The sequence below is a fragment of the Alnus glutinosa genome, chromosome 14 (assembly GCF_958979055.1).
Source record: "Alnus glutinosa chromosome 14, dhAlnGlut1.1, whole genome shotgun sequence".
NCBI lineage: Eukaryota > Viridiplantae > Streptophyta > Magnoliopsida > Fagales > Betulaceae > Alnus > Alnus glutinosa.
The window spans coordinates 12,444,197-12,508,046 of record NC_084899.1 but is presented as its reverse complement, the minus strand read 5'-3'; the positions used below and the strand labels follow the sequence as shown (position 1 = coordinate 12,508,046).

Below are 63,850 nucleotides of genomic sequence, written 5' to 3'. Positions count from 1 at the left end.
GTCCAACTTAACTTGGGTATGCCCAGCAAGAACCATGTAAACTCTTGTCAAGTAAGCAAGGCCCAAACCCCAAAATGGAAGAAGATTCGGATGCAACAGTCTACTACTGGGTTTAGGCCCATCATAACAAGACCAAACGATGTCCTTTTCGAAAGTTTCTTAGGTCCAAATTGAAGTTCAAGACGTTATCTTTCAGTCTATTTGGAGAAACATACAAAACGATACGACCGTTTTAAAATTAGTCGGTGGGTCCACTCGAGAAATCCGGGATGTTGTTTTCTTACTTTTGAACAATCTTTTGTCTCCTTGCCTGTTTTGGATATTTTCCCCTGTCTGTCTCCTGCCTTATTTCCTAACCTGTTTGCTATGCCTTATTTTGTGTAAGAATTGTAGCATGGTTGTCTTGCTTGTCCTATGCTTGGAGGGTTGTTCCAAGCTCTTTTAATACTTGTGGTTGTAAGCTGAAGGGGACGTTTTTTGGAGAGTGAAAAATCAATTTGGTTTGTGACAAGAGTGAATCCTCATTCTTGTAAATTCTGTATCTCTTTGGTGTTAACCTTTGAGTGGTGAAATTCCTATAGTTCTGTATCCCTTGATTTAATTCTTAGGGTGGTGATAATCTATATCCCCTTGGTGAATCTCTTGGGTGGTGAACTCCTATCCTTAATTTCTTGTTCATTTCTTGAGTTTCCTGTTCCTCCATTCCAATCCGGTATCAAATTGGTATCAGAGGTTTGGTTTCTCAAGAGTGATCACTCTAACGCCTTGATTTCCATAGTTCTTGTTATTATGGCTGTTCGTGGTCGTCGTGGTCAAGCTAATCCGGTAGCAGCTCCAGAAGCACCGCCACAAGGAGACCCGCGAGATATCAAAATGGAGGCCTTGAGGAGACGAGGGCTTCTACACATGCGTCTTTCATCCGTCCCTCTTCCGTCTCTTTTCCACGTGTCAATTTTTTTTCGTTTTTTTTAAACAAAAAAAAAAAAGCAATCAAAAGCGGGTATCGACGCACTGTGGTTTTCAAAATTTCTCCCCCATTTCCCAAATCTCCCCCTCTCCACCGTGCCCTCCCCCACCGACCGGAAATCCGACCCACTTGCCGACGCTGACGCCGCTCGCTCTCTCTTGGAGTCCCTCGAAACCAGCAGACCGGCCCGCCTACCGGAAATCCGACCCAGCAGACCATCGACTCCAAACAAACGGCGCCCACGACCGAGCTCCTCTCTTTGACCCAGCAGACCGAGCGCCGTCTTTGAGCACAGTGGATCTCCGACCACGGCAGATCTCCTACTCTACGGTCACTCTCTCTCTCTCTCTCTCTCTCTCTCTCTCTCTCTCAGTGTCCCTTCTCTCTCGTAAATTTGCTGTATACCTTTTCCCCCTTTCATTTTCTGAGAAAATTTTATCTTTTTATCCTTAGTTTGGTTGGTGAGAAATTTTTTTCTTTTTATCCTTAGTTTGGTTGGGTATTGAATTTCTTGTTGAGGGAAAGACTCCCTTGGTAAACAAATACACAGTTGTTCCTCACATTTATTTTTATGGCATGTGCTTGCTTTCTCTGAGATTTAGTTCTCTGCTTCTCGCCTCTTTCGCGAAATGTTTCTCAGTAAAACAGTTGGATTTGATGCTCTTTTCCTGCTTCTGGAGAATCAATTCCTGGGCTCTTGCTTCTTGGCTTTGATTGTGTGATTCATTTTTTTTTTCCTGTGCTCTTTATCCATGAAGGAACATATGCTGTAAGTATTCTGATCATTGTTCTGTTTTCCACAGCACGGGGTTGGTAAGGCTTTGTTTTTGTTATTGTTATTTGAATAACAACTACGATTATAACTTAGAGGGTTATTTTATCTATTCTTTGTTGCCCACGTGGATCATGCTCAATGGGCCTCCACAAATTTGCTTGAGCCCATAACTCTTGGATGAGTCCATTGAGCACATCCTTGAACTTCTTTGCTCGTGCTCTCGTAACCGGGCCAATTGGTACTTGAACGAGATCCTTCAAAGCGGTGCCTTGATTTCCATCATTCCCCTCCTCTTGAAAAGGATTTGCCCTCAAATCATCACCTACACCAAAAGGACTAAAATCAGTAACATTAAAAGTGGTACTTAAATTGTACTCACCAGGTAAATCTAGCTTGTAAGCGTTGTCATTGATACGCTCGAGGACTTGGAAAGGGCCATCTCCTCTTGGGAGCAATTTGGAACGTCTTTTTGCCGGGAATCTTTCTTTTCTCATATGCAGCCAAACCCAATCTCCAGGGTCAAAAACCAGGTTACGACGTCCCTTGTTGAGTCTTGCTTGATAAATTTGCAAACTCGGCCCAAGTAGATTGTACCACTCCTTGCATTGCTTCCTTGATCTTCTTCGCTCTTGACCTTGTGATTGGCCCATCTGGAACTTGCAAGGGATCTTTAAGATTCAGCCTACCATGGGCCCATCATTCCCTCTCTCTTCAAAAGGATTCGACCTCAAATCTTCACTGTAATATTGTTGACCACTCTGCAATCAACGCACATCCTCCAAGGCCCATCCTTCTTTGGCACTAGTAGCACTGGTACTACACATGAGCTTATATTCTCTCTCACGTACCCCCTTCTCATCAATTTTCCAACTTGCCTTTGAAGCTCTTTGGTCTCCTCCGAATGACTCTTGCAGGCTGGTTGGTTTGGAATAACGGTTCCAGGTACGAAATCAATTTGATGCTTAATGCCTCTAATGGGTGGCAACCCACTCGGCATTTTCTCCGGAAATACATCCTCAGACTCCTGCAACAAAGAAACAGCAAAACTAGGAAGATATTGGTTAGTTTCATCAAGATTAAGATAAGATTATTTGCAAACAATAAAACTCATAGACTAATCTTCTAAGAAGTCCCTCTTAACCTCACTCTCATGTGCATAAAAACTCATATTTGTCCTTCCTTCTCTCTGCAGGTTCCCTTTCTTTTTTCTCTCGTGGCTCCACTCTCTTTTCTTTAATCTCAGCCACCTCTCTATTTTCTTTTTCACTCTCTCCTTTTCTTGAGACTTCGGCCTCACTCTCATTTTTCTTCTCTCTCATTTTTCTTTCTTGTGTCTCAGCCTCACCCTTTCTGTTTTGCTCAATCTCACTTTTCAACTTAAGTTGGTCCTCATAGACCTGTTTTGGGGTTAAAGGAGCAAACTTGATTGCTTGTCCATCCTTTTCCGCAGCCCGATCATTTCTATCCCACTTTGGTTTCCAAGGAGTGCTAGAAACTGAAGTATACCTTGCTACCCTCTTTCTCTGTAACTGCCTCTCCACCTTCATAGTCATGTGCACCATGTCTTCTACCTCCTCATAATGATGCAACTCAACTACATGGGCTATGTCCCAATTCAAACCACTTAAAAATCAGGCCATTGTAGCCTCTCGATCCTCCTCTACATTAGCCCGAATCATAGCCACCTCCATCTCCTTATAGTAATCCTCGACACTCCTAGACCCTTGTGTAAGGTTTTGTAATTTTTGGTAGAGGTCTCTATAGTAGTGGCTAGGCACAAATCTCTGCCTCATGAGAGCCTTCAACTCACCCCATGTTTCTATAGGTCTCTCATGATTTCTCCTCCTATTGGTTACTAATTGATCCCACCACATAATTGCATAATCAATGAACTCAATTACTGACAGCCTCATTTTCTTCTTCTCTGAATAATTGTGACAAGCAAAAGTCAACTTTATTTTCTCCTCCCACTCTAAATATGCTTCAGGGTCATTCTTACCTTGGAAAGATGGTATTTTAATTTTGAGGCTCCCAAGGTTCCTATCTACCCCATCTTGACCCATTGTATATCTCCTAGGTCCTCTTTCATGCCTAACTCCTCTAGGTTTGCTATTGTTAACAATGGAATTCCGATCTTCTTCTTCATCAAAACCAGACCCATAACGCTCTTCATCCTCCCTCGGTGGAACTCTTTCCTTTCTAAGCAAATTACAACCGTTTTGTGGCTGCTCCTCACGTCTATTCTTCATCTTATCTATCCGTTCGTGAACCTGCTCCATCTCCATCTTCATCACACGCTTCATCTCACTCATCATGGCCTCCATAAACACTTTCGGGTCAGCCAATTTTGCATCATCTTCGGCAATACTCTTACCACTATCGTGCGACATGATCGCTGCAAAACAAAGGTTAGAAAGAAAAAAAAAACTCACGAATCACTCCCTTACGTGTTTACACTCAAGAAGGTGGATCACTCTCCACTCGTGTTTCACTCAAAATAATATGGCTTTTACCCTCTGATGTTCTCACCATTCTTGCCTTTTTCCACTCAATAATTCTCTTTCAGTTCTTTTGAAACTAAACAAACAACTCAAAATTTCCAGCAACAATTTACCCAGAGCTAATCAAGGAATCTCAGATTTGAACACAAGGAATATATGGAAATTTTCAGATTAGAAATATGGCAGTTTGGAATTTTGGAAGCACAGAATAATGACTTTTTTTTTTGTCCGGATTTTTTTTTTTTTTTTAGTCACAAGCAGCAATAATAATTGTAATTGCCAAAAACGATTGATCAGATTTCAACAAGGACATGGAACAATACAAAGGACAATTGAAAGCGACGTGTAAATCAAATCTGGAAATTGCAGATATGGAAAGAAAAAATCCAAATCTTGAAATTATTGATCAAATTTTAACAAGGACATGGAAATAGACGAAAGGTTAATTGATAACGACATGTAATTCAGATCTGGAAATTAAAGCAAAGATTCGCGTAATTAAGAATGGAATCCAAATATGGAAAATACAGATTTGAAAAGTTAGAGCACAGATTCGCAAAAGCAATCAAGAATGGAATTCAAATCTGAAAATTTCAGATCTGAAAAAATTAAAGCAAAGACTTGCATAATTAATTAAAGAATTCACAAATCTGAATTTTGACATGATTTTTTTTTTGTTTTTGTTTTTGTTTTTTGATGATCAGCAACTAGCTTTTGAGAATAATGAAATAAAATTTCGAATTAATGATGTGAAAGGATAGGCAAACCTGAACTAGAAACCGTGCTCTGATACCAAATGATGTGGACCCCGTCAAGAATAACGAGACCCAACAACGAAAGGGAACCCAAGATCGTTCTATGAACAGATTCGAATGGAAGACCTCGACCCGTTGTTTATGACAAACAAGAACCTCGGTATATGGAAGACGCCACAAACAGTGGTGGAAACTCCGTTTGATAAGTTCGAGTAGTTCTTCAAAGAACCAAAGAGAATAAACCTCACAAGTTTTATGAATAATCAATGTCTATTGATTACATGGTAGGCACACTTATTTATACAAGAAAATTACTTGTGGAGAAAGTAGTTCTAATCCTAATAAGTAAAACAAATCAATTCCTAGCAAAGAAAGAAAATAAAGTCCTAATCCAAAAAGTAAACAAATCAATTCCAAGCAAGGAAAGAAAATAAAGTCCTAATCCTAAAAGGAAAGAAATAAATAAAGATCTTAGGTAGGTAAAGAAAATAAAGTCATGCAATCCGATCCTTCTAAATTAACGATCAATCTCAGCAATTCTTAGCCTTGACCGGATCCTTTTAGAACTTGAATCAAGGCAACAAAGAATCGTCACCTTGATTCAAGTTCTAAAAGGATCCGGTCAAGGCTAAGATTGCCCACGTGGATCATGCTCAATGGGCCTCCACGTGAACAATATTCCATCAAATGCTTCTTCATTATAATGCATCATGTAACTTGAAAAGCTATGAAGTTTAGAGTAAACCATGTTGCCATGAATAGCAAAACTTAAAAAGCATATCTATTTTTATTTTTCCCTTTCAACGGTCCTAAAAACCTGTACATAAACACTACCAATGTAGGTTGGGGTATATTTGTCACACAACCACTAAAAGAGTAAGCATTACCTTTTAATGCTGTTATTACCAATTAAGGACTTCCTTTTTTTTTTTAGGGGGGCATGAATGACAATTTCATAGACCATGCTCTTCTCTCGAAACTACCACCAACCCACGGATTTCGTAGACCATGTTCTTCCCTCTATTTCTCTGTTTAGCTCTCTCTCTCTCCCTCGCGCTTACTCTCTGCTAGTCTTTTCTCTCACAGCTCCGGCCGGCGAAGGAAACAAGCTCGGCCACCAAGGAACACCAATGACCACCAACGACCAGAGGACCGGCCATCGACTACCACCGGCGACCAACCAAAGGTTTTTTTTTTCATTTATTTATTTTTTAAATTTTTTTCTGCTTTTTATTGTTGCTTTTTTATTTTTAAATATATATATTTCATACAATTAAAATACATAACAAAAACTATATATTCATAAAATATTAATTTAAAAGAGCAATATAAAAGACCACACTTGGGAGACATTTGAGAAGACACTATGGGGTCATATATCCAACTTCTATAAACTTTTTAAAGAAAGGTATATTGTTTTATCTGGAAAAACTTGAAATTTGTGATTGTTCTTTTGCAAATGATATTAATTTTATTTCTTGCAACCAATTGCATTAAGGTTTCTTTTGATAATATTTAACCTGAATAACTTGTGTTATTACTTGAGATTTCATATAGATGTCGGTTGTTTGAATTGGTCTGAGATATGGCTTTGGTTTACTTCTTGGAAATGCTTTCTAGTGTACTTACTTGTATTCTGATTAGGTTTAATTGCAAATACCACAAATATGTTGTTACTTCAAACCAAATTGTAACAATCTATAGGTACATACAATTGTAATTCCATCAAATGCTTCTTCATTATAATGCATCATGTAACTTGAAAAGCTATGAAGTTTAGAGTAAACCATGTATGAAATATCACCATAATAGCATATCTATTTTTATTTTTCCCTTTCAACGGTCCTAAAAACCTGTACATAAACACTACCAATGTAGGTTGGGGTATATTTGTCACAACCACTAAAAGAGTAAGCATTGCCTCTTAATGCTTTTATTACCAATTAAGGACTTCATTTTTTTTTTTAGGGGGGCATGAATGACGATTTCATAGACCATGTTCTTCTCTCGAAACTACCACCAACCCACGGGTGTACTCCCTTGTAGCTTGTGAACCAAACGCCATGCCAGTAGTTTTAAATATTTGTTAACCAAACCAAAACAAGAAATCAATTTGCTAAAATAGTTACAGTTCTTGGGGGAAAGAAAAAAAAAAGAAGATATTTCCGTCAATCTGCCAGTATTTGTTTCCTTTCTTTCTCCCTAGACCCTAGCCTAAAGAGGCATGCCCTTATCTTAAATTCCACAAAGCTCTGTTATCAAATATTGAAACTATCATCATTCATCAATAATGAAACTATTATCAATTAGACATATACATTAGTTTCGAATCAACTAATTGCAAAAAAAAAAAAAAAAAAAAAAAACTTGTGTTCCTCAGGTCAACAGTTAAAGATGTCAAACTTCTTTGTAACCCAAGTTCATCCCACTTGTTTGGGACATCAGTGGTTGCAAAGTTATAACTGATGAAAGAGACAATAACCACTTCTTTATAACCCAAGTTCACCTTTCTAATTTTTTGACATGTTATCATGTTTATTTCTAATTTTTACATAAATAAAGCTACATTGAAACAATATTAAAAGCCACACTCTTTACAACTCTTGGTTTGCCTCCCCAAAGCTCTAGAAGCCTCTTTCACACTTTTTTTTTTTTGGACAAGTAAGAAACCTCTTTCACACTTGCAACAATAATTAATCTTAAAACAGCAAATGTAGTTGGAGAATTTCAATTCTCAAATTGGAAAAACCAGTCAGTTCATAAATCTCAAGCAATAATTGATCACCATTCCTTTAGCAAACATAATATGAGTACAAAGTTGAAAGCCCCAGTCAGACAAATACCTTCCCTCCAATGTGAAAAATCTCGGCAAGGTCATGGAACTGCCCATGAATATCGCCACAAATTGTAACCGGGCTTTTAACAGGCTGCAGTCCAAAACACCAAAATATTAGACAAATACCTTGCTTGTACCGAATGACGTATGGAAACATCTCTATGAACTCCACCCATCGCGCATGCCTTTTGTTTAGCTTGTGTTGGCCCTTCAAGTGTTTCAAAGACTCATGATCAGTGTGAATCACGAACTCCTTAGGCCATAGATAGTGCTGCCACGTCTCTAAAGCCCGAACCAATGCATACAACTCGTCATAAGTTGGGTAGTTTAAGGCTGCCCCGCTGAGTTTCTGGCTGAAGTAAGCAATTGGTCGTCCTTCTTGCATAAGAACGACGCCTATACCAATACCTGAAGCATCACATTCAATTTCAAACATTTTAGAAAAGTTAAGTAAAGACAACAAAGGTGCGTTAGTCAGCTTCTCTTTGATTAATTGAAATGCTTTCTCTTGTTCTTCTCCCCACCGAAATCCAACACTCTTCTTGATCACTTCGGTAAGCGGTGCGACTAAGCTACTGAAGTCCTTCACGAACCGCCCGTAGAAACTAGCAAGTCCATGAAAACTACGAACATTACCTACACTTGTGGGGCTCGGCCAATCTTGGATTGCACGTACCTTCTCTTCATCAACCTGTATACCTTGTGCACTAACAACAAACCCCAAAAATACAAGCTTATTGGTGTAAAAATTGCACTTCTTTAAATTAGCAAACAACCTTTCTTTCCTTAGCACATCTAAAACGGATTTCAAATGTACTACATGATCGTCTATGTTTTTGCTATAAATGAGTATATCATCAAAATAGACAACAACAAATCTGCCTATAAATGCACGCAAAACATGGTTCATAAGTCTCATAAAAGTGCTCGGAGCATTAGTCAAACCAAAAGGCATAACTAACCATTCATACAAACCATATTTTGTTTTAAAGGCGGTTTTCCATTCATCTCCTTCTTTCATCCTAATTTGATGATAACCACTTTTTAAATCAATCTTAGAAAATATGCAAGAACCATGCAGCTCATCTAACATATCATCTAAGTGTGGGATAGGATGACGATACTTTACCGTTATGTTGTTGATGGCTCGGCAATCAACGCTCATTCTCCACGTCCCATCCTTCTTAGGAGTAAGATTGGAACTGCACATGGGCTCATGCTCTCCCTCACGTGCCCTTTCTCCAACAATTCACTTACCTGCCGTTGAAGCTCCTTTGTCTCCTCGGGATTGCTCCTATAAGTTGGTCGGTTTGGGATGGTTGCACCGGGAACAAAATCAATTTGATGTTCAATCCCTCGGATTGGAGGTAACCCATGTGGTGTTTCCTCAGGGAAGACATCCTCGTACTCCTGCAAAAGAGAAACAATATAACTAGGCAAAGCAAGGTCAAGTTCGTTAGTGTTTAAAAGTGCCTCTTTGAACAAAAGTACAATCATCAGCTGTTTTGAAAACATTGCTCGTTTGATCTCACTCACTTTTGCATAGAAATTCTTTTGCTTTCTCTCTGATTTTCTCTCAAGGGCCGAACTTTGATTTTCTTTTTCTCTCTCATTTTTCTCGGCCTTTCTTTGATTTTCACTATTTTTCTTTTGCTCACTCTCTTTCTTTTGATCACTCTCCTTTTGTAATCTCATTTGATCCTCGTATACTTGCTGCAGTGTCAATGGTACAAGAGTGATTGATCGTTGATTAAGTACAAAGAGTACTTGTTCGTAAAGCCATCATGCTTCACTTGCCTATCGAACTACCACGGACGCCCTAGCAATAAGTTTCCCGCTTGCATCGGTACTACATCACACAACACTTCATCTTCGTATTTACCGATTCGAAATGCAACTAACACTTGCTTATTCACCCTTATCTCACCACTATCATTTAGCCATTGTAACTTGTACGGTGTAGGGTACTTTACCATAGGCAATCCCAATTTCTCCACCATAATTGTGCTTGCAACATTAGTACAACTACCACCATCAATAATCACACTACATACCTTGTCTTTAACGTAGCACCTAGTGTGAAAGATGTTCTCCCGCTGTACTTCATCAACTCATTTTGCTTGCAAGCTCAATGCTCTCCAACGCTTACAAGCTTGCGATACTTCTCATTTTGCTTCTCAAAATGAGCTCGAATCTGTTCATGTAATTTCTTGATCTCCTTCGTTCGTTCATCGGCATCTCCACTAAATTGAGTATTAGTAGGAAGTGGAGCCAAATCAAGAGGGCTAATGGGTTTAAGACCATAGACAGCCTCAAATGGGCTACAACCAGTGGTTTGGCTTGTAGACCTATTATAAGCAAATTCAGATTGAGCTAGGAGGAGATCCCATTGACGGATGTTCTTCCCTACAAAGCTTCTCAAAAGATTCACCAAACTCCGATTAACAACTTCAGTTTGGCCATCTGTCTGGGGATGATAAGCAGAGGTGAATTGAAGGATAGTACCAAGCCTTCGCCAAAGAGTACGCCAAAAATGCCCGACCAATTTGGAATCACAATCAGAGGTGATCGTCTTAGGAATGCCATGAAGCTTGACTATTTCTCGTAAGTACATGTCAGCAATATGAGATGCATCAAGAGTTTTGTTGCAAGGAACAAAATGAGCCATCTTTGAGAATCGATCAACCACCACCATAATGGAGTCTTTGTTCCTTTGGGTTCTTGGTAAACCTACAACAAAATCAATACTAACATCCTCCCATGGGGCATTAGGAACATGTAATGGAATGTATAGCCCCCAGTGTTTTGTTTACGACTTTTTGCGCGGTGGCAAATTTGGCATTGCTTCACGTGTCGCACAACATCTTGCACCATTTTGGGCCAAACGAAATGTTCCTGCACAAGAGTTAAAGTTTATCTCTACCAAAATGACCAGCAAGGCTTCCTCCATGGGCTTCTTTGATAGGCTTCCCTCAGCGAACATTGAGGAATGCACAAGTGATTGTCTTTGAAAAGAAAACCATCTTGTAACAAGAAATGGTTGTTAGGACCATTAGAACTAATGGAGATCAAGGCACCGCTTCGAAGGATCTCGTTCAAGTACCAACAAGAGCATAATGACTCCAATCCTCCAAGGTACAACAAGAGCATAGAATTCTTTGTCATAGGTTGAATACTTCTTCCGAGATTCATTGAGCTTTTCACTAAAAAAGGCAATGGGCTTACCTTCTTGACTGAGAACACCACCAATCCCCAAATTAGAGGCATCGCAATCAATTTCGAACACCTTGGAGAAATTTGGAAGTGTAAGGACCGGGGCCCCCGTTACCTTCTGTTTGAGAATTTCAAAGCTCTTTTGGGCTTCCTCCGTCCACTTGAACGTTCCTCCCTTAAGGCATTCCGTGATAGGTGCAATGATGGTGCTGAATCCTTTGATGAACCGTCGATAGAATGATGCAAGTCCATGAAAGCTTCTTATATCGTGGAGGGACTTGGGAGTAGGCCAGCTGGTGATTGCCTCTATCTTGCTTGGATCCATCATGATTCCTTCTTTGCAAACAACATAGCCTAAGAACACAAGGCTATTGGTGCAGAAATGACACTTCTTCAAGTTGACATACAACTTTTGTTCTCGCAGGGTTTGTAAAACTTGACGAAGATGGTCCATATGTTGTTCTTGAGACTTGCTGTAAACTAAGATGTCATCAAAGTAAACAACAACAAATTGACCCATAAATGGTTTGAAAATAAGATTCATAAAGCGCATAAAAGTACTTGGAGCGTTAGATAGTCCGAATGGCATAACCATCCATTTATAAAGACCATCTCTCGTTTTGAACACCATCTTCCATTCATTGCCATCTCTCATGCGAATTTGATGATATCCACTGCGAAGATCGATGTTTGAGAAGATTGTGGCCCCATGAAGCTGATCTAGGAGATCATCCAACAGTGGAATGGGAAAACGGTACCGGATGGTGATTTTGTTGACAGCCCTGCTATCGATACACATACGCCATGAGCCATCCTTCTTTGGTACGAGAAGTGCTGGAATGGCGCAAGGACTCATGCTTTCTCGCACAAGGCCTTTGGAGATCAGCTCATCAACTTGCCTTTGCAACTCTTCGTGCTCCCTTGGATTCATCCTATGGGCTGATTTGTTAGGTAAGACAAAACCTGGAATAAGATCAATATGGTGTTGTATACCCCTCATAGGTGGAAGGCCCGGTGGAAGTTCTTCGGGAATAACATCAGGGAATTCCTCAAGAAGTCGTTGTATTATAAGTGGAATTTCAATGGGGTCCTTTTCAACTACAATAAAAACATACCCCTTCCCACATTCAGTTAAGGTTTTCTCAACTTCACCTACAGATAGTAAGTTACAACCCTCCCCTTTAGATGGTTTAGGAGTAATTACCATTTTTAATGGGGCCAAAACCACTTAACTTCATCTTTTACAAAAGAATAGGTGTTTTTGAGACCATTATGGACAATTTTTCTATCATACTGCTTAGGCCTACCAAGTAGTATGTGACAAGCACCCATAGGAACAACATCACACATAACTTCATCCTGATAATTTTTTCCAATGGAGAATTGAACTAAGCATTTCTTATTTACCAGGATATCATTGCCCTTTCGAAGCCATTGAAGTTTGTAAGGATGAGAATGAGCTTCTGTTTTCAAATTCAACTTCTCCACCATGGTTGTAGACACCACATTCTCACAACTTCCCCCATCAATGATAACATCACAGACCTTGCCATTGGAAGTGCATTTGGTGTGAAAAATGTTGTTCCGAAGCCAATCATATTCTGCATAAGTTGATCTTAAGAGTCTATGAATGACAAGAGACTCTCCTTGATCTGCATACGTCAACTCCTCCCCAAATTCTTCCTCAACTTGCTCCTCCTCAGCATTATCTTTCCAATTCTTCCTCAACAAGGGAGATTATCTTGCGATTTGGACAATCAAAAACAATATGTCCAAAACCATGACATTTAAAGCATTTTCTACTTGAATTAGAAGTATTGAAACGATTAGAACCTGAGGGGGTTTCATTCTTAGCAGGTGGTTTGACAGCTGCTGTCTTGGTTGGTGGAGTAGCCTTGGAAATAGAACTAGTCCCCCGGTTTGTGCTTCCATCACAATTGAAGGCCGATAGGTGCTCCTACGCCCCTCCTTCAATTGTTTCTCCACCTTGAGTGCTAGCTTGCAAATATCATTGTAAGTCCAGTAGGGTTGCAATTGTACAGTTTTACTGATCTCAAGACGTAACCCTCCAAGATACCGGGCAACCATTTGTTCTTCGGGCTCTACGATGTCACAACGCATCATAGAATGATCAAACTCTGCTGTGTATTTTTACACGGAGAGATCATCTTGCCGATAATGATCTGGCAAATACTTCTTCTTAAGAGCCTTCTTCATCTTCACCCAAGTTACAATGCGACTCTTTCTCTCACGTTCTCGCTGCCTCTTAAGGTGTTCCCACCAAATAGAAGCATGTTTTTGTAGCTTGATGGCAACAAGCTTCACTTTGTTGTGATCTGGAACATCTTTGTAATCAAAGATTCGCTCTATGATGTTGAGCCAATCAATGAATTCATCGGGTTGCATTCTTCCTTCAAATTCTGGAATGTCCACCTTGACGTCACAATCCCGTCGAAAACATGATTTCTTAGGTTACGTGGGTGAGGTGGAGTGCTGTCACTTGAGGTGTTACTACGAGCATGGTGAAAAGGATTAACTTTGTCTCCATCATTGCTAGAAACTTCAACATCTGATCCATGATGAGAGGCACCATGTTCAGAAGCTTCATAACGCTCTAGGCGTTGTTGGAGCTTCTGTACTTCTCTCCTCAAGGCCTCCATTTCGATATCTCGCGGGTCTCCTTGTGGCGGTGCTTCTGGAGCTGCTACCGGATTAGCTTGACCACGACGACCACGAACAGCCATAATAACAAGAACTATGGAAATCAAGGCGTAGAGATCACTCTTGAGAAACCAAAGCTCTGATACCAATTTGATACCGGATTGGAATGGAGGAACAGGAAACTAAATAAATGAACAAGAAATTAAGGATAGGAGTTCACCACCCAAGAGATTCACCAAGGGGATATAGATTATCACCACCCCAAGGATTAAATCAAGGGATACAGAACTATAGGAATTTCACCACTCAAAGGTTAACACCAAAGAGATACATAATTTACAAGAATGAGGATTCACTCGTCACAAACCAAACTGATTTTTCACTCTCCAAAAAACGTCTCCTTTAGCATAGGACAAGCAAGACAACCATGCTGCAATTCTTACTCAAAATAAGGCATAGCAAACAGGTCAGGAAATAAGGCAGGAGACAGACAGGGGGACAATATCCAAAACAGGCAAGGAGACAAGGGATGGTTCAAAAGTAAGAAAACAACATCCCGGATTTCTCGAGTGGACTCAACGACTAAATTTAAAATGGTTGTATCTTTTTTTATGTTTCTCCAAATAGACTGGAACTTGTTGGGATGGAAAGCTAACGTCTTAAACATCAATTTGGTCCTAAGAAACTTTCGAAAAGAACATCGTTTGGTCCTGTTATGATGAGCCTAAACCCAGTAGTAGACTGCTGCATCCGAATTTTCTTCCATTTTGGGGTTTGGGCCTTGCTTACTTGACAAGAGTTTACATGGCTCTTGCTGGGCATACCCAAGTCAGGCTGGACATACCCATGTCAAAACATACCTGACATGCACTAGGATTTAGGAACCAAAATCCTAGGCATTGTGAGACTTCACCTTTATTAGGTGAGTCCACTCCCTCTCAAGGGGTGAATGGTCTCATCATTCTTGACCTATACCTGCTTGACCCGTGAAGATGGTTTGCGGGTCATGTCCATGTTGGCCATACTCCTTAGCATACCTTGTATTAGGTTCAGCAATCCTTCATAGCCATGGCTGCCATTAGGCTTCTGCGGCTTTCTCCTGTAGTGCCTTGATTTGTTCTTCTTTGGTTTACCACTCTGATTGGCAGGAACAAAAACTTTTGCTGATGTCGTAGAGCCTGAAGAGCCATCGGAGGTGTAGTGCCTGATGTAGCTCTTGTTGGCAGCTCCCTCTGAACCTTCGACTCCTGAGCCTGGAGCTGTGGACATTTGGGTCGGATGTGACCAGTGATGCCGCAGTGATGACAGGTGGGCAAGCTTCTTTTGTTTGAATGCTTCTTGATATTTTCTGCATAATTATAGTTAGCATTCTTACAAATAATATTGTCCTTACCTTTTATATGTCTCCTATGCGAAAGGACATATTTTGATGAGGAAAAATCTTCAACTTCACTTAATCCAAGGCCTGTGAGATTTCAATAAATAACAATTTGGCCTAATATGACCAATTTTTCCACAATTACAAGTAGGAACAAACTTACCTTGTGTTCATGATTTCTTGGACTTTGGCATCACATGATTATTTAAGCTAGAATTTTCTAAGCAAGCTGTATCTACTATCACAGGCTTAATATCAATAGAATCTAATTTAGAATTAGAAGCATGTGAAGTAGAAGTACTCATATCATCAACAATTAAAGCAGGTTTGTTAGAAATATCTGAATGAATACAAAGCATGCTTTTCAAATTATCACTTGAGAATTTTTTCAAGAGATCTTTAGATTCTTTTAATTTATTCTCAAGTGTATCAATAATGTCAAATAACATGGTATTCTCATATCTCAAAGAGTCAATCAAATCATATGATTTAGATAACTGAACAATCAAAGACTCTTTTTCTTGCTTCACCTTTTTGAGCTCTTTTGGAGAAACAATTTTATCCAATTTAGCAAAAACTTTAAATAGCTCAATATCATAATTTTCTTCAGATAACTGAGAGAAATCCATGATAAAATGTGTAATAAAAAAATAGAAGTCACAAGAGATGAGGATCACACTCAGGAAATAAATCATTAACAGAGTGTACCTGCTCTGATACCAATTGAAATTTTTTTTGGACTTCTAACTAACTGTGTGTGAACAATGTGCAACAAAATATTAAATGCGGAATTTAAAGGAGAAAAATATTTTGTTGACGAAGTGGAAACTCAATTAAGAGAAAAACCACTCCGGGGCAGCCAAACCCAAGATATCCACTAATTAGAAGACAAGACTAGTTACAAAGTAGTAGCACTCACACTCCTGATGCAGTGGTCGTACCTTGTACTCTAACGTGTAGCCTAACATGAACGTCTCCCAATTAGGTCTCCTACCTTAACCCTAAGATAGACTTCAAATAAGCGAAGCAACAGCACACACAGCACACACAGCAATTAGGTCTCCTACCTTAACCCTAAGATAGACTTCAGCTCAATAATCTCACAACTCTAAGCACTAATGGAATTGAATACTAAATTATTACTGTTCTCAAGCCTAAGGACCTCTATTTATAGGCTGCAAGTTCAACTGAGCATCTGGCTTGATAAAACCTAGGCGCCATCCGGACAGTAGTCAAAGGACGTCCGGACAGACTACTGTGCGATCGGCTTTCCAAAATTTCGTTGAAATTCTTTCCTGATTTGAGCCTCGTTCGGACAGTGTTGCCCTGTCGTCCGGACGGTCGCACTTCTGCTGCAAGCAATTTCCATATCAAGGCTTCGAGTGTCCGGACCAAGGGAATGGTCGTCCTGACGGTTGATCTGATGCACGCAATTTCCATATCTGATGCTCGCGCGTTCAGACCATAAGGACTAACGTCTGGACGTGTGGATTTTGAATGCGATACTCGCCTTATGATGGCACGTCCAGACGGGAATCCACATCGTCTTGATGGTTGCAGGGAACTTCCCATATCTGTGTTTTGGAAAGAAATCCCATAGCTGGTCGAACACTAAGTGTCGTCCGAACGTGATGCTGAAACGTCCGTACGGATCCCATAGAGGGAGGTTCGGATGGAAAGTTCTCGTCGTTCGGACGGATGATGCTTTGGACAATTGGGCGTCCGGACGGTATATCACATCGTTCGGACGGCTGCATGGGATCCAATTTTTCTGACTTGTAAACTGTGCAAAATCTTCTGAAAGCACTATGAATAGCAAAATCCCTGTTTAAAAGCATCATTACAAAGAAGTGATTTTGTCCAACATAATGTGGCAAATTACAAACTAACAAATTCTTTGCCTAAAAAAAAAGGTTCTAGTAATCAATCGAGGACCGTTTGTGTATATAACACAATCCTTAATTTTTGTTATATATTTGTAACCATTTTGTGTATTTGTAATGTAGTAAGCTAAATATGGACAAGAGTTGGATGACGAAGTGGAGAGGCTCGAGGGAGTATATGGAAGGGGCCGAAGCGTTCGTGAAGTATGCAATTACGAACTCCAGAAATAAAAATTCAATTGTGTACCCATGCAGGAAGTGTGGCTTGAACAGAAGCCTATGGCCAGAAGAAGTATATGACCATTTGACCGGTGGAAGGGGAATTATGCCTAATTACATTGAATCGATTTGGCATGGGGAGAAGATTAAGGCTCATGTACCTAATAAAGTACCTATTGTTGAATCTCTCAAGTTGGCTCCGGCTGCAAATAATCTACCAATACCCGACAAGTCAAGAACGATGCAGTCCACGTTGCAAAACATTTTTGGCATGCATAATATTCGGGCAGACGTTGGTGTGTCAAGTGGAAGTGCAAGCCGAATATGTACCTGAAGCAGTTGATGAAGAAATCGATGAAAGTGCCAAGAAATTCTACAACTTGTTTCCGGATGCAAACAAGCCACTTCATGATAAAACACAATATACCAAACTGTCAGCTATTGTTCATCTATACAACTTAAAGTGTGTGGGTGAACTCAGTAATATGATTTTCACATCTTTGCTTGAGTTCATCAATGAGCTAGTACCAACAGATAAGCCAGCTTTGCCTAAAAGTAATGTATGAGACAAAAAAAAAAATATTTAAGAGACTTGGGGCCTGGATATGAAAAGATTCCAGCTTGTCGAAATCATTGTATGTTATTCTGGAAGGAAAATGAAAAGTTAGATACATGTACAATGTGTGGAGCATCAAAGTGGAAGGATGAAATTACTAAAGAAGATGGGTCATCCCGAACATTGAAGAGACGGCCGGTGAAGGTGTTGCAGTGGTTTGCATTGGCTTCAAGATTGCAAAGGTTGTACATGTCACAACATACCGCTTCCCACATAAGGTGGCATGCTGATAGGCGCACAAAAGATGGTGTGCTCAGCCATCTGGCAGACAGTGACGCTTGGAGAGCATTTGATACACTACACCCAAACTTTGCATCAGACCCACGGAATGTTAGGCTTAGCCTAGCGTCGGATGGATTTAACCCTTTTGGGAACATGAGCACAAGCCACAGTACTTGGCCTGTCATGTTGGTTCCATATAACCTACCTCCTTGGATGTGCATGAAACAACAGTATTTCATATTATCTGGATGGAGTACTAGGGGTCCACTTGATGGAGATCAAGGCACCGCTTCAAAGGATCTCGTTCAAGTACCAATTGGGCCGGTTACGAGAGCACGAGCAAAGAAGTTCATGGATGTACTCAACGGACTCATCCAAGAGTTATGGGTTCAAGCAAATTAGTGGAGGCCCATTGAGCATGATCCACGTGGGCAACAAAGAATCGTCACCTTGATTCAAGTTCTAGAAGGACGCGGTCAAGGCTAAGAATTGGCAAGAAATATTTTGCGTCTATTCTAGAAGGATCGGATTGCATAGCTATTCTAGGCGCTACTTTCTTTCCTTTTATGTTGTCTTTTGTTTCCTTCTATATGACTCTAGGCGTCCAGCTCTTCTTTCCTATTCCAGCTCTTTTTTTTTTTAGGCAAGTAGGGATTTATTTTAGCTTTGATTAGGAGGGTGGGCGTCCAGCCTTTATTGCCTTATGTCTTGTGCGTTTTAGGAAGGTAAGGATTTCTTACCTTACCCATTTTCGGCTTTAATTAGGTTTTCTATGTTAGGGTTTTTTTTCTCTTGTAATGTTCAGCCCTTTAAATAGGTGCATAAGCAATGGAAAAGGGAGACATTGATTATTCATAAAACTTGTGAGGTTTATTCTCTTTAGTTCTTTGAAGAACTACGCGAACTTATCGGGATTTCCCGTGGCGTTCATCTCAACTTATCAAACAGAGTTTCCACCACCGTTTGTGGCGTCTTCCTTATACCGAGGTTCTTGTTTGTCATAAACAACGATTCGAGGTCTTCTATTCGAATCTGTCCATAGAACGATCTTGGGTTCCCTTTCGTTGTTGGGTCTCGTTATTCTTGATGGGGTTCACATCATTTGGTATCAGAGCACGGTTTCTAGTTCAGGTTTGCCTATCCTTTAACATCTTTCATTCATGTGTTTCTTCTTTAGCCGTCCACATCATTTAATCTCTTCTTAGCCGAATTTCCTATTGGTCTGGTCTACATCTCTTAGTTATTTCAAAATCTTATTGTTGAGAGACTCAAAAAAGAAGACAGAAAGGAGTTCGGAAAATAATAATAATAATAATAATAATTCACTATTCTGTGCTTCCAAAATTCCAAACTGCCATATTCCTTCTAATTCTAATCTGAAAAGTTTCATATTCCATGTGTTCAAATATGAGATTCCTTGATTAGTTCTGGGTAAATTGTTGCTGGAAATTTTGAGTTGTTTGTTTAGTTTCAAAAGAACTAAAAGAGAATTATCAAGTGGAAAAAGGCAAGAGTGGTGAGAACATCAGAGGGTAAAAGCCATATTCTTTTGAGTGAAACACGAGTGGAGAGTGATCCACCTTCTTGAGTGTAAACACGTAAGGGAGTGATTCGTGAGGTTCTTTTTTTCTTTTTTTTTTTCTTTTTTTTTTTTTTTTTTTTTTTTTTTTTTAACCTTTGTTTTGCAGCAATCATGTTTCACGATAGTGGTAAGAGCATTGCCGAAGATGATACAAAATTGGCTGATCCGAAAGTGCTTATGGAGGCCATGTTGAGTGAGATGAGGCGTATGATGAAGATGGAGATGGAGCAATACAACCACAATAAAAGTAGCATGCATGTATGACTTTGTTTTTTCAATAATCTTAAACTGATATCAAATATCATTAAACATGTTGAGTGGTTTCTATATTTACATTTGATCTGACACTTTATGTATATTTGTGTATTTTGTAGACTGATATGGCAGACAAGCCACCTCAAAGGAAGAAAGTTTTTTTGTAGATCCCAATACGACTCTTTTCAGAGTCAACACCTAAGGTAGAGACATCTCAGATGTAGATGAGATAGAACATAAGGACCGCCCACCTTCTCCGAGTGCATTCATGGTTGAGGAACCCTTACAGGACAGCATACGTATGTCGTCGAATATGGCTGGTGGCTTTGTAGAGTCTTTTGATGATGATCTTGATTCTACAATATTGGCACAAGAGACTGAGTGGGAACGAGCTCAGTCCCAAGAGTTTGAGGGGGAACAAGCTCCCAATACTGGCGTACAATTGGATAGTCGACAAGTCCGTACGATAGGTATGTATGTTACACTTGATATATATGTAGTCTAGGCTCCAAATATTTTACTTGATTATGCTGCAAGAATGTGTATATTTTATTTAACTTATATACACATATAATGTTTTATTTTTATTTTTCATCTGTTTAATTTAAATACAGATACGGATAACAATTTTCACATCAGAGATGTTGGCTCTCCAACTGCCCTTTGGACAATATTCGCGAGCGAAAAGGTGGTTGTCAATTTTAATGCGACGTGGCAGCCAGCTCGCACCAGTGGCATAAAATTTAGTCAGCTAGGAGCGAAATGTGTTTGGAGTGGGAAGTTTGTGGGGCTAGGCACCCCAAACTGGAGGAAGATACCTCTTCAGGCTAAGGAGGACTTGTGGGCCACCCTAATCGTATGTAAAGCAAGTTATTTACAAATGTATTGTGTTGAACATATATTACAACATGTACATAGTATATAAAGGTTTTTCTTTTTTTACTAATTTGCAGCAAAAATTTTACATCATGCTTGATGCACCGATGAATGAGATCAAACGACTAGCAATGATTGACTTCGGGCATAAGCGAAAAAATTTCAAGTATAGGGTGAAGAAGGCTATAATAAATATACAAGCCAATGTTACTCGCGAGAGAATTATTGAGTCGACACCCAACATTACGGAGTTCGATGCTGAGGACATGGAATAGCCATCGACACATGGTTAACTCCAAGGATAAGGTAATTATATCAACAAATGTCATTATTTTTAAAGTATGTATATTTAATCTTTCAACAATGCATGATACTTTATTTGTTTATAACAATTGCGTAGGCAAGGGCTGAGAGAAATAGACAAATATCCAAAAGTGTCAATAAGACATTTCACACATTTGGCTCGAAGAGTTATACCAGAGTCGTGAAAGAGCTGGTACATTGATTTCATTTATTTATCTATTTATTTATTTATTCACAAGATTCATGTCACCAGTTGATGACCATTTTGTTAGGTAGAGATTTATTTTTGGTGGTATATATAGCAGTTCTTGTTGAATACGTTCGCATATTCGGGTCTTGTTTGATTTTTGTATATTGTTTGTTTTCGTAGGAGATATCAAAGCAAAAGCAACCCACCCAAGCTGAGGTTTTTGTGGCAACTCACACAAAAAGGGATATGGGACGCCCAGCACACAAGCAGCTGGAGAGACGATTGTAAGCGCTTAACTTTGTGATTTTATTTGTGTGTTGTTGAATATATCATATAATAAAGTAGTATAAGTATTTATTCCGAAGCAAATAAGTGTCTAATAATTAACACATTTAATATATATATATATATATATATGTCAGGAAAAGTTGGAGCTGATGACAGATGACACTGCAAGAGCGAACCCTGTATCTCCATAGGGTTCAATACTATGGCCGAAGACGATGCTCTTGCAAGGGCAATGGGGAGAGCAGAATATTCGGGTCGTGTTCGTGGAATGGGGGTTGGCCCATTACTAGTTAGACCCATTCTCGATCATCTGCTTCACTCTTGACTCAAGAAGCTGCATTTAATACTCAAATGAATGAAATGATGAAAAAGTGGGAGGAAGAGAAGAGAATATCGGATGAGTGATGGGAGGAAGAGAGGAGAAGAGCGGATGAAGAGAGGAAACAAACTAATGAAAGAATTGCAAAACAGGATCAAATGATGGAGAAGATGTAGAGGATGATTGACGAACTTGCTAGGGCCAATGCATCACTTCTAGCCAAAGCTTTGTCTGCGTCACCCTCATCATGAGGGTGACATCCACCATAAGGAACTATCGTGAAAAAGACATCTTGAGTTGTTGTGAATGTAGGTGGAGTACTATTGAATTTTGTAAATTGATGGAGATCAAGGCACCGCTTTGAAGGATCTCGTTCAAGTACCAATTGGGCCGGTTACGAGAGCACGAGCAAAGAAGTTCAAGGATGTGCTCAACGGACTCATCCAAGAGTTATGGGCTCAAGCAAATTCGGGGAGGCCCATTGAGCATGATCCACGTGGGCAACAAAGAATTGTCACCTTGATTCAAGTTCTAGAAGGATCCGGTCAAGGCTAAGAACTGCTGAGATTGTTCGTTAATTTAGAAGGATCGGATTGCAAGACTTATTTTCTTTACCTACCTAAGATCTTTATTTATTTTCTTTCCTTGCTAGGAATTGATTTGTTTACTTATTAGGATTAGAACTAATTTCTCCGCAAGTAATTTTCTTGAATAAATAGGTGTACCTACCATGTAACCGAGGAGACATTGATGATTCATAAAACTTGTGAGGTTTTATTTTCTTTGGTTCTTTGAAGAACTACTCGAACTTATCGGGATTTCCCGTGGTGTTCATCTCGACTTATCAAACGGAATTTCCACCACCGTTTGTGGCGTCTTCCTTATACCGAGGTTCTTGTTTGTCATAAACAACGAGTCGAGGTTTTTCCATTCGAATCTGTCCTTAGAACGGTCTTGGGTTCCCTTTCGTTGTTGGGTCTCGTTATTCTTGACGGGGTTCACATCATAAATGATGTAGGTAGCTTTTGTGTTATTAGTTGGACTTGATTGGTTTGTGATCATAGGTAACTTATGTATTATTTTTGAAATCACTTATGGTGATGTGTGTTGTGCAAATATCTACCTAAATAAATAGGCAAATACTTGTACGTTTTACTCACAAGTGCACAAGATCAAAACAATAGTATTGCAGGCAAATACGAGATCATTCCCACGAGGATTGGTATAAATTGTATTTAAAGAGAAATTCCTAAAAGCGATATGTTGAATAAAACGGGATAAAAGATTGAATTAAAAATACAATGAAGAAAAGGTAAGGCTTCAATATCCACCGCTAATCATACTCAAATAAAATTCATAATATGCACAATACTACAATCATAACATGATGCTTAATGTTTACCAGCCACAAGGGAATGATATCTTCTCCTAAAGCTATTGATTTCCCTGATAAACGAGTTATGCATGGTATCTACTCTAACCCTTTTCTTCCTTGAAGGATTTAGCATGGTATCTACTAAGTTGTTCTTCAAAAAAGCATAAATCTATGGAAATCGGTAAACACACTCAGATTGGAATATGGTATCTATTCCAGTTGTCTTTATGTTGATTAATCCAAGAACCTGTGTCGGGGTTCTTCCGTTACTCTATTATGCCCGAGACTTGGTCATCCAAATTGACATAAATAACAAATCCATACCACATGCATATGATGGCCAAACATAAACTGCGAGGAATTCAAGAAACTAGAATTAATCAAGTTAAGCATCAATATATAAATAGTAGCAAAGCAAATTGAAAGACTTAAAGAGACATGATTAGGGCTTCATTAGAGCCCTAACTAAAGTATTAGTTTCAACTAATATAAACTAAAATTATATACATACAGAAAATAAATAAAGGAAGAAAATAAAAACTAGAAAGAACCTCCTTGATGTAGTCTTTGATTCTTCCTCAAAGCTTGTGTGTCTTTTCTTCAAAGGCTAGAGGCCTATTTATAGGGATTAGAGAAGCTCTAGAAGCTCTAGAATTCCTATTACAATTCTAAGGAGGTCTTCTAGTCCAAATAGAATACTTTTGGAGTTGAATCTATCCAAAAGTTAGTTTGCCGACTTCGTTATAATCTTGGAATTTGATCGATTTTCTTCCAAAACCTGTAAAATACAAGAAAACACAAAAACAACACAAAACATCAAACTTTAACAAAACTAAGAGCTTAACATATGTAAATTGAGGGGCTTGAATGTCTAACATTTTCAGCACTTATCAATGTGTCGTTTGTGATCGTAGGTAAATTGATCGGTTTGGGGTTGAGTGAAATTATTTATGGTGATATGTTGTTGTATTTGTTATTGTTTTTGTTTTAATGTCAAGGTGTACATTAAGGCATTATTTTTGTTTTAATGCCTTGATATGAAGTTTGGGTTATATATGAGTTTATGAGTTCATATAAGTGAACAATATTCTTGCTATCAGGTATTTTTTTTTTAAAAAAAAAAAAAAGTTAAAAAAAATTATTTTATATATTTTTTAATTTTAGAGTCGTTTTAACACTTAAAACAGCTCAAAAATTATATTTTAATTATTTTATAATTTAAAGCCGTTTTAAGTGTTAAAACGGCTCTAAAAACTTTTGTGCCGGTTTTGTAAAAGCGGCTCAAAAAGTTTAGAGCCACTTTATAAAACGGGTCAATAAGTTTTGAATCGTTTTAACAAGCGTCTCAAGCTGGTTGGAGGAGATTTTATTGAACTGGCTCAAACCGTTTTGAGACGTTTTAGAAAAGGGTTTCAAAAATGTTTAAGATGCTTTATAAAAGCGGCTTAAAAAGTTTGAGACGCTTTTGAGTAAAGTAGCTAAAGTTAGAACCGTTTTATGGAAAAACGGATCAATCCGAGTCTTTAATACTTGGGGTGTGGACCTGTTTTCAAAACGGCTAAAAAAAATAGCTCAAATTGTTTAGAGCCGGTTTTAGGGCTTAAAAGGGCTCTAAAACAGTGGCTCAAAACACCTGTTTTTTTGTTGTAATTGATACACTTGAGAATAAATTAAAAGAATCTGAAGATTTTTTGAAAAAATTCTCCAGTGATAATTTAAAAGGCATGCTTTGTATTCAAAGAGATATTTCTAACAAGCTTGGCATAATTGTTGATGATTTGTGTGCTTCTACATCACATGCTTCTGATTCTGAAACTAAATCTCTGTTTATTAAGCCTGTGATAGTAGATACAACTTGTTTAGATAAATGTAATAATTCTTGTTTAAAAAATTGTGTGGAACCTGAATCCAAAAAGGATCATCAAGAAAAAAAAAAAAACTCAAGGTAAGTTTGTTCCTACTGTCATCACTGTGGGATTATTGGTTACATTAGACCAAACTGTTATTTGTCAAAATCCCAAAAACCTTAGTGTTAGTTTTGTTGGATGCATTATGTTTGACAAAATCACTGTCATGTAATGTTGTTGTCATAATCAGAGATGCCGTATATTTTAGAGTCTTCAAAAGTATTTCATAAAGCTATTTCAAAAGTCAAATCCCATGTTTTTGTCCGGACGGCCCAGTCATGTACCTAGACACCCATCAGTGTCAAGAAGCTTTGAACAGTTTAAGGTTGCATCCATCCGGACATCATAACAATACGTCCGGACGCATTTCAGAGTTCGAGAAGATTCCAGCTTTCTTTCGCAGGCACGGAGTGGGAAGACAGCTTGCACCTGTCCGAACGTTAGGGCAACACTGTCCTGATGCTAAGAGATAAGGAAATTATGTCCATACATTATGCATCTATCCGGACGACAGGGCAACACCGCCCGGACGCGGTCCTGTTATGGCAATTACGTGCAGACAAGCAATCATCTAGACTCTAGGGCAACATCGTTCGGACACGGCCATAATATGGAAACGCTTGAAGCGCGTTATGTGATGTAAACCCCATCAAGAATAACGAGACCCAACAACGAAAGAATAACGACCCGTTATTTATGACAAACAAGAACCTCAATATAAGGAAGACGCCACAAACGGTGGTGGAAACTTCGTTTGATAAGTCAAGATGAACACCACGGGAAATCCCGATAAGTTCGCATAGTTTTTCGAATAACCAAAGAGAATAAACCTCACAAGTTTTATGAATAATCAATGTCTGGCTTTTCCATTGCTTATGCACCTATTTAAAGGGCATAACATTACAAGAGAAAAAAAAAAAAAAAAACCTTAACATAGAAAACCTAATTAAAGCCGAAAATGGGTAAGGAAATAAATCCTTACCTTCCTAAAACACACAAGACATATAAGGCAATAAAGGCTAGACGCCCACCCTCCTAATCAAAGCTAAAATAAATCCCTACTTGCAAAAAAAAAAAGAGCTGGAATAGGAAAAACGAGCTGGACGCCTAGAGTCATATAGAAGGAAACAAAAGACAACATAAAAGGAAAGAAAGTGGCGCCTAGAATAGCCATGCAATCCGATCCTTCTAGAATAGACCCAAAATATTTCTTGCCAATTCTTAGCCTTGACCGGATCCTTCTAGAACTTGAATCAAGGTGACGATTCTTTGTTGCCCACGTGGATCATTCTCAATGGGCCTCCATGAATTTGCTTGAGCCCATAACTCTTGGATGAGTCTGTTGAGTACATCCTTGAACGAGATCCTTTGAAGCGGTGCCTTGATCTCCATCATTATGGAAAGCCGATTGCACAAAATTCCGTTTGGACGCTCAATGCTTCCGTCCAGACACCGCCTAGAAAAATCAAATACAGACTCGATTTAGGTCTTCTTAGCCTATAAATAGAGGTCTCTTGGCATGTATTCTTTATAGAATCCGGTATTGAATTCTTTATAGCTTAGAGAGAGTGTTTAGGGAGATATTGTGAAGATCTGTTACCTCTTAAGCTATTGTTGGTGTGTTGTTGCTGTTTCATGTAAAGTATATCTTAGGAAGGAGCCCTAAGGTAAAGGAATCCATCGAAGACCCTTTCAAGTAGGTTACTTGGTTGGGAGGCGTTCACGTTAGGTTATGTGTCAGAGTGCAAGTTATGATCATTGCATATGAGTGTGTGAGTGTTACTGTCTTTGTACTAGCTTTGTCTTCTGAATAGTGGATTTCTTGGGTTTGGTTGCCTCGGAGTGGTTTTTTTTCTTATTTGAGTTTCCACTTTGTTAACAAAATATTTGTCTAATTGTGTGTGTGTGTGCAACGTGTAGCAAAATATTAAAAGTACAGAATTTAAATTAGACAAACAAGAATAGCCATGAATAGCCATGCAATCCGATCCTTCTAGAATAGACCCAAAATATTTCTTGCCAATTCTTAGCCTTGACCAGATCCTTCTAGAACTTGAATCAAGGTGACGATTCTTTGTTGCCCACGTGGATCATGCTCAATGGGCCTCCACGAATTTGCTTGAGCCCATAACTCTTGGATGAGTCCGTTGAGCACATCATTGAAGTTCTTTGCTCGTGCTCTCGTAACCGGCCCAATTGGTACTTGAACGAGATCCTTCGAAGCGGTGCCTTGATCTCCATCATAAGTGGGCATGTCCGACCCCAGTGCTTCCTTCTTAAAGCACAAAAAGCAAAGGTCAAGAATGAAGTGCCCATATAAGCAAATTAATAGCACAAGACCTCTGGCCCAGCATCAGACTCCATGGTATCAGACTCCTTATCATGTTCCATGGAATCAAGCACCAAGGCATCAAGCCTCTCAATATCAAGCCCCTTGGTCTCATACACCACAGCACCAGGCATCTCAGCATCAACGGCCTCAGTAGCGATTTGTACCTGCCAATCATAGTGGCAAAAATCCAAGACCAAATCCAAACACTTTAAAAGGCCGCAGAAGGTGGAAGATGATCAATACTGCAAGGAGCCACCTATTTGGATGCAAAGCATGATGGAGTGGATAGGTCAACAGATGAAGTCCCTGCCAGCAACCACCCACAAGAAGGCAGACTTGGGTCAGAAAGAAGGAAGACGTTTACCTTATGAGGGGGAATAGACTCACCTAGTTGGTGAAGGTACTCATGCCTAGGATTTGGTTCCTAATCCTAAGGCATCAGGTTTGATTGCTTTGTTTTTACTTGATATATTCTGTGTGTTTTGTGCAATCTCGGAACCATTTTTTTTTGCCCCCTATTTCTCTTGAGAGAATATTCCAGGTACTATCTGAGGAAGACAGAAAAAGCAGGTCGAGCGACAGTTTTTCTGTATTGGCAACATCGAGCTTACACAGATCATACCTTGCATGTTATATGATGTCATTTCCATATAGCATTTTAAAAAAATAAATAAATAAAAAATTTGGGGAGAAATTGCAGGAATTTTTTTTCTTTTCTTGGCATGTCAAATATTGCTTGTGTTTTTGCTTGATATCTCAATTCTTTATGCATTAATTTACTTTGCTTAGATATGATTGGGAGTTTATGACTATATCTGCCAATAATTTCCTGTATATGCAAAGATTGGATAGCTTCTTCTCTAATGCGATGAAAATGTACACTATCCAAGACTCCCCAAACGGTACATCTTTCCTTCTCTAACTTTTTGCTTCTAGAAATTCTGGATAAGAGAAGAGGTTTTTAATAAAATGGCCAAATTGACCAAAATGGTAGTTGAACCTAGAACCTAAAACTTTGGCATTTTCTCTAGGTTGCAGCACCAAAAGAATCAAGCAGTTACTCTTATGAATTCTGTGCTATGTGCTTATATTCACTGCTTATGTGCTAGCAATATACCTTGTCCCTTATAGTGCAAGTAAAATTTTACATTGTCCTTCATGGTACAAGTAAAATAATTAGGTGTTGCACCTTAGGGGGAGTGTATCAGATGAGGGTGGCTAGGCCTTAGTACCTTATAAGGTTTGACTTTTGACTGATCTTTCACTGATTTTCTCTCTTGTCTAAGAAAATTTGGTTGCTTTTTGTCATATCAGTGAAATTCATACATTTTGGAAAAAGTCTTCACACACACACGCATTGCATGAGTTAAGTAATCTATTTAAATTTTCTGTCCACAGGAAAATCTTTGTGCTGATTGAACTCTGAACTCTTTTTTATATATCTCTGCATAGTTTTGAGATGCTATCTGATTGCTTTATCAGTTGATTATACATGCGTGTTCTGAAGCTGATATTAGGAAAAAATATTCTGCAAATTTTCCCTCAGTTTCTGTCTTTTCAGTGTGAAGCGTCCGGACGGTACCTCTTTGCGTCCGGACAGGTGTGGCTCAGACGGCAAGACTGTAATATTACACATCTGGACGCGCAAGAGACTCCGGCGGGCGGACGGTATGGTTACACGTCTGGACGCACGTTGCCTGTCGCATGTTTACGAGGCAATGCGCATCCGGACGAGTTAATGAGTGTTAGTTTGTTGTTGGCCACATTCTGTTGGAGCAACCGCCCAGAAGTGGCTTATTTCAGGAAAGATTTTCAGTGAAATTTTCGAAAATTCGGTCGCACAGTTGTCCGTCTGGACAGCCTATGACTTCCGTCTGGACGGTGCCCAGTTTTTATCAAGCCAGATGGTCATTTGAATCGTCAGCATATAAATAGAGGTCCCTAGGCTTGAAAACAACAAGAATTCGGTATTGAATTCCATTAATGCTTAGAGAGCCATATTGTGAGATTATCGAGCTGAGTTAATCTCTCTGAAGCCGTTGCTGTGTGTGTTCTTGTTGTGCTTAATATGAAGTCTATCTTAGGGGTTGGCCCTAAGGTAAAGGATTCCATTGAAGACCCCTTCAGGTAGGAGACCTGGTTGGGAGGCGTTCGTGTTGGGTTACACGTTAGAGTGCAAGGTACGACCATTGCATCAAGGGTATGTGAGTGCTACTACTTTGTAACTAGTCTTGTCTTCCGAATAGTGGATATCCTGGGTTTGGCTGCCCTGAAGTGGTTTTTCTCATATTGAGTTTTCCACGTCATTAACAAAAATTCTTGTGTTATTTAAATTCCATACTTTTGTTAACACTTTGTGCACACACACACACACACTTAGAAGTCAATTTCAATTTTTCAATTGGTATCAGAGCTTGGTACACTCTGTTAAGATTCAATTCTTGAGTGTTATATTTGACTTCTATCTGTTAACAGATCTCAAACTCTTAATATTGTTCCTGCCTTTGATGGTACGAACTATGGCTATTGGAAGGCACGTATGCGGTTCTTTTTAAAATCTATTGACTGTTGGAGTATTGTTGAAAATGGTTGGACTAAACCAGCGGATACAGCACTCGAACTAGTCCCTCAGAAGAACACTCGACTTTCAAATGATAAAGCCCTCTATGCTAGAATGCCAAGCACTTTCACCGTCTGAATTTGCAAAAATTTGAAACTGTGAATCTGCTCAAGAAGCGTGGCAAATCTTGGAAACAACATATGAAGGAACTAAACTTGTAAAATCTATCAAACTTCAAATGTTGATTTCCAGATTTGAAGAAATTAAGATGTTGGAAGTAGAGACATTTGAAGAGTTTTACTCCAAGATGAGTGACCTGAGAAACTCCATGGTGAGTCTTGGGAAGCCTATCTCGGATGTAAAACTCATCCGAAAGATTCTAAGATCTTTGCCTGAGCGTTTCAGGATCAAGGTGACTACTATTGAAGAGAGCAAAGATCTTGAAGAAATGAAGATTGAAGAGTTGGTGGGATCTCTTCAAACTTATGAGCTGTCCCTATCCCCAATCAAGAAGCTGAAGACCATTGCCCTGAAGGCTTCCAAGAAAAGGGTAGAAGCATCATCTGGAGATTACTCATCAAGAAAAAGCTGTGGCTATGTTGGCCAAAAATTTTAGAAAACTAATGAGAGATGACCGATTCAAGAAGTTTTCTGAAAAGATGAAGAAAGCTCCCAGAGAAGTTGAAGCTGAGGAAGAAGAAAAGAAGGATCCCAGAAGTCGAAGATGTTTTGAATGCCCAGGATTTGGGCACATACGGGGCTGATTGTGGGAACCTCAAGAAGGGCAATGAGAAGGCTTACAATGTGACTCTCAGTGATGTACTAGAAGAAAAGCATTGCCGAAGGTGATACAAAATTGGTTGATCCGAAAGTGTTTATGGAGGTCATGATGAGTGAGACGAGGCGTGTGATGAAGATGGAGATGGAGCAGGTTCACGAACGGATAGATCAGATGGAGAATAGACGTGAGGAGCAACCACAAAACGGTCGTAATTTGCGTTAGAAGGGAAAGAGTTCCATCGAGGGAGGAGGATGAAGAGCGTTATGGGTCTGGTTTTGATGAAGAAGAAGATCGGGATTCCATTGTTAACAATAGGAGACCTGGAGGAGGATTTAGAGAAGCTAGGAATCCCGAAGATAACAACTTGGGTGGTATTAAGATGAAGATTCCGTCCTTTCAAAGTAGATCTGATCCTGAGGCATATCTTGAGTGGGAGAAGAAGATGGAGTTCATGTTTGATTGCCATAACTACTCCGAGACAAAGAAGGTAAAATTAGCCATGATTGAATTTTCTGAATATGCTATTACTTGGTGGGATCAGCTTGTGATAAACAGGAGGCGGAATAGAGAACGACCAATAGACACATGGGAGGAGATGAAAGTAGTGATGAGAAAGCGAAGCCTCTACCAGCCACGTTCCTCAAGGTAAAACCGAAGCCTCTACCTCTAGGAATCATGATATTAAAATTTTTAGATGTCAAGGCAGAGGCCACATAGCAAGTCAATGTCCAAACAAGCAAGTCATGGTGTTGCAAGCCAATGGTGAAATTGTGACCGATGATGAAGATTCCAACACCAACGACATGCCGCCATTGGAGGATGTTTCCGAGGAGGAGTATTTAGCCCCTGACGCATTGGCATTGGTGGCGAGGAGAGCATTGAGCTTGCAAGCAAAAGGAGTTGATGAAGTACAGCAGGAGAACATCTTTCATAATAGGTGCTACGTTAAAGACGAGGTATGTAGTGTGATTATTGATGGTGGTAGTTGTACTAATGTTGCAAGCACAATTATGGTGGAGAAATTGGGATTGCCCATGGTAAAGCACCATAGACCGTACAAGTTACAATGGCTAAATTGATAGTGGTGAGATAAGGGTGAACAAGCAAGTGTTAGTTGCATTTCGAATCGGTAAACACGAAGATGAAGTGTTGTGTGATGTAGTACCGATGCAGGCGGGACACTTATTGCTAGGGCGTCCATGGCAGTTCGATAGGCAAGTGAAGCATGACGGCTTTACAAACAAGTACTCTTTTGTACTTAATCAACGATCAATCACTCTTGTACCATTGACACCGCAGCAAGTATATAAGGATCAAGTGAGATTACAAAAGGAGAGTGATCAAAAGAAAGAGAGTGAGCAAAAGAAAAAGAGTGAAAATCAGAGAGAGGCCGAGAAAAATGAGAGAGAAAAAGAAAATCAAAGTTCGGCCCTTGAGAGAAAATCAGAGAGAAAACAAAAGAATTTCTATGCAAAAGTGAGTGAGATCGAGCGAGTAATGTTTTCAAAACAGCCGATGATTGTACTTTTGTACAAAGAGGCACTTTTAAACACTAACGAACTTGACCTTGCTTTGCTTCTATTGTTTCTCTTTTGCAGGAGTACGAGGATGTCTTCCCCGAGGAAACACCACATGGGTTACCTCCAATCCGAGGGATTGAACATCAAATTGATTTTATTCCCGGTGCAACCATCCCAAACCGACCAGCTTATAGGGAGCAATCCCAAGGAGACAAAGGAGCTTCAACGGCAGGTAAGTGAATTGTTGGAGAAAGGGCACGTGAGGGAGAGCATGTGATGGAGATCAAGGCACCGCTTCAAAGGATCTCGTTCAAGTACCAATTGGGCCGGTTATGAGAGCACGAGCAAATAAGTTCAATGATGTACTCAACGGACTCATCCAAGAGTTATGGGCTCAAGCAAATTCGTGGAGGCCCATTAAGCATGATCCATGTGGGCAACAAAGAATCGTTACCTTGATTCAAGTTCTAGAAGGATCTGGTCAAGGCTAAGAATTAGCAAGAAATATTTTGGGTCTATTCTAGAATGATCGGATTGCATGGCTGATCTAGGCACCACTTTCTTTCCTTTTATGTTGTCTTTTGTTTCCTTCTATATGACTCTAGGCGTCCAGCTCTTCTTTCCTATTCCAGCTCTTTTTTTTTAGGCAAGTACGGATTTATTTTAGCCTTGATTAGGAGGGTGGGCGTCTAGCCTTTATTGCCTTATATGTCTTGTGTGTTTTAGGAACGTAAGGATTTCTTTCCTTACCCATTTTCGGCTTTAATTAGATTTTCTATGATAGGGTTTTTTTTTTTTTTTTTTTTTTTTTTTTTTTTTTTTTTTTTTTTTTTTTTTTCTCTTGTAATGTTCAGCCCTTTAAATAGATGCATAAGCAATGGAAAACGCAGACATTGATTATTCATAAAACTTGTGAGGTTTATTCTCTTTGGTTCTTTGAAGAACTACGCGAATTTATCGGGATTTCCCGTGGCGTTCATCTCGACTTATCAAACGGAGTTTCATCCACCATTTGTGGCGTCTTCCTTATACCGAGGTTCTTGTTTGTTATAAACAACGGGTCGAGGTCTTCCATTAGAATCTGTCCATAGAAGGATCTTGGGTTCCCTTTCGTTGTTGGGTCTCGTTATTCTTGACGGGGTTCACATCAGCCTTCACACACACACACGCATTGCTTGAGTTAAGTTTTCTATTGAAAAGTGTCTTTTTTTTCTTTTTCTTTTTTTAGATTTTTTGTGTGAAGCGTCCAGATGGTGGTTCTGGCTGTCCGGAAGGTAAGGTTGATTTGTCCGGACGTCCATCCTCTTTGTCCAGACAGGGGTTGATGGAAACCAAGCTAAACATGCTGATCATACACATGGGAATGGAGCTGAAGTTGCGCAAGACCCTTTGTCACTTCTTAGTGGCCCAATTACAAGACTTAGAGCCAAACGTTTCAAGGAAGCACTAAATGGTCTAATCCAAGATAATTGGGCTGATTCTAAAAAGACCAAGATGGGCTCAAATAATAATCAAGGCTTAGTCCATGTCATCAAAGCAATTGAAGAGGATAATTAGCATGCAAAAACGTGACCAGCATGGTTTGACCATTAAAGGGTGTGAACTTGTTGAGTTTCAAGGATATTAAATAGGGGAATGAACTTGGTCTTGGCTGGTTATGAATTTAGTCATTTAGTTATTTTGGCTGCCTCTAGAAGTCCAAAGAGACCTAAGAATGTGGGGACTTGTTTATGTTGGCACTTGTGTTGCTTTTAAAGCTATAGTTAAGACTTTTCCTATTCTTGGAGGGTTGTTCCAAGTATATAGATGGGCATTACGAATTTTGTAAGATATAGATTTTTGTTTTCAGAAAATTATTATTGTGAGGTCTTGTGTTCCTCTTAGTTCTTGAAAGAACTTCTTGAGCTTATCAAGTTAATCTTGTGGCTTTCAAACAACCAAACTTATCACCTTGATTCTTGAAGAGATTCAGATTCTTGGTGTGGCGTTTCAATCCTTCGTAGTCTTGGTTTCTCATCTAGTTAGGTGACGGGTCAAGCCTCAACATTTCTTGTCTACACGATCTTGGGGTTTCAAACCATCATTGCTATCGGGTTTCATCACATTTGTTGGTGGAGTTCATATCATTTTGGTATCAGAGCCTTGGTTCTAAGGCAAGTTTGACTATCTTTTATTATTGTTTTTTTTTTTTTTTTTTTAATTTCCTGTTCCCTGCTGTGAAAAAAAAAAAAAAAAAGAAAAGAAAAGAAAAAGTACTCAATTCCAGTAAGAAAATTTCTTCCTTTCAATCTTGTTTCTCACCTTATTCAAGTTCTTGACCTTTCTGAGTAAGAAAATTTCTTCCTTTCTATCTTATTTCTCACATTATTCAAGTTCTTGACCTTTCTGATGAGTTTTGGTTATTTCTCAATTGCTGCTGGATTATTTTGAATTAGTTTCTTGAAGTTCGATTAAGAACTAAGAAGACACAAAAGAGTGGAAAAAGGCAAGAGTGTGTGAGACCAAAAGAGGGTAAAAGCCGTTTAGAGTGAAAACACGAGTGTAAGTGTATTAATTCTTGAGTGAAACACGTGAGGGAGTGCTTGTGAGGATTCTAACCTTGTTTTGCAGATTCTAAACATGTCCAATAATCAAGAAGAAGACAGAACCGAAGAATTTCGACAACCCGCAGCTTCGAACCTCCAAATGCAAGCGTTGTTAGGGGAGATGAGGCGTATGTTGAGGGCTGAATTAGAACCTATTCACGAGAGGTTGGACAGGGTAGAAGCAGAAACTCCTAGGGGACAGCAACAAGACAATCCCAATAGGCAACAAGGTGGGCGTGTTCCGTGGCGGAATGTTGAGGAAGAGGCGGAGTTGGAGGAATTTGATGAGCCATATTTGAACCGAGGCAGGTTTGAGCGTGGGTATGGGAATAGAGAAGCTAGGATGGGTAGGCCGAGGAGGGATAATGATTAGGAAACATAAAGATTAAAATCCCGTCTTTTCAAGGTAAAAATGATCCTGAAGCTTATTTGGAGTGGGAAATTAAAATGGAGATGGTGTTTGATTGTCACAACAACTCGGAGATAAAGAAGGTTAAGTTGGCTGCAATTGAATTCATAGATTATGCCATTGTTTGGTGGGATCAATTACTGATTAATAGGAGGAGAAATAGAGAGCCACCCGTGGACACTTGGGAGGAGATGAAAATGCTTATGAGGAGGTGTTTTGTACCCAACCATTATTATAGGGGATTGTATCAAAAGTTGCAGAGGTTAACTCAATGTTCCAAGAGTGTGGATGAGTATTACAAGGAGATGGAGGTAGCTATGATCCGGGCTAATGTAGAAGAGGACCGAGAAGCCACCATGGCTAGGTTTTTGCACGGTTTAAATCGTGAGATTGCAGATATAGTCGAGTTGCAGCACTTTGTTGAGTTAACGGATATGGTGCATCAAGCCATAAAAGTGGAGGAACAATTCAAACAGAAGGGATTGGCTAGGAGGGGACAACCTATGGCTACCACCAGCCCATGGAAGACAGCTCCAAAAAGGGACGAGCAGCTTCAAAATAAGCAAAAATTTGAACCTTCTAAGAATGCCAAACCAACAACCACCACTACTTCAGGTAACACCGAGGCTTCTATTTCTAAAACACGTGATATTAAGTCTTTTAAATGTCAGGGGCGAGGACACATAGCCAGCCAGTGTGTAAACAAAAGGGTGATGGTGATAAACGCCCAAGGAGAGCTTGAGTCGAAGAATGAGGAAGAAGTAGATGATGATGACATGCCACCTTTGGAGGATGCCGATGATGAGCAAAATGCTGTGGTTGGAGATTTATTGGTAGCAAGGCAAGTTCTCAATGTGCAAGTTAAGGAGGAAGAAAGTAACCAAAGGGAAAACTTGTTTCATACTCGGTGCTTTGTAAATAACAAAGTTTGCAGCGTCATTATTGATGGTGGGAGTTGCACAAACGTAGCCAGCACTTATCTGGTGGAGAAATTGGCCTTAACCACCTTGAAACATCCTCACCCTTACCGGCTTCAGTGGCTGAATGAATGTGGCGAAATCAAGGTGACAAGGCAAGTGTTGGTGGCATTATCCATTGGCAAATATGAGGATGAGGTGCTTTGTGATGTGGTTCCTATGCATGCATGCCATTTATTGTTGGGAAGACCATGGCAGTATGATCGGAGGGTTACGCATGATGGATTCACAAATAGGTATTCTTTCACTCTTAAAAGGCAACCCATTACTCTTGTGCCATTAACTCCAAAACAGGTCATGGAGGACCAACTAAAGTTACAAAGATCAAATGAAAAGAAAAATGAAAAAGAAAGGAAGGCTGAAAGTGGAAAAAAAGAGTTGAAAAAAAAAAAGAGAGAAAAACATTGATCAGAGTGAAAAAGAAAGAGAGAGGATTTCGGCCATAGTGAGAGCAAGAGAGGAAAAATTCAGTCACATTGCAAAAAAAAGTGAGATCAAGAGAGCATTATTTTCACACCAGCCCCTTATTGTACTCATGTACAAGGAGGCTCTTTTATGTACTAATGATCTCGTCGGTGCTTTGCCAAGCAATATTGTTTCTCTTTTGCAGAAGTTTGAAGATGTCTTTCCTAAAGAGGTACCTAGTGGCTTACCTCCAATCCGAGGGATTGAACATCAAATTGATTTCATACCCGGTGCATCAATTCCTAACCGACTTGCTTATAGGAGCAATCCGGAGGAGACCAAGGAACTTCAGAGGCAAGTAGGTGAATTATTGGAGAAGGGGTATGTGCGTGAAAGCATGAGTCCTTGTGCGGTCCCGGTGCTATTAGTTCCTAAGAAGGATGGAACATGGAGAATGTGTGTTGACTGCCGGGCCATCAACAACATAACGGTAAAGTATCGTCATCCTATTCCTAGGTTAGATGATATGCTGGATGAATTGCATGGTTCTTGTGTCTTTACAAAAATTGATCTTAAGAGTGGATATCATCAAATTAGGATGAAGGAAGATGATGAATGGAAAACTGCTTTTAAAACTAAATATGGTTTGTATGAATGGTTAGTGATGCCTTTCGGCTTAACTAATGCGCCAAGCACATTTATGCGTTTGATGAACCATGTTTTGCGTGCATTTATTGGCAGATTTGTAGTTGTGTATTTTGATGATATCCTAATTTATAGCAAAAACTTGGAAGAACATGTGATGCATTTAAAATCTGTTTTGGAAATTCTGAGGAAAGAAAAGTTGTTTGCTAACCTCAAGAAGTGCACCTTTTGCACGGATAAGCTTGTGTTTCTTGGTTTTGTTGTTAGTAAGAGAGGAATTGGGGTGGATGAGGAAAAGGTGAAGGCAATCCAAGAGTGGCCAACGCCTACAACAATCAGCCAAGTGAGGAGTTTCCACGGCTTAGCTAGCTTCTATAGACGGTTTGTGCGTGATTTTAGTAGCTTAGCCGCCCCTCTTACTGAAGTCATCAAGAAAAATGTGCCGTTTAAGTGGGGAAAAGAACAAGAAAATGCATTTAATCTGATCAAAGTTAACTAATGCACCTTTGCTTGTTTTACCTAACTTTGCTAAAACTTTTGAAATTGAGTGTGATGCTTCAGGAATAGGTATTGGAGCTGTTTTGATGCAAGGTGGTCATCCAGTTGCTTATTTCAGTGAAAAGTTGAGTGGGGCAGCCCTAAATTACCCCCACTTATGATAAGGAAATGTATGCCTTGGTAAGGGCTTTGGAAAATTGGCAGCACTATCTATGGCCAAAGGAATTTGTGATTCACACCGATCATGAATCTTTGAAGCATTTGAAAGGACAGCAAAGGTTGAACAAACGCCATGACAAGTGGGTGGAATTCATTGAAACATTTCCTTATGTGATCAGATACAAGCAAGGTAAGAAAAATGTGGTGGCTGATGCATTGTCCCGAAGGTATGCTTTACTTTCTATTTTAGATACAAAATTGCTTGGCTTTGAATATATTAAGGATTTGCATGCACAAGATTCTGATTTTGGTGATGTGTTCAATGCATGTGAAAAAGTGGCGTTTGATAAGTTTTATAGGCAAGATGGATTTTTGTTTCGGGAAAAATAAACTGTGTGTGCCTATGTGTTCTTTGCGTGAATTGCTTGTGAGAGAAGCTCATGGTGGTGGTTTGATGGGTCATTTTGGTGTAGCTAAGACTTTAGGAATTTTGCATGATCATTTTTTTTGCCTCATATGAAACGTGATGTGGAAAGAATCTGTGAGAAGTGTATCACGTGTAAACATGCTAAGTCTAAGTTGAAACCCCATGGTTTGTACACCCCTTTGCCAATACCTAGTGAACCTTGGACTGATATTTCTATGGATTTTGTTTTAGGTTTACCTAGGACTAAGAGGGGGAGAGATTCAGTTTTTGTGGTGGTAGATAGATTTTCCAAGATGGCACACTTCATTGCTTGTCATAAAACTGATGATGCATCACATATAGCTGATTTGTTCTTCAAAGAAATTGTTAAGTTACATGGCATGCCTAGGACCATTGTTTCTGATAGGGATGCAAAGTTTTTGAGTTACTTTTGGAAGACTTTGTGGGGAAAGTTGGGAACCAAATTGTTGTTTTCTACTGCTTGTCATCCACAAACGGATGGTCAAACTGAAGTAGTAAATAGAACTTTGTCTTCTTTGTTGCGTGCTATTATTAAAAAGAATTTGAAAACATGGGAAGATTGTTTACCACATGTTGAATTTGCTTACAATAGAAGTATACATTCTGCAACTAAGTTTTCACCATTTGAAATTGTTTATGGCTTTAACCCATTGTCACCTTTGGATTTAACTCCTTTACCTTTGAGTGAACATGTGAACTTAGATGGCAAAAAGAAGGCAGAATTTGTAAAGATGATTCATGAAAAGGCACGGCTGAACATTGAAAGGAGGACTCAACAATATGTCCATCAAGCCAACAAGGGACGCAAGAAGGTAGTATTTGAACCAGGAGATTGGGTTTGGTTACACTTAAGGAAGGAACGTTTTCCAGAGAAACGGCGTTCAAAACTCCTACCTCGAGGTGACGGACCATTCCAAGTAGTGGAGCGCATCAATGATAATGCCTACAAGCTTGACTTTCCGAGTGAGTATGGTGTTAGTGCAAGCTTTAATGTTGCTGATTTGTCTCCATTTGATGTAGGTGATGATTTGAGGACAAATCCTTCTCAAGAGGGGGAGAATGATGGAAACCAAGGAGCTGGACATGCTGATCATACACATGGGAATGGAGCTGAAGTTGCGCAAGACCCTTTGTCACTTCCTAGTGGCCCAATTACAAGACTTAGAGCCAAACGTTTCAAGGAAGCAATAAATGGGCTAATCCAAGAGAATTGGGCTGATTCTAAAAAGACCAAGATGGGCTCAAATAATAATCAAGGGGCTCAAATAATAATCAAGGCTTAGTCCATGTCATCAAAGCAATTGAAGAGGATAATTAGCATGCAAAAACGTGACCAGCATGGTTTGACCATTAAAGGGTGTGAACTTGTTGAGTTTCAAGGATATTAAATAGGGGAATGAACTTGGTCTTGGCTGGTTATGAATTTAGTCATTTAGTTATTTTGGCTGCCTCCAGAAGTCCAAAGAGACCTAAGAATGTGGGGACTTGTTTATGTTGGCACTTGTGTTGCTTTTAAAGCTATAGTTAAGACTTTTCTTATTCTTGGAGGGTTGTTCCAAGTGTATAGATGGGCATTACGAATTTTGTAAGATATAGATTTTTGTTTTCAGAAAATTATTATTGTGAGGTCTTGTGTTCCTCTTAATTCTTGAAAGAACTTCTTGAGCTTATCAAGTTAATCTTGTGGTGTTCAAACAACCAAACTTATCACCTTGATTCTTGAAGAGATTCAGATTCTTGGTGTGGCGTTTCAATCCTTCGTAGTCTTGGTTTCTCATCTAGTTAGGTGACGGGTCAAGCCTCAACATTTCATGTCTACACAATCTTGGGGTTTCAAACCATCATTGCTATTGGGTTTCATCACATTTGTTGGTGGAGTTCATATCAGGGGTGTTTATGCGATCTCCTACGTGGCACTACGTCCGGACGTCACTTAAGTTCCGTCCTGACGGTGTCTCCTGTAGGGTTATATCGCATTCCCCCCGCGCAGCAGCCTTCTCATTCCGCCTTTTTTGGTTCTTTTTGTCGTCTTGTGCATTTTTTCTGTGCTTTTTATGCGTATTTTTCAAGTGCACGTGTCATCTTTGCAATTTATCTCCACCCCAGGTATGTTTTTATACTCTTTTACTAATTTATTTTTTAAGTTTTTATTCTTAAAATAGTTTGTTTTTTGGGTTTCCATTTTTTCTTTTTGAGTTTAATATGTATTATTGCTCAAAAATTCTTTTTTATTTGGGTTGAGATTTCGCATATTTGGTTCTTGATATTGTTTGGGTTGTGTTTCTTGTTGTTGTAATTTCTGGGATAGTCCATTTTACAGCCGTTATAATGCCCAAATTTTTTTTTTAGACTAACAGGAATTAATGCTTTCATGGATTTGTTTCTGTGATTTTTTTTAGTCCAAGAAATATGTCTTCGGATGACTCTCCTCCCCGAGTCAAGCAAAGAACTGAATAGTCAGTTGCTGACAGGCTGCACCGCATGCAATTGCGACAGGTCCTATCGGAGCGGAATCTTCTCTGCGCAGATTTGAGGGATCCCGTTTTACTCCCCATTGCTCAGATGCTTATGGAAAACCACTAGGAGTACCTGTACAACTGTGCCTGCCCAGCCTTTCCCAGACTGGTACGGGAGTTCTACGGCAACATGATCATCATCCAAGAGGATGACAGAGGACTCATTATGCAGACCATGGTCAGAGGACAGCCGATTTAGATTGATCCACAGCTTATCAGTGCTGTGATCGGAGTTCCTGTGTTACCAGTCTCCGGAGTTCCTTTTCCTGATGAGGCTCCCAGCATTGATTTCCTGCATGATTTCTTTGGGATGAGCCCCAGAGAGAAGACAAGTCCCACTCCTAGATCAACATCGGTTCTTTTGCTCCTATACATCGATTTTTAGCAAAGGTTGTAGTGACAAACCTTTGGCCTCAAGCTCGTCGGCATGAGCTAACTCTCAAGAAGGCCACCCTTCTCTATGCCATCGTGATGCGAACTCCTTTTTGCCTGAGGTTCGTGATGAGAAGAACACGAGTCTGTCTTTTGGGTGTTTGATCACTCAAATTTGTCTTCAGGTCATGACAGATATTTCAAACTCTGAGCCCCGCTCACGGATCCCAGATCCCCTTGGCATACAGACTCTCATGAAGTCTAATGCTCAATTGCGGCATGAGGCTCAAGGCGCTGTTCCTCAGCCTCGACCAGATCTCCCCACAGCAGTTGCATCGTCATCACAGGCTATGCCTCCCACCTTTGACATTGAAGCCGCTTTTGTGCTTATGACTTCAATGTCAGGTATCCAAAGGGAAGTCAATCTTATAGGAGAGCGTGTCAAGCAAAGCCAGATCAACATCAGGGAGTGCTTGAAATATCATCATCCAAAGCCGAATGATGATGATGATGATTGAGTTTTTCTTTATATATATGTTATGTCTTGTTTCTGGTTTTACAAACAATTTTACAATTGTGCTGACATTTTGTGTAGTTCTTTAAACACTTATGGTTTTAATTCATACTCTGTTTACCCTTTGTCATTGTGTGACAAAAGGGGGGAGTATTTTTTGGTTCATTTTGATTTTTGGACCGAGACTGTATTTCCAAATCGGTCAAGTGTTTTTTGTCCCATAACGGCCAAAGGGGGAGTTTGTTAGTATTTTATGTTGGCTATATTCTGGATGACAAAAACACTTTATGTAATGGTTTTAAATTAACAGGATGGTCGGTTTTTCAATTCAGAATCTTCATGTATTCAGATAGTGTTCAAATCAAAGAAAGTAACTGATCACAAGCTTCTAGAAGATTTCCATGAAGAGTCCTTGCAAAATCTAAGCCAAAACAGCCGGTTCCTGTGCAACTGTCCGGACGAGTCTTTAAAGTCGTCCGGACACCCCTCAGTGTCTTACAGATAATGATGAAGACGTCCAGACTTCAAAGCAACACTGTCTGGACGCTAGGTCAATCATTGTTCAACATGGAGTTGGACTTCAGAAGTCGACACTGTTTGGGAAGTTTCTGCAACCTGTTCGAACGACGTGGCAACACGTCCGGACGGATGTCCAGTATTTCAGAATACTCCAGAGTTCCATTCGAACGCGGAAAGGAGTTTAGCGAAGACCGTCTGGATGCTTGAATGCTTGATCAAGCCATCCAGACGTGGACCTGATAAAGATAGAATTATGCTGTTTCTGAAAGGATATCACAGAAAACCGTCCGGACGTGGCTAACTTCCGTCTGGACGCTCGACAACCAGAGCCCGAATCTCAGCAGTTTTAAGTTTCCTGTAGGCCTATAAATAGAGGGCCCTAGGCTTGTATTTTGTACAGAATTCGACAGTGAATTTCATAGTGCTTGAGAGGGTGTTTAGGGAGAATCGAAGATCCTCTAGCTCTCAAGCTGTTACCAGTGTGTGCTCAACTGTTCGTGTGAAGTCTATCTTAGGGGTTGGCCCTAAGGTAAAGGAATCCATCAAAAACCCCTTTAGGTGGAAGATCTGGTTGGGAAGCGTTCACGATATGCTTCGTGTCAGAGTTAAAGGTATGACTACTGCACAAGGGTATGTGAGTACGAGTGTCTTGTAACTAGCTTTGTTTTTTCATAGTGGAGTTCCTGGATTTGGTTGCCCCGGAGTGGTTTTTCTCTTCATAGAGTTTTCACTTCATCAACAAATATCTTGTCTTTTAAATTCCTCATTTTAAGATATTTTGTTGCACACACACTTGGTTGTTAGAAGTCTATATTTAAAACTCTAGGTCAAGATCAGAAGAAGAAGAAGAAGAAGAAGAAGAAGAAGAAGAAGAAGAAGAAGAAGAAGAAACTCTATCTCAAGATCAAAAATTTCTAGCCTTTGTGGCTCTATATGAAGAATAGGAGGATTCTCAATCCTACTACTCTGAGCACAGTGATGAAGACGGGGAAGAACTCAAAAAGGCCTATAACATCCTCTATGTAGAGTTCTTAAAGTTGAGGAAGACTCCCTAACAACGTGTGCATGAGCTAAATAGTCTACAGACTGAAAGAAGTTCCTTCCTGCTCAAAATTCAAGACCTAGAGGAGAAGCTTACCACATGCTATCAATCTAGAAGAGCCCAACTGATAAAACCAGACTCGGGTATGTAGCTTCTTCCTCTGATATCCCTTTCACTTCTAAGACTGTATTTGTGAAGCCCACAATCCCCGAGCCTCCAACTGAAAATTAAAGATGACTTCTAATTTACTAAGTGTGTGCAATAGTGTGCAACAAAATATCACAATGCGGAAATTAAAAAGACAGATATTTTGTTTACGAAGTGGAAACTCAATTAAAAGAAAAATCACTCAGGGGCTAAATACTCCTCGGAAACATCCTCGAATGGCCGCATGTCGTCGGTGTCAGAATCTTCATCATCGGTCACAATTTCACCATTGGCTTGCAACACCATGACTTGCTTGTTTGGGCATTGACTTGCTATGTGGCCCCTGCCTTGACATCTAAAACATTTCATATCACGATTCCTAGAGGTAGAGGCTTCGGTTTTACCTTGAGGAACGTGGCTGGTGGTCGCGGACTTGGGCTCGAGTTTGGGCGTTTGTGACTTGTCCAACGGCTTGGCATGACTAGATTTCCAATAGGTAGAACTAGAGTTATGGCCTGCACATGTCCCACTCCCTCTCTTGAGTTGTTGTTCCACTTTGATAGCCATATGCACCATATCTTCCAATTCTACATAATGCTGCATCTCTACCTTATCATGGATCTCCCGGTTTAAGCCAAGTAAAAATCTAGTCATTGTAGCCTCCCGATCCTCCTCTACATTAGCGCGGATCATAGCAATCTCCATCTCCTTGTAGTAATCCTCTACCCTTCGACTCCCTTGTCTAAGAACTTGTAGCTTTTTGTACAACTCTCGGTAGTAGTAACCTGGAACGAACCGCTTTCTCATCACTACTTTCATCTCCTCCCATGTGTGTATTTGGCGTTCTCTATTCCGCCTCCTGTTTATCACAAGCTGATCCCACCAAGTAATAGCATATTCAGAAAATTCAATCACGGCTAATTTTACCTTCTTTGTCTCGGAGTAGTTGTGGCAATCAAACACGAACTCCATCTTCTTCTCCCACTCAAGATATGCCTCAGGATCAGATCTACCTTGAAAGGACGGAATCTTCATCTTAATACCACCCAAGTTGTTATCTTCGCGATTCCTAGCTTCTCTAAATCTTCCTCCAGGTCTCCAATTGTTAACAATGGAATCCCGATCTTCTTCTTCATCAAAACCAAACCCATAACGCTCTTCATCCTCCTCCCTCGGTGGAACTCTTTCCCTTCTACGCAAGTTACGACCGTTTTGTGGTTGCTCCTCATGTCTATTCTCCATCTGATTTATCCGTTCATGAACCTCCTCCATCTCCATCTTCATCACACGCCTCATCTCACTCATCATGGCCTCCATAAACACTTTCGGATCCGCCAATTTTGTATCATCTTCGGCAATGCTCTTACCACTATCGTGAGACAAGATTGCTGCAAAACAAAGGTTAGAAAAAAAAAAAAAAAAAAAAAAAAAAAAAGAAGAAGAAGAAGAAGAAAAAAAAGAAGGAACCTCACGAATCACTCCCTTACGTGTTTACACTCAAGAATGTGGATCACTCTCCACTCGTGTTTCACTCAAAATAATATGGCTTTTACCCTCTAATGTTCTCACCACTCTTGCCTTTTTCTACTCGATAATTCTCTTTCAGTTCTTTTGAAATTAAACAAACAACTCAAAATTTCCAGCAACAATTTACCCAGAACTAATCAAGGAATCTCAGATTTGAGAACACATGGAATATGGAAATTTTCATATTAGAATTAGAAGGAATATGGCAGTTTGGAATTTTGGAAGCACAGAATAGTGAATTTTTATTTATTTATTTATTTATTTTCGGACTCCTTTCACTCTTCTTCGTCAAGTCTCTCTCTCATTTCTTTTTTTGCTTTTTTTTTTTGATGATCAGCAACTAGCTTTTGAGAATAATGGAATAAGATTTTGAAATAACTAAGAGATGTGAGACCAGACCAATAGTTTAGACATCAACAAGACAAACAAAGATTGAACAGATAGGGTAAAGGAAATTCGGCTAAGAAAAGATAAATGATGTGGACGGCTAAAGAAGAAACAAAGAAATGAAAGATGTTAAAGGATACGCAAACCTGAACTAGAAACCGTGCTCTGATACCAAATGATGTGAACCCCGTCAAGAATAACGAGACCCAACAACGAAAGGGAACCCAAGATCGTTCTATGGACAGATTCGAATGGAAGACCTCGACCTGTCGTTTATGACAAACAAGAACCTCGGTGTAAGGAAGACGCCACAAACGGTGGTGGAAACTCCGTTTGATAAGTCGGGATGAACGCCACGGGAAATCCCGATAAGTTCGCCTAGTTCTTCAAAGAACCAAAGAGAATAAACCTCACAAGTTTTATGAATAATCAATGTCTCCGTTTTCCATTGCTTATGCACCTATTTAAAGGGCTGAACATTACAAGAAAAAAAAAAAAAAAAAAAAAAAAAAAAAAAAAAAAAAAAAAAACCCTAACATAGAAAACCTAATTAAAGCCGAAAATGGGTAAGGACAGAAATCCTTGTCTTCCTAAAACACACAAGACATATAAGGTAATAAAGGCTGGACGCCCACCCTCCCAATCAAAGCTAAAATAAATCCCTACTTGCCTAAAGAAAAAAGAGCTGGAATAGGAAAGAAGAGCTGGACGCCTAGAGTCATATAGAAGAAAACAAAAGACAACATAAAAGGAAAGAAAGTGGCGCCTAGAATAGCCATGCAATCCGATCCTTCTAGAATAGACCCAAAATATTTCTTGCCAATTCTTAGCCTTGACCGGATCCTTCTAGAACTTGAATCAAGGTGACGATTCTTTGTTGCCCATGTGGATCATGCTCAATGGGCCTCCACGAATTTGCTTGAGCCCATAACTCTTGGATGAGTCCGTTGAGTACATCCTTGAACTTCTTTGCTCGTGCTCTCGTAACCGGCCCAATTGGTACTTGAACGAGATCCTTTGAAGTGGTGCATTGATCTCCATCAATTAAAATCATAAACAATTTCAAAGGGAGAATAAGAAGTAGTAGTATGCATAGTCCTATTATATGCAAATTCTATAAATGGTAAACAGTCCTTCAAAGTTTTTAAATTCTTTTGAATGACAGTGCGTAAGAGTTGAGTTAGAGTCCTATTGACTACTGAAATCTATCTATCAGTCTGTGGATGACAAGTAGTGGAAAATAAAAGTTTGGTACCTAATTTTCCCCACAAAACCTTCCAAAAGTAGCCAAGGAATTTAACATCTCTATCAGAAACAATACTCCTAGGTACACCAAGGAGTCGCACTATTTCCATGAAAAACAAATCAGCTATGTTGGTAGCATCATCTGTTTTATGGCATGGAATCAAATGTGACATTTTACTAAATCTATCCACTATCACAAAAATAGAATCTCTACTTTTTTTTGTCCTATGCAACCCATAAACAAAGTCCATAGATATGTCTACCCATGGCTCACTAGCAACGAGTAAGGGTGTATACAACCCTGTGTGGTAAAACCTTAGATTTGGCCTTTCGACATGTAATGTACTAACCACATATTCGGGTGACGTCTCTTCTCATCCTAGGCCAAAAGAAATGTTCATGTAAAATTTCTAAGGTTTTCCTCACACCAAAATGTCTCATTAATCCCCCACCATGTGCCTCACACACCAATAATTCACGCATTGAACAATTTGGCACACACAATTTGCTTTCTTTAAACCAAAAACCATCATGGTTGTGAAACTTACCAAATGCCATTTTATCACACACTATATACACATCAAAAAAATCGGCATCATTGGCATACACGTCTTTCACATATCAAACCCAAGCATTTTAGCACTCAAAGAAGTAAGAAGTACATACCTCTGTGATAAAGCATCGGCAACAATGTTCTTCTTACCTTGCTTGTAACGGTCATAGGGAAAGGTCTCGATGTATTCAATCCATCTAGCATGTCGCTTATTCAATTTACCTTGACTCTTGAGATGCTTTAATGATTCATGATCGGTGTGGATCACAAATTCTTTAGGCCAAAGGTAATGCTGCCACGTCTCTAGAGTGCGAATAAGAGCATAAAGTTCTTTATCATAAGTGGAGTAATTCAGGGCCGCCCCCACTTAGCTTCTCACTGAAGAAGGCTATGGGTCGCCTATCCTGCATTAAAACGGGTTCAATTCCTATTCTTGAGGCATCACATTCAATCTCAAAAGCTTTGTTAAAGTCAAGTAAAGTTAACGCAGGTGTAGAACATAACCTTTCTTTAATAGAAGCTAATGCATTCGCATGATCACTCCCCCAAAGAAATCCAACATTCTTTTTAATTATTTCAGTGAGTAGTGCAGTAAATGTGCTAAAAGCAAGCTAAACCATGAAAGCTTCTTACCTCAATAATGTCTTTAGGCGTTGGCCACTCCTTGATAGCCTTGACTTTCTCTTCATCCACCTCAATACCTTTTTTACTAACAACATAACCAAGAAAAACAATTTTTTCCAAGCAAAAGGTACATTTCTTAAAATTAGAATACAACTTTTCATATCTCAACACATCTAACACACATCTCAAATGCTCAATATGTTCATCTAAGTTCGTGTTGTACACTAGGATATCATCAAAGTGCACGACTACAAATTTGCCTATGAGCGCACGTAATACATGGTTCATTAATCTCTTGAACGTACTAGGTGCATTTGTAAGTCCAAAAGGCATAACCAACCATTCATAAAGTCCATATTTAGTCTTAAAAGTCGTTTTCCATTCATCTCTCTCTTTCATTCTAATTTGATGGCATCCACTTTTAACATCTATTTTACTGAAAATACATGAGTCATGCAATTCATCAAGCATATCATCTAATCTAGGAATGGGATGACGGTACTTTACCGTAATATTGTTGACCGCTATACAATCAACGCACATTCTCTAAGTCCCATCCTTCTTTGGCACTAGTAGCACTAGTACTGCTCATGGGCTCATGCTCTCTCTCACCTACCCCTTGCTCAACAAATCTTCAACTTGCCTTTGAAGCTCCTTGGTCTCCTCTAGATTACTCCTATAGGCTGTTCGGTTTGGAATAACAGCTCCAGGTATGAAATCAATTTGATGCTCAATGCCTCTAATGGGTGGAAACCCACTCGGCATCTCCTCCAGAAATACATCCTCGAACTCCTGCAACAAAGAAACAGCCAAACTATGAATAGATTGGTTAGTTTCATGAAGATTAAGATAAGATTCTTTGTAAACAAGAAAAATCATAGGCTGATCTGCTAAGAAGGCCCTCTTAACCTCACTCTCCTTTGCATAAAAACTCATCTTTGCCTTTCCTTTTCTCTCTACAGGTTCCCTTTCTTCTTTCTCTCGTGATGCCACTCTATTTTCCTTATTCTCAGGCACCTCTCTATTCTTTTTCACTCTTTCTTTTTTGCTCAATCTCACTTTTTAGCTTCAGTTGGTTCTCATAGACCTGTTTTGGGGTTAAAGGAGCAAGCTTGATTGTTTTTTCATCCTTTACAAAGTTGTACATGTTCCTAAACCCGTCATGAATCACCCTCCTATCATACTACCACGGCCTCCCCAACCAAATATGGCTAGCATGCATAAGAACTACATCACAAAGCACCTCATCACTATACCTCCCAATGGTAAAAGTCACCAAAACATGCTTATTGACCTTGACCTCCCCACATTCATTCAACCATTGCAACTTATAAGGTCTAGGATGCTTCAATAAAGATAAGCTCAACTTTTCAATTAAGGTGATACTAGCTACATTGGTGTAACTTCCCCCGTCTATAATCATACTACACACCTTGTTGTTTACATAACATCTAGTATGAAATATGTTCTCCCTCTGTTGCTCTATATCGTCTATCTTAATTTGCATATTGAGGGCACGCCTGGCAACAATCAGTGAATTCCACCTTCTACAGTGTATTCCACTCCATCATCACTAGGATCAACCAACTCGAGCATCTCATCACTATCATCTTCACTATCAGTCATCACCTCCCCATTGTCTCGCATAACCATCCCCCGCTTGTTTGGACATTGAGACGCGATGTGCCCTGAACCCAAACATTTAAAACATTTAATATCTCTATTCCTTGAAGGTTGGAAATCTACCTTGAGTTTGTTCTTGCTAGTTCCCTCATCTTTTCCCTTAGGTGGTTTGGCCTTCCCCTTTACTATAGCTTGATCATTTCTGTCCCACTTTCGTTTCCAAGGAGTGCTAGAAACTAAAGTATACCATGCTACCCCGTTTCTCTTTAACTGCCTCTCCATTTTCATAGCCATGTGCACCATGTCTTCTACCTCCACATAATGTTGCAACTCAACTACATTGGTTATGTTCCTATTCAAACCACTTAAAAATCTGGCCATTATGGCCTCCTGATCCTCCTCTACATTAGCCCGAATCATAGCCACCTCCATCTCTTTATGGTAATCCTCTACACTCCTAGACCATTGTGTAAGGTTTTGTAACTTTTGGTAGAGTTCTCTATAGTAGGGGCTAGGTACAAATCTTCGCCTCATAAGAGCTTTCAACTCACCCCCTATTTCTATAGGTCTCTCATGATTCCTCCTCCTATTGGTCACTAATTGATCCCACCAAATAATTGCATAATCAGTGAACTCAATTACTGCCAACTTCACCTTCTTTTCCTCTGAAGAATTGTGACAATCAAAAATCAACTATATTTTCTTCTCCCACTCTAAATAGGCTTCAGGGTCAGTCCTACCTTGGAAAGATAGTATTTTAATTTTGATGCTCCCAAGGAATCTACCCCATCTCAACCCCTTGGATTTCTCCCGTGTCCTCTTCCACACCTACATTCTCTAGGTCTGTCAACTCCACCCATTCCAACTTCAGCTACTATGTCTTCCTCATCATCATCATCTCTTTCGTTCTCAAACTCATTTTCAACACTAGGCGCACGTCTCCTCCTATCTCGCCCACCTTGCAGATTTCTAATAGGTCATTCACCTTCTCCAACACCAAATTCAACCGTTCAAACTGTTGTTGCATGGCCCGCAATACAAATAATGAATTATCCGCCTCCTCCTTAGGTGTTGAGTCACTCTTATGAGACATTTTCAATGCAATGCAAAGCAAAAAATGTTAGTTGTAACACCTCACACACTCCCTTACATGTCTACACTCAAATATTTTCACTCCACTCGTGTTTTCACTCTTTTGATTTTTCACTTCACCCGTTTTCCCTTTCAAGTTCTTTAAGAACTAGTTGAACTAAATCAAGACACAACCTTGTATTATTCCAACCAGCAATAGATTCCAGAAACAAGAAAGAAATAAAATGACATGGATCTAAAAGAATTTGCATGAGGGAAGAGCAATTAGGAAACATGATACTAAAGATGATACATTCAACCCCTTTGAAGATAAAGATCAATCAACACCAAATCACTTCAATTTTCGGATTGCAAAGTATATCAAATAGCTATTTCCGAAGTTTCTTTCTTCTTATTCTATTTTCTTTTTCTTTCTTTTTTTATAACTATGTAGCAACCTTTGAATACGCTGCCTTTTTTTTTTTTTTTTTAATACAGATTCAATCACAAGCAACAACATTGAATTGCAATTTCAAAAAAAAAAAAAAAAATGATTTGATTTCAACAACAAGAAATGGAAATAGACAAAGGACAAACGATAACGAAAATGGAATTTAAATCTGGAAAATTACAGATATGAAAATTAAAGCAAGGATTCAAATCTGGAAAATCGAAGCAAAGATTCAAATCTGGAAAATTAAAGCAAAGATTCAAATTTGGAAATTAAGGCAAAGATTCAAATCTGAAAATTAAGGCAAAGATTCAAATATGGAAATTAAAGCAATGATTCAAATCTTGAAAAAAGAGTCAAATCTAAAAATTAACGAAAAGTTTTGTATAATCAATTAAAGAATTCGCAGATTTGAATTCTTTATGAAAAATCAAAATGACTTCTAATATAAACAAGTGTGTGCAAAGATGTGTGCAACAAAATATTAACAAACGGAGTTAAAGCATACAGATATTTTGTTAACGAAGTAGAAATTCAGTCAAAAGAAAAACCATTCCGGGCCAGCCAAACCTAGGATATCCACTATTCAGAAGACAAGACTAGTTACAAAGTAGTAGCACTCACATACCTCTGATGCAGTGGTCGTACCTTGAACTCTAACGTGTAACTCAACACGAACGCCTTCCAATCAGGTCTCTTACCTGAAGGGGTCTTCAATGGAATCATTTACCCTAGGGCCAACCCCAAAGATAAACTTCAATTGCAACAGCACACAACGGCAACGGCTTGAGAGAGACTAACTCAGCACAATAACTCTAAAATATAACTCTCTAAGCACTAAGGAATTCAATATCGAATTATTGCAGTTCTCAAGCCTAGGGACCTCTATTTATAGGCTGCAAGTTCAAATGAGCGTCTGGCTTGATAAACCTAGGCGCCATCCGGACGGTAGACATAAGGCGTCCGAACGGACAACTGTGCAATCGGCTTTCCAAAATTTCGCTGAAATTCTTTCCTGATTTGAGACGTGTCCAGACAATCGCACTTCAACTGTACGCAATTTCCATATTAAGGAATAAATGAATATTTATTTTCATAAATATTCATATTTATTATTTTGCCTTATTATTAGGTCATAAATCATTTTTTAAGATATTTTATTCAATATCTTAAAATACGGGGTATTAGACACAACATCATTTCTTTTCATTTTCTCTAGCCTTTTTGAGATTTTGGTGCGTTTTGCTCATGCTTTTTCACGAGTTCTCATCTTCTCCATCCCAGGTACTTCATTATGTCTTTTTTATTCTTTTCTTGAGTTATTAATTGTTAAGAATATTATGATTTATTTTGGGATTTTCTTGAGATATATTTTGCATGAAATTGATTATATCTCTTCTAATGAGATTGGGTTATTTGGTCTGTTAGTTACTTGAATTGTTTTGGGCTATTTGTTGTGTATGTAATTTTTGGGAAATCCAAATTATTTCTGTTATAATACCGATTTTTCTTTTGAACTAACAGGATTTAACCTTTTGTGTGGTATTTTTTGGACATATTTCTTTTGAATTTTTTTCTTTTCAGAAAAATGTCTTTCGGCAGTTCTCAGTGCAAGGTCCAACAAAGGACAGAAGAAGGACTAGCTGCCGCCACCAGGGATTGAGTGGAGAATAGGCAAGCGATCCCAGAAAGGAACGTAGTCAGAGCGCACATTATGGTGTCTCCTCTAGATTTCATTGCTGAGATGATCCAGGCCAATCACTAGGGATTCCTTTACAACTGTGCATGCCTGGTATATCCCAGACTTGTGCATGATTTTTATGGGCACTTAGAGGTCGTTCAAGATGATGACAGTGGGATCATACTTCAAACTACTATTCAAGGGCACACCATTCAAATTGATCCTTAAGTTATGAGTTCCATCATCGATGTTCCAGTGCTTCCCATTTTAGCTAATCCTTTTACAGAGGTTTTGGAGCCTCCTAGCTTAAAGCAGCTTAGGGATTTCTTTGATGCTCATTCACATGGCGATGAAGGAGCACATGCTCATATCAAGATCGATTGCTTCTCTCCCCTGCACCGGCTGCTCGCGAAGATTGTTTTGCATAATCTCTGGCCCATAGCTCATAGAAATGAGCTTGTATTGAAGAGGTCTCACCTTCTATATGCTTTGGTTATGAGGATGTCCTTCTGCTCGTGCAAGCACATCCTCAACATTATGCTTGATATAAGATATGGTCATTCTACAAGTCTTCCTTTTGTGTGCTTGGTCATGAAGATCTGTCTTCAATCTATGACAAACATCTCTGCTGAGCCTAGGATGAAAGTTTAGGATCCTCTTGGGAGTCAAACTTGCATGAAGTCTAATGCCCAGCTGCGGCATGAAGGTCAAGACAAAGCTCCTCAGCCTCCTCCAATTCAGTTTGAGCTACCTACAGGAGCCTCCTCTTCACAGACTGCTCCACCTCCTCCGTCGTATGATACTGGCTTTGCTCAGGTTATGAGTGCCTTGAGTTCTATTTAGCGGGAGGTCAGCTCTATCAATGTAAGAGTTGAGCAGTACCAACTTGACATCCAGGAGTGTCTCAGACATCATCATCCATCTCATGATGATGAGGATTGAGTGTTGGTTTACTCAATATGTTTTATTGTGCTTTGTTGGTTCTTATTTTGAGACAGTTTTACTTGTATTCCTATTTTGTTGAATATTGGTAATTATTGCTACTGTAGTTTTTTTAAACTTTGTTTACCCTTTGTCATTTTGAGACGAAAATTGGGAGTATTTTTATTTTTGGATTAGGAATGTATTTTTAAATCGGTCAAGTGATTTTTGTCCCTAAATTGCCAAAGGGGGAGTTTGTTAGTTTTGTTGGCTTTCATTCTATTAACAAAATCACTATTATGTAATGTTGTTTTAACAGGGATGCCATTTTATTCAAAATCTCCAGTTTATTAGAGTTTATTTCTTTAAGATGGAAATAACTTTATTATGACAAGTTTCAGTGTCACAAGCTTCAAAAAGGTTATTTTAAAGTTCCAGAAAGATTCTGTGCAAATTCCAAGTTAGCAAAAGTCGAATCCTTTGTTTCCGTCTGGATTGCCCAGTGATGCGACCGAAGGCCCATCAATGTCGAGAAGCTTCTGAACAGCTCTAGCGTGCATCCATCCGGACGATAGGGCAACACTGTTCGGACGCCAGTCAGAGTTTGAGAAGTATTTGGGAAGACACAGATTGGGAAGACAACTTGTATTCGTCCGAACAACAAGGCAACACCGTCTGGACGCAGCCCTTGATAAGAAAATTATATGTAGACAATTTGCAACCGTCCGGACTCTAGGGCAACACCGTCCAGATGAGGCCTTAATATAGAAATGTGTGATGCGCATTATGAAAAAGCGGTTGCACAGTTCACTGTTCGGATGCTCTATGCTTCCGTCCGGATGCGGCCTAGAGAAATCTGATTTAGTGTAGAATTAGATTTTATGAAGCCTATAAATAGAGGCCTCTAGGCATATTTACAGAATTCGATTTTGAATTCTCTATAGCTTAGATAAGGTGTTTAGGGAGATATTATGAAGATCTACTAGCTCTCTAGCTGTTGTCGATCTGCTGTTACTTTGTTTGTATGAAGTCTAGCTTATGGAGGATCCATTGAAGACGTCTTCAAGTAGGAAACTTGGTTGTGAGGCGTTCACATTGAGTACCGTGTCATAATGCAAGATATGATTGTTGCATAAGGTTATGTGAGTGTTATTGTCTTGTTACTAGCTTTGTTTTCTGAATAGTATAATTCTTGGGTTTAGCTGCCCCGGAGTGGTTTTTCTCTTAATTAAGTTTTCACTTCGTTAACAAAATATATGTCTTACTTAAATTCCGCACTTATGATATTTTGTAACACATTGTTCACACACACACACACCATAAATTAGAAGTCTTTTATTTTTCATGCCCCATACTTGCTTGACCCGTGGAGGTGGTTTGCGGGTCTTGTCCATTCTCTTTAGAATACCTTGCATCAGGCTCAGCAACCCCTCATAGCCATGGTTGTTATTGGGCTTCTGCGACTTTCTCTTGAAGTGCCTTGATTTGCTCTTATTTGGTTTGCCACTCTGATGGGAAGGAACAAACTTCTACTGTCACTGCTGATGCCATGGAGCCTGATGTGCTATCGAAGGTAGAGTGCTTGATATAGCTTTTGTTGGCAGCTCCCTCTGAACCTTCGACTTTTGAGCCTGGAGCTATGGACATTTGGGTCGGATGTGATCGGTGATGCCACAATGATGACAGGTGGGCAAGCTTCTTTTATTTGAATGCTTCTTGACAGTGTCTATGCAGAATTAAGGTTAGCATTTTTACAAATAACATTGTCCTTACCTTTTATATGTCTCCTCAGCGGAGGAACATGTTTAGATGAGAATGATTTTTCCACTTTACCTTTCCTCGGAGCATCCTGCTTAATCCAAGATCTATGGGTTTTTAATAGAAAATAATTTGTCTAATGTGACCAACCTTCCCACAATTATGACAAGTAAGAACAAACTTACCATAAGCTGTGTTCTTGAATCTTTGGACTTAGGCTTCACACAATTATTTAAGCAAGAATTTTCAAAACTATGTAAACAAGATGTATCTACTATCACAGGCTTAATAAAAAGAGAATTTAATTCAGAATCAAAAGCATGTAAAGTAGAAGCATCCAAATCATCAATAATAAGGCTAGGCTTGATAGAATTATCTGTTTGAATACAAAGCATGCTTTTTAAATTATTACTAGAGAAATTTTCAAAGAGATCCTCAGAGTCTTTTAATTTATTCTCAAGTGGATCAACAATGTTAAATAACATGGTAATCTCAGATTTTAAAGAGTCAATTAAAGCATGTGATTCAGACAATTGAATGATTAAAGACTCTTTTTCTTGCTTAGCCTTTTTAAGTTCTCTATTGGAATTCACAAAGAGTTTACTTATCCTTAAAGTATCTTTAGAGAATTCATCATCAAAATCATCTTTAGAGAACTCAAAAGGATTTATATTAAAATGAGTCATGGATCCTACTTAGGAAATTAATCCAAAAAAGAGTGTACCCGCTTTAATACCAATTGAAAATAAATAGACTACTAATTAACGTGTGTGTGTGAGATTAATTGTGCAACAAAATATCTAAGTGCAGAATTTAAAAGAAGATAGAAATTTTGCTAATGAAGTGGAAACTCAGTTAAGAGAAAAACCACTCCGGGGCAGCCAAACCCAGGATTTCCACTATTCAAAAGACAAGACTAGTAACAAAGCACTCGCACTCATATACCCATTATGCAGTGGTCATACCGTGCACTCTGACGTGTACCTATACGTGAACGCCTCCCAACCAAATCTCCTACCTGAAGGAGTCTTCAATGGAATCCTTTAACTTAGGGCTCCTTCCTAAGCTAGACTTCAAAGGTTGATTAAATCACACAAGAACCACCCTAAGAGAGCTAGCAAATATCTTTGTTTCTGCCTAAACACCATCTCTTAATACAAAGGAATTTAGTACTGAATTCTTGGATAATACATGCCTAGAGACCTCTGTTTATAGGCTATAGAAAACCTAATACAAGTCTAATTCGAAGTTCTCTAGGCGGCGTCCGGACTTAGACAATAAGCGTCCAGACGGCAAGCAACAATCGACTTCAAATCACACGATCTCACGCGTTTCTTCATTAATCTTCAGTCATCGAGTCCGGATGGTATAACCCTAGTGTTTGGACGGTTGCTTGTAATGTTCACTATGCGCAGCCTTCATTTTGCTGTTCCGACACCTGTACAAACAGGTGCTCTTAGGAGTTGCTATCCGCTGGGCTGTCCGAACATCTGTGCGAAGATGAGTTCCCTGTGGTTGGTGCCTGTTGAGGTGTTTCAGACACTTTTTCAAACACTGATGGGCGTCCGGACGCTTCTGCTGGGTCGTCCACACGGTAAGTAGGGAACTGAATTTACTGAGCTGTAAATTGCGCAGAATCTTCCTAGCACCTGGAAATTGCCTTTCTTGAGCTGACGACACTAATACTTGTCATATTAAGGCTTTCCATGTTAAGGAAATTAACTCCTGAATATTCTGAAGACTCTGAAAAATATGGTATCCTTGTTAAGGCAATAGACTTACATAATAATGATTTTATCAACAAAATGCAGTCAATTAAAAACTAAAAGAGATGATCTACGCCTCTGGCTGCACTAGAGAAATCTCCTGTCACCTATGCCGGAGGCTATTCCCTCTAGCGCTCCTCTAGCTCCGATATCCGCGCCGACTGCCGAGGTTCCAGCTCTGTCACCTATGCTGGAGACTGGGTCTAGATGTGCAAAAGGTCAAGACCTGAACCGACCAGGTCTAAGTGCATCGAATTTCTCTGAATGGAGGAGGGGCAAAATGGTCTTGATGTAGCCTTAAAATGTCACGTGCCATGCACGTGACCTCGTTTCTGTCCAAAGAGACAAACAACATGGATGGAAGGTATTATTTACCAAAGTTGGCTAAATTGGGGGGTCTACTACCGATTTTTGAACATTAGAAGCCAAAATGCAAATGGATGGATACTTCAAGGGGGTAAAGTGTATTTTCCCCAAAATACAAGTCATATCCTATCCTTTGAATGCCGTGACTCTTGCAACTCATCCCCTTGCTTCCAATAATTCATAAAGCGACTTTTTGCAACTCATCATCCAATCCCTATAAAAAGCCAATTACAAATACCACATCAAACCAAAGTTCCATAACCCAACCTTTAAATGCTGTGAAAGCAAAGAACAAGAATATGTTACTTATTTTATGGCAAAATTTAGGAACTGCAATAGTAAAAATATGGAAAAATTACAGTTTAGCCTCCCAAACTACCAGCCGTTTTGAAAATAGCCCCCCAAATTACCAACCATTGGACTTTGACCCCCCAAACTACAGTTTTTTTTTCTTCAAAAAGACCAATTTTGTTGAAATATGCCTATAATACCCCTGTCATGTGTTATTTTTCAATTAAAATATAATAAAACTAAATTTAAAAATAAAAATTTAGAAAAATTACAGCTCAGCCCCCCAAACTATCAGCCTTTTTGGAAGCAGCCATTCAAACTATCAACACTTGGACTCTAACCCCAAACTACCAAAAAGTTTCAAAAATAACAATTTTGTCAAAATATGACTATAATACCTCAATCATGTGTCATTTTTCAATTAAAAAAAAAAAAAAACCTAAAAAAAAAAAACAATACATATATATCCACCCCCATTTTTGCCAAGGGGGGTGGTCGAGGCCGGTTTTGGGGGTGGTTTGGCCACCCCCATGGGCCAAAATGGGGGTGGCCGAAATCACCCCCAAGGCTAAACCCTAACATTTTTTTTTTTTTTTGGTACTTGGGGGTGGCCGAACCACCCCCATTTTGCTTGGGGGTGGGTTTGGCCACCCTAAGCCAAACCCTAACTTTTTTTTTTTTTTTTGGCCCTTAGGGGTGGGCAAACCACCCCCGTTTGGCCTGGGAGTGGGTTCAGCCGATCTCTGGGGGGGGGGGGGGGGGTGTTGCTGGTTAAACCACCCCCATGGCCCTTGGGGGTGACCAAACGCACCCCCAAGCCAAACGTCGGCCAACCCCAAGGCTCTTATGGATGGTTTCCACTCCCATTTTGGCCCTTAGGGGTGGACGAACCATCCTCAAGGGCCATGGGGGTAGTTCGGCCACCTACAAAACCAGCTTTGGAGGTGACTCAGCCACCACCTTGTATATGTGTGTGTGTGTGTGTGTGTGTGTGTGTGTGTGTGTGTGTGTGTGTGTATATATATATTAGTTTTTTATTTTTATTTATTTTTAATTTTTAATTTTTTAATTGAAAAATGACACGTGGTAGGGGTATTATAGGCATATTTCGACAAAATTGGTCTTTTTGAAACTTTTTGGTAGTTTAGGAGGCTACTTCAAAATAGCTAGTAGTTTGGGGGCTAAACAATAATTTTCCCATTTTTTTTTTAAATTAGATTAAATTATTATTTTTTTTAATTGAAAAATGACACGTGTCTGGTATTATAGGCATATTTCGGCAAAATGGGTCGTTTTGAAACTTTTTTGTAGTTTGGGGGGTCAGTGTTCAAGGGTTGGTAGTTTGAAGGGCTACTTCCAAAACATCTGGTAATTTGAAGGACTAAACTGTAATTTTCCCTAAAAATATTTTTGGAAACTTGAGTGTAGTTTCATTAAATATAAAAGTAGCAAATACAAAATGTATTAAGGAAAAGAACCCAAGAATGGGTGAAGTTGTTTAAAAATGAATTCAAACTTTCAACAACATTGATAGAAGTCAAAAACATTTAAAGTCGACTATGACACTATAAACTAAAAGGGAATACCTTCTATCCGAATGGGTTGTAAACCCCTCCTTTTACAGCAACCAATTAAAAGTGGGCAAGTTATCAAAAACCACAAAATACAATAGATATGAAAACACCAAATCTTTTGAAACCAATTAAACTCACTGTAAACCCCACAAAACGGAAACCATGGAGCCACCTACACCTGGGAGGCTCCTCCTCCGTCGAACATCGACCCACCAGTCTAACGTGATTTACTAAGGATTCTGCAAGTAAACGCATTTTCAATCTCTCCCTCTACGACTTATTTGATAGAGCAAATTTTGTTTATTGCTTTTTGAATTTATGGGTCTTAAATCAATCTCTCCCTCTACGACGCACTGCAAGTAGGGCTGTCAAAACTGGTTGACAGGACCCATTTGACCCGACCCGTTTGACCCGTCAACCCTGATACGACCTGTTTAAATAAAAGGGTCAAACCCTTCGACCCTAACACGACCCACTTAAATAACGGGTTGACATGACACTACCCGTTTGACCCGTTTATTAAACGGGTCGTGTAGGGTTAACACGACCCGATTCACCCATTATATAAAAAACACTATAAAAATAAAAATAAAAAACACAAATATAAACTAAAAAAAAAAAAAAAAATTATACTGTATTCCACTTCCACTATCCAGCCAAACTAAAAAAGAAAATCTACTACTTTCAAGTTTCATTACAAAAAATGCCTATCAAAGAGCCAACTACATGTGATAATCTTTGATTCTTTGTCATGAAAATGCTATACAAATATTACAAAAACTCAACTATACTTGAGTTGCAAATAAAATTTACATTAACATAATAAGTAATAAAATTTCCAAAATGTTGAACTTAATAACATCTTTTTAAAATTTAAACTGGTCTCCACAAAATTTAAGCTTAAGGATGATAAGCCTTCATATCATATCATAACAATATGCCCAAAATCAGGTTTTAATCATTGGCTGAGGCTCAGACAGCTAGCTCCACAATTGACCGATTGGATTGCCATACTACTTACTGGCTTACTGCACTTTCAGAGTTGAAATTGTATCTTTGAGAACCTGAGTGAAAAAGAGACACAAGAAGAGAATGTCAGCCCTAAAAACAAGCCAAAAATAAGCCCAAGTATGAACTCTTCCCTGAAAAAATGTGGGACTTAAAAGAGACACAAGAATACAAACTTGTATAAAAATTCAAGTTTTTGATAAAACTTGAATTTGGTTTGATTTCATTTGCAAAATAAAGGGAAAAAAAAATACATATACAAGTTCAAAAACCTGTGTTCCCAAACAAGGCATGTAGGTTGCAGGAAAAATTATGTTTCATTATAGAAACTAAACACATTTGAAGCAAACAGTGACACAACAAGTTTGTTATACACTTACGCCAATAACTTACATCAACTAAAACTGAAAACTTACAAAGTTAAGGAATAATAACAGATTTGGAACTAGATGAAATGTCCTCTGAATTGATATCCATTGTCATAATATCTTCTACTAGTTCATCCAACTTCATTTGTATGTGTTCTATATCAAAAGATAAGAGTTAGAGTTTTTATTTTGTGCATTAAAAAACTTCTACAAGTTAATAAAGAAATTAAATATGCAAATAACTAATAATAGAATTACATTGCTCTCTATATAACCAATCTCTAGTGCAAACTAGTGCCTCAACGACATCTGGCTTGAGCGAACTCCTAAATTGATCAATTACACGCCCACCAACACTAAAAGTGGATTCTGAGGCAACTGTAGAAACGGGAATACTCAAAATATCACGAGCCATACAAGCTACATCAGGATAACGAAATTCATTTCCTTTCCAAAATGCAAGAATGTCCAATTTCGCATTCCTATCCAGCCTAGGTTCATCCAAATAAAGTTCTATTTGAGTCTTTTGTATACCAACATCATCCCTTTCAAATGTATCAAACTCCTACATAAAAAAGAGAGAATATAAACATAATTTACTAAAATGATATACACTAACAATGTCACATAATTCGATAAATAAACATATAATTGTACCTTCATCATTTATGTAGTCTCTAGGGGATATTCTTGGGAAGCAACATGTTTTTCAACAGCTATGGTGCTTGAAGTTATAGGAAACATACCATTATATTCCATAAAAAGAGAGAATAATTTAGCATGAACAAGCAAAAACTCTCTAGAACTATTCTCTCCATAAAGCTTCTTATAGCAGAAATCTATAAAATGAAGCTTGAAACGAGGATCCAAGATAACTGCAATGGCCAACACTATACTGAATTCTGACCAATATTTTTCAAACTTATAGAGCATTCGATTTGCCATTAATCTCTTATATTCATCTTCACTCTCTTTATGTTGCTTCAAGGTCACATAGATCATGAAAACTGATGGAAAATATAAGTTGGTTGTGGGATACTTAGTTCCAAAAAAGTCACAAGTAGCATGATAAAAACAAGCCAAGAAAGTTCTAATACTATCCACCTTTTCACACTCAAGTACACCAGGGCAATGCTTAAAGTTAGAATCAATCAACTCTAAATGACAAAAAGCACGCCGATAATAAACAACACTCTCAAGTATTAGAAATGTGGAATTCCATCTAGTTGGAACATCTTGTCTCAACCCTTTTCTACCATCCAAAGACATTTGATTCACAGATTCAAGAAACCTCTTTTTCCTCCCTTGTGATCCTTTAACATACTCAACACTCTCACGAACCTTATGGAGAGCACTATCAATTTCTTTCAACCCATCTTATACTATAAGATTAAGAATATGTGCACAACAACGAAGGTGAAAGAACTCACCAATACAAGGAAGAGCTCTCTTAATATTCAATTGATTTTTTAATAAGTCAACATAAACATCATTAGAAGAAGCGTTATTTAAAGTTATAGAGAAAACCTTAGTCTCAATCCCCCACTCTTGTAACAAATTATAAATTTTTTCACACAGAGAGATACCATTATGTGGTGGGGGCATTAAAGAAAAATTCAACACCCTTTTATGTAAGACCCAATTCTTGTCAAGAAAATGTGCTGTGAGGCACATATATCCATCAATTGTCAACGAAGTCCATAAATCAGACGTTAAATAAACCCTCCCAGGAGAAGCATTTAACATCAATTTAACCCTTTGCTTTTCCCTTTGATACATCTTAATCACATCAGACTTAGCAGTATTTCTAAAGATGAGTGGCACATCATTTCTCAAGTATTGCAACATTTCTCTTATACCCTCATACTCAACAAATCGAAATGGCAAATCATGCTTAATAATTGAAGCAATCCATAATTCTCTAAATTTTTCAGTGTCAAATTTAGAGGCACTTACAAACAAAGACAAGGATTTTGGGACATGAGCAGCTGCCCAACATCACGTGTGTTTCTCCTCGAGCATTTTTTTATGTGACGCTTTAGATTTCCAGTACCATATGCACCTAGAACCACGTATGTAGCATCACAATACTTGCATTTGACCTGCGGCTTGTCATCATTTGGACACGTACTAGGAGGGGGATCAAAATAATTCCAAGCATCCGATGTCTTCCTACGCTTCTGAGGCTTTTTTTTTTTAAAACTCCCCATACTAACAGGTACGTCTTCTATTGCATCTACTTCTATCAAATCGTGATAATATTCTACTTCATGAAGATCTACCACAGGTTCTTCGTCACTCATCTGCACACATCATTGATTGTTTAAGAACAAAGAATCTAAATATTAGAAGCAGTAGAAAAGAAAGGAAAAAAAAAAAGCCAACACCCAAACTTTCCTATCATTATGGTGCATATATATATGGCAGCTTCTACGGCTTTGTTTTGCTTTTTTATAAAAGCAAACTAAAGTGAAGTCCAAATGTTTTTCCATTTCAGAGCAACAATCTCATGAAAGAATAGACATGTTTAGAATTTTCTTGACAAAATTTTGCTCAAGATTTGATGAGCAAGTTTTGGGAAAAGGAGAACCAGAAAAAGAACTAAAAAAATACATGATGTACCTTAAGTAGCCTGGTCAAACAGTCACGGTGAGAGAGAATGAGAGTTTCCGTGCGAGTTGCGATCAACTTTTTGGATGCTAAATTTTGAGTTTTACTGCATTTGCAAGAACCTTGAAATGAAAGTGTAAACTATAAAGGAGAAGATTGAAGAGGTAGAGCCACATAAACTAAGAAAGAACAAAGACAAATGCTTGAAAAGTTGAGATGAAAGTGTAAAGGAAGACTGAAGAGTCTTGGCTAGCTAGGAGACTGTGTACTGAATTTTGAATTCATTGATCGATGTGTGTGTGTGTGAAGTGAAACAAGGCTCGAGGTATCAGAAAGATTGATTGATATTTGATAGGTCTCACACTGATACTGACTTACTGTGAAGAGTGAAGACGTGTGCGTGTTACTTGTGTTATTGTGTTGCAGGCTCTAGAACTGTAGAACAGCTAAGTAGGCAAGTAGCAAACGGCTCAACG

At 39.1% G+C, this 63,850-nt stretch overlaps 1 protein-coding gene and 1 pseudogene across 1 annotated transcript; one reads left to right on the top strand and one right to left on the bottom strand.

The window, feature by feature from the left end:
* The first annotated feature begins 31,164 nt into the window (after positions 1-31,164).
* On the top strand, positions 31,165-41,846 carry LOC133856717 (uncharacterized; annotated as a pseudogene).
* An 18,559-nt stretch (positions 41,847-60,405) lies between these two features.
* On the bottom strand, positions 60,406-63,067 carry LOC133856716 (zinc finger BED domain-containing protein RICESLEEPER 2-like). The gene is made up of 4 exons (XM_062291771.1): positions 62,818-63,067; positions 61,467-62,140; positions 61,023-61,329; positions 60,406-60,452 (listed from the first exon to the last, which is right to left on the bottom strand). Exons 1-4 carry the CDS (start codon positions 63,065-63,067, stop codon positions 60,406-60,408), a joined length of 1,278 nt encoding a protein of 425 aa, XP_062147755.1.
* Positions 63,068-63,850: the final 783 nt, after the last annotated feature.

Coding starts and splice junctions, on each gene's coding strand:
- LOC133856716 (XM_062291771.1), bottom strand. CDS start 63,067: ATGAGTGACGAAGAACCTGTGGTAGATCTTCATGAAGTAGAATATTAT. Junction 61,330..61,466: donor CCATAGCTGTTGAAAAACAT/GTTGCTTCCCAA, acceptor TTTTTTATGTAG/GAGTTTGATACATTTGAAAG. Junction 60,453..61,022: donor TTGGTTATATAGAGAGCAAT/GTAATTCTATTA, acceptor TTTTTCACTCAG/GTTCTCAAAGATACAATTTC.